The following is a 72089-nucleotide window of genomic DNA, read 5'->3' as shown; positions in this document are numbered from 1 at the left end:
TTTGCCGTGGGGCTTCAAAGGGCCACCCTACAGGTGATCAGTGTTAACAGAAAACAAATGAATAGACCGGTGCCTGCAAAAATAGAAAAAACAGCCTCTTTCAGCGTCAGCATAGGTTAATTAGCATAAGTTGATTAGCTGCAAAGTGCTGGAGCAATTTTTTTTCTCTAGCTAAAATGAAACTGAAAGGGTCTTTGCTGCAAAGTGACAAAATGAGGCAGGGAGAGAGATTTCTTTTTCTTTTTGCTCACCAAAAAAGGTAGGTGCAAACAATGGGAAATTTAAGGCAAAAGAGGAGAGTTCAAGATTTTAAAACACAAAAGAAAAAAAGCTTTATTTAACTAGGGAATTGTAATAATTGAGATACTATTAATTGTATATTGTGTTGAAAGCAGAAATGGTTAAGTTGTGGTTTGGATGAATATATGGGGGAAATTATTTGGTTTATTATTATTGGTAAATATAATTAATGGATTTGTAAGAAATTGGATTGCATGGGAATAATTGGAATATTCATGTTCATATTGATTAATATATAAAAAAGATAATTATATAACTAATTGATTTATATTAAAATGTTGAATTTGTATTAAACAACTGTAATATTACATAATTAACCAATGTGAGAATGGATATAAAAATAGATGACAATGGGAAGGGGTATAATATAGAATAGAAGGGAAATATTGAATTTGATTAAGATTAGAGATGAGGATGAAGGCTAATATTGGTTTTTTTAAAAAATAGTTGAGGAATAAATATGGCAAAAAGAAAATATAGAAATTGTAAATTTAATTGAAATCACTAAACACTCTTTAAATTTGTGAACCGGCCAAATACTCTGTTCAAAGAAAATACATTGTATGTTTGTATGTGTGTTTCTAATTATTGTTATTTATTCCTATTTGTTCTCTTTTATTCTTTAAAGTTTAACAATTCATTCTTTATCTTAATATCTTTATATTTGTTTGGGGTTGGCTTTCTTCCCTTTCATCTTTTTTATTGTACAGCAATCTTTCTCCTCAAACCTACCACCTCTCTCTTTTCTTTCCTTCTTACTTTCTCTTCCCCCCTTCTTCTCCTTCCTACTTCCTCTTCCTTTCTCCTTCTCCTCCTCTCTTCCACCATCTCTTACCCTCACTCCTACTCTAATTTCCCTTCCCTTCCTTCATCCCTCTCTATTGCTATATCCTTTTATGCATATGGACTACTCAGAGGGCTGAAAAAGTTATTTTTGACTGGTCCTCGCACTTTTGACTAGTCCTCGAATTTACGACTGTCCTCACATTTTACGTTTTTTGCCCTATCTTATCACCATGTTGAAGGGAAGCAGTTGTGAAATGAGTGACATGGTTGTTAAGAATGCTGCACAGGCATAAATGTGAGGATGGTCATAAGTGTGAGGACCAGTCAAAAGTGCGAGGACCTGTCAGAAATGACTTTTTTCAGCCCTCTGAGTAGTCCCTATACACATAGCCATGGCCACCCGGTCACATGACCAGCTAGCCACGCCCACCCAGTCACATGACCTCCAAGCCATGCCCACAAAATAAGCCATGCCCACAGAACCGGTAGTAAAAAAATTTAGAGCCCACCCCTGGTTGGGGGTCACCACAACATGAGGAACTGTATTAAAGGGTCGCGGCATTAGGAAGGTTGAGAACCACTGATGTACGGGATGCATGGGAATCCGTTATTAGAAATTATCAAGATTTTCAAAGAGACAGTTGATTGGTTGATTGATTGATTGATCATTAACTTTGTTTCCAGTATTTTATGACATTGAAAGAGATATTTTGTTACCACCATTAAATTAATCAAATCAAACCGTTATTATAGTCAAAGACCACCAATATAACCAAGACAGAAGACCCAAGAACCATTTTAGATATTTAGAATCTAAACCATTTTAGAAACTCTTTGATCCTAGTAGCAGATTCTTGAGCTATACAGGCAGTCCTTGACTTACAGCAGTTCATTGACCATTTGAAGTTATAACCGTCCTGGAAAAAGTGACTTATGACTATTTTTCACACTTATGACCAATGCAGCATCCCTATGGCCACGTGATCAAAACTCAGATTCTTGACAACTGGTACATATTTATGACCTTTGCTGTGCCTTGGGTTCATGTGATCCCCTTTTGTAACCTTCTGACAAGCAAAGTCAATGGGGAAACCAGATTCGCTTAACAACCGTGTTACTAACTCTTAACAACTGCAGTGATTCACTTAACAACTGTGGAAAGAAAGGTCATAAAATGGGGCAAAATTAACTTAACAAATGTTTCACTTAGCAACAGAAATTTTGGGGTCAATTGTGGTCGTAAATCAAGGACTACCTGTATACCAAATTGATTTTGAAGGCCTATAGAGTTTGGTCAATTTCAAAGGACCAAAATTAGAGCATTAGATGATTAGAACTATAATGCTAGGAGAGAACGAGTTCACTCTGTTTCACAGAACCTTATGAATAAAGTTGGTTTTTTTTTTACTAAATTACTGTTTAGCCAACATTGCACTTATGTAAAAAAGTATGTATAAGGTTAAACATGTATTCATGTCTAATTCCCATATTCTGTTTCTGAACAAATAATGAAAGTAAATCTCAGTCAGGATTAGGGTAATAGCCCACAGGGAAGAGAATTTAATCTTTTTCCTTCTCCTACTGTGGCCTTCATAAAACCCACCTTTTTCTGAAAAAGCCGTATGTTTCCAGAAAGCATCAATTTCTCTTCTCTTTTAATATTTCTACATCCCTGATCTGGTTAGTATGATTGAGCATCTGATCCACACACTGCACAAGCGAAGTTACTATCCATTGCAACTGATGATCGGATAATTTCGTTATACGTACAAAATATGGCAGGGTTTTTTTAAAAAAAGGATATAAATGATGGTAAAAGTTCCTGGAGACTTGTTCAGGAATTATGTGGTTTTGGTTACTGAAAATAACTAGCAGAAGATTCATTAATACTTTTAATGATGGGACACTTACAGTAAAATGGAATAGGTTGAGCTTGGGGTTATGTTACACAAATAAATTTTATCTTCAGTGTTTATATAACGCATTTAAAATGTGTTTATTTTTTTTCATACATTATATCTAAATCTTGTGGGGGGGTTTGGGGGGGGACCTAAAGTAGCTTGGAAGAAGCACTCAACTTCTAGCAGAAAGAAACTTGTGAGGAAGGTTGAGCTGAGTCAGACTCCCTTCTCCAATGCCACTAAGGGGATGCACCATTTTAACCTATCTATATTTTCTGAACCTTTTTGAAAGTTGGTTTACATAAAATAAACCAACCAAAATAAATGGTGGTCTCATTGGGAATAGCATGGGGCATGGCCAGATGATCATTAACTTGGCCACCCTATCTGATGTGGCTACAAATGGTTTATTAGCCAAAGTTAATAGAAGGCACTTTGAGTTGCCAAAGGGCTCTGAGGAAGGTGAGAGCTATGCCAAAGTTTCCACCACACTGGATAGGTCTCATTAGAGGAGCTAGATGAAGAGTGTCTTTCCCATAAACAATGTGGTGAGATGTAACTTACAGAAACCTACATCCAATTGGTCATCATCCAGGTCAACAAAAAAACATGCTAGGTGTTGAAGTTTCTGGACATCTAGGGACAAGAGGCATACAGGATTCATGACTTTTGGCTGAGCAACCAAAATTACTGGAAGAAAAGTTGCTCACCCATTGCAATTATACAAAGACTGGAAACAAATGACTTGATATTACAAATCAAATCCAATGAGAAAAGGATATCTGAAAAGAATGTACCAGTTGTGAAAAAAGCAACATCCAAAATCAGAAGTAATAGGCTAGCATATCAATGTTGATTTATAATGAGAAAGAAAACATTTACAAAAGTAGAATTGGAAGAATTGCAAAAGTCTATCCAGGGCAAAAAAAAAAAATCTTGTCAGAAGACAGTAGAAATAAACCAGGAGGGAGTTGATAGCATCTCCACTGAACCATTTTCATTTTGAAATGAGGGACCCAGTGAAGGAAATACCATCAAGGCAATCAACGCTTGGGCAATTCCACTCATTAGATACAGATCTGGAATAGTGGACTGGACTCAAGTTGCACTAGAAGCCCTGGATGGGAAGACAGAAAATTAATGAGTATGAATCATATCCTTCATCTACGCATTGATGTTGATGGATTCTACTTACAGTGCATTGATTTCCGTATTGCATCTATATTGCTTTTCTTACAAAAGTGAGCTTACCTGTCATTTTTATAAATTGATTGACATCAGTGGCACATTTTTTAAAAGTTGTGCTTAAAAGGGAAGAAAGAGGTATGAAGTATATTTTTAAAATACCCATACACATAAGAACATTTTTATTAATCATGTACTTAGAAAACATAACAGATATTTAAGAAGCGTGACACGGTAATACTGTTCTTAATGCTTCATAAATATTTTGGCACAATTATTTGGCATTTAAAAGGACATTGAATATTTGACTGGATCTCAATGAAGTCTAGTGTTAAGCATATTTGATACAACTTAACTTTTCACTCTTTGAATTCTTTCTCAGTCTGCGTCTAAAGGCTTGTTGAAAGTGCTTTCATCACATTATTACTGCGGTGCTGGGGCATAAAACATTAATTGTGCAATAGCACTATAAATGATTTAAAAGTGAACCTTCCTTCCCCCTAAATTTGAAAAAAAAAAAAACACCCTTTGAATGAATACTGAATGATGGCAGTGTATCCAAGACCAAGGGAGAGGGAGGAAGCTTTGGGATTGAATATCTCACTGACTAAAATTGACTTTGCCAGCATGAGTCTTAGGAACCATACTGGCCAAACTAAGCAAAATCAGCCTATTAACATTGAAAGAGACCTTAGAGTGGATCACAAAATAGCACCACATTCATTCTACCTCTCAAAAGATTATCACAGCAGTTGCTGTAACTATAGCGTAGTTTGGTGGTTGTGCTTGCCCTGCACTCGAGTACACAGCGGGGTGTTCAAAGAACTCCTGGCTATCATGGTTTTTACAAACCAAATTATACTGTATTCCTAACACCTCTATAACATTAGGCCAAATTCAATAAAGAACACCCTACGGACAGAGAATGGAGCAGTTGCAACGATGAGGAAAGAGGTCTGAATGCATTATTGCTTCTTGTCACTTCAAGTTTCTTAGGACTTACCGTATGTGTGTGTGTGTGTGTGTGTGTGTGTGTGTGGGAGTAAAGATCTGTAATGAAACTTCAGTTGAATTCCTGATATCCTGATATTCCAGTAAGAATTTCCATGGCAGTATAGTATTTGTTTCTGAATTACTGAGGCATTCAGAGGAACTTACATTATACTGGTGACTGTAGATGAATTATGAAAAGATCTCGAGATAATTGGAAAGGGAAGGTATATTGTTGAGTATCTTACACAGTCCTACTTAGGACAACAACTGATCATGGAGGCATCTCCATCATATCCATGCTATCATTTGAAGTAGCTTTAGTATCACTGCAAAGGATTTTCCTCCCTGCCTCCATGTCAGGAATCCAGTGCTTCCAAATACAAGTTCTCAGGCCTTTGCTTTATGATTGGAGTTGCTGGCTCCCAGTGATGCCCACTCCTATTTATCCTGTCAGTTTAGGATATATAGGTTGTAGCCAAAGACGATTGGGAATTTGATCCCTAAGTTTCATTGAACCTGCATTTAAGATGTCTAGCAAACCAACTGGGACTTCATGTAGTAAAACATAGGAGTGTGAACTGCCTGCTAGGGCTGAGAGTTGGTGATATCCTTCCATAGTGTTTCTTCTCCTTGAAAGGCTGGTTCCAGTTACTGGTCTGGGAGAAATGATTTCCTGTGGTTGCTCTATTATGAAGTCTCTTATGCTGTGGTAGCACAGTGCTCCATTATGAAGTACCTAGAGCCACGGTGGTGCAATGGTTAGAATGCAGTACTGCAAGTTAATTCTGCCAAATGCCACGGGTTCAATTCACACTGGCTCAAGGTTAATTCAGCCTTCCATCCTTCTCAGGTCAGTAAAATAAGGACCCAGATTACTGGGGGCAATATGCTGACTCTGTACACTGCTTAGAGGGGGCTGTACAGGACGGTGAAGTGGTATATAAGTCTAGGTGCTATTGCTATTGCTTATGGCTTGGATTGCTACCCATGTTAGTTAATGCTGGGGGAGATCTGACAGTTTCACTTATTATTACTTTGTTATTTTGTATGTATATTGAGAGATTATGCACCAGAGACAATTGGCCAATATTCTATTCTATTCTATTCTATTCTATTCTATTCTATTCTATTCTATTCTATTCTATTCTATTCTATTCTATTCTACTCTACTCTACTCTACTCTACTCTACTCTACTCTACTCTACTCTACTCTACTCTACTCTCTACGCAGTAGATGGAATCCATGGCTACAGAAACCTTTGTTCAGTTTCAGCTGGTGGACCAACTGCAACCTTTCTAGAGCAAGAACTATTATGACAGCAGTTCATTCCCTTATCATCATGTAATTAGACTACCATGATGCGCTCTACATGGGCCTGACTTTGAAGACTACTTGCAAAAAGCACTTGGTTTAAAATATAATGGCCCTGCTACCAACAGGAGTGAGCTGCTTTAACAGCATAACACTGGTGTTACTGTCACTTGAAAATGCTGGGTTTAACCTAGACAGTGCCATGTGGATCATTATCTGTGTTCCTATAGTGTGGTCCACCAGAAACTTGAATTATGAAATGCATTGGGTTTTTTCCCCCATAAACTACTTGAAGTTGTGGCACTAGTGGTTACTTATCAAGTAATAAAGAAGTATTAAAAATCTAACAAATAAATAAATATTCATAGATCATAGCAATTGTCAGGGATAGGTAATCAGGCTTCTTTTTTTAAAACCTGATTTTAATTCTGAAAGATTTAACTAAATCCCAAATTAATAGTATGGTGGTAACCTGAGAAATATAGTCTCTAAGTCATCTTTAGTTCCAAATCTGTCTCTGGGCCACACATAGGATTCATTGGAATTATTAGAAAATTAAACTAGGAGATGGCTACAGTAAGATGCTTTACTTGGAAGCTTGCCCACCTACTCAGGAAAAGACACAAAGATAAGTTGAGATGTAGACAACTTCCTGGGGGGAGATAATGAGAGTTTCTGGAAACCAACCCTACTTGTTTTCCTTGTGGTAAGTGTATTGGTCATAAAAAACAAACAGAATCTTCCCTGCATCCTTGTGGCTGCAATCTCAACTTTTTTGTATGATGCCCTGCAGTTACCTTTGAGGAAATGGACTCATTTTGCACTGCTTATAATCACTTATGGCAGCCATTTTGTGACTAGGCAAGACCCATGGCTTCCTCTCAATATTTTGAATGCACTGACTGGTCTCTGAAGATTGCCTACCCTGAATTACCCTTGTATTTCTTTTGTGTGTCACATTAAATTATGATTTTATTAAAATCTGACCCAGAGTTTTAAATATTCAGCAGTGACAGAACCATTGAGGGCTATGTGAAAAGAAAATTAATTCTTGATACAATCTCTTTATCCATGTGAATTTCATTAATAAAATAGTTTTATTATTCTTATCTTTGGTAACCATCATAAGTTATTCAAAATACGAAAATAATTTACATATTAAGGGCAAGAGGGAGAAATGTAATTCTCATTTTTTTAAAAAATATTTTTATTAATGTCCAGTGTTTTCTGACAGTGCCATTCCTGGGAAAAAGAATCATGAATTAATCCATTACATCAACTAGAACACCAACTTTGATAAATTTTATTTTATTAGGTTACACTCTGTTTTTTCAGACTGCATTATTTGGGCAGGAGAGGTCTACTGAAAGTAAAATAAAGATCTAATGATTAAGGCACCAGGTTAGAAAACAGGAGACTGCAAGTGCTAATTCTGCCTTAGCCATGAAAGCCAGCTGGGGGATCTGGGCCAGTCACTCTCTCTCAAGCCCAACCTACCTCACATGGTTGTTGTTATGGGGAAAACAGGAGAAGAAGAAGATGTGCTGGATATTGATTTAGGTGATGGATTAGAAGTGGAACTCATCAAATTTGCAGATCCTACTAAGCTGACAGGAATAGCCAACACCACAGAAGATAAGCTCAGGATCCAAGATATGCATCTTGACAGATTTGAACAATGGGCGCTATCCAACGACATGGAATTTAATGTAGAAAAAAGCAAGTGTTTACACAGGCAGGAAAAACCAAAGGTACAAGTACAGATTAGGCAAAATCTGGCTGAAAAAAAACAGTAACATGAGAGGGACCTTGAAGTTCTAGTGGACAATCACCTAAATATGAGCCAGCAGTGTGCAACAGCAGCCAAAACAACTAATACAATCCTTGGTTGTATAAACAGAGGGACAGAATCAAAATCACATGAAGTATTAGTACCACTTTATAAAGCCTTCATAAGACCACACCTGGAATACTGCATCCAGTTTTGGTCACCACATTACAAAAAAGATGTTGAGACTTTGGAAAAAGTGCAGAGAAGAGCAACTAATATGATTAAAGGGTTGGAGACTAAAACATATGAAGAAAGGTTGCAGGAATTGGATATTGGTCTAGAGAAAAGAAGGACTGGGCGGGATACGATTGCAGTATTCCAGTATTTGAGAGGCTGCCACAAAGAGGTGGGGGTCAATTTATTTTCCAAAGCACCAGAGGGCAGGACAAGAAATAATGGATGGAAACTAATCAAGGAGAGAAGCAACCTGGAATTAAGGAGAAACTTCCTAACAGTAAGAACAATTAGCCTAACAGTGAGAACAGCTTGCCTTCTGAAGTTATGGGTGCTTCATCACTGGAGGTTTTTAAGAAGAGACCAGACAGCCACTTGTCTGAAATGGTATAGGACCGTGATGGCGAACCTATGGCACGTGTGCCACAGGTGGCACGCGGAGCCATATCGGTGGGCACGCGAGCGTTGCCCTAGTTCAGCTCCAGCGTGCATGCGCATGCCAGCCAGCTGATTTTGGGGCCTTCTGGGTCCACCGGAAGTCGGGAAACGGGCCATTTCATGCCTCTAGAGGGCCTCGGGGGGAAGGCTGTTTTTGCCCTCCCCAGGCTCCAAGAAAGCCTCTGGAGCCTGGGGAGGGTGAAAAACAGGCCTTCCAGGCCCACCAGTAACCTTTTTGCCGTCGCATGCCAAAAGTGGGGGGGGCAGGGAGCATTGAATTATGGGTGTGGGCACGCATGCGCGTGACCCCACTGCACGAACCCCATTTTTGGCACGCAATGGCAAAAAGGTTAGCCATCACTGGTATAGGATCTCCTCCTAGAACAGGGGCTTGAACTAGAAGACCTACAAGGTCCCTCCCAGCTCTATTCTGATTGATATCTTTGTCACATTGAGTTATTTGTAAAAATAATAAAGATGGGACATAAATAAGTAAACAAATAAATAAATACATATGCCTTTATTTTCTTAATCTTTGTAGACCACTTCATTGGATCACATCCCATAGTGGCATTTAGCACTGTTTTGCTCAGAGAATGATTTTATCAGGAAAGAATGTCAGCAAAATGGAATTTCTTGAAACAGAATGGTAAGGACTGTTTCATTTAGGACTAAAGATCTAAGTCATTTTCCAGTTCTGGGTAAATATGCTCCGTGAGCAGCTTCCTTTGATCTGATCTGAGGCCAATGCGGTTGATTTACTTGCAGTCACTGCTAGCTCAGGGCCATTGCTCATTCCAATCCTTGAAAAGAACTGTGGTATAACGTGCTAATTGTCGAAAGAGTAAACGAAACTGCAGTGCTCAGGTTAAATGGGAATTAAGGTAATAAGTGGGATATCAAAGTGATTTAATTATGACAGTAAGTTATTAAACTGTAGTAAATCACAAATGAATTATTATTTTAAAGAAAATCCAGAGATTCATTAGCTAGATAGCATAGTTGTTCCCAACTCTCCTGCAAGTCCTTCATCTTTTGTGTTATTGCATATCCTTTTAATGAAAACCACATCAGTTGCACTTGAAACATTGCATTTAAAAAAAGCATCCACATTAATTATATGGCTCTGCTTTGTAGCAGAGAGAGGCAATAATTCTTTGACTTAAAGAAAAGACAAGCAGACATTGTGCTTTTCAGAATGCTTTCATTCCCACAAAAAACAAAACAAAACAAAACAAAACAAAAAATCCTGTCAGTCCTGTACCTCAGGAAATGGTTTGATGATAGGTTTTTTTAAAAAAATTCAAAATACACACACATGCACACCCCCCCCCCCCCAAAAAGAAAGATTTTTTTAAAACTTTCATTTCACTTGTTTGAGTTTAGTTCTTAGGATTATCATCTGTTATAGAAAAGGGTACAAATTGGAAGCATCTGATTTTGCATATGGCAAGCACACAAGATGAATTTACTGAGTAACAATATGCAGTGGAATGAATCTCATCATCTCTTTGGCTCTTGATTTCAAACCAGTTATTTACAGTTGAACCATTCAGTGCCGCTTAGTTATATTGTGCCTCCAATAAGTAAAACCATGGACTGAAGGTCCAATCCAAGTGGGGGTGATTCAAAGGTCTGTCTGGTGATGTAAGAGGTTGCTGGGGTGCCTTTTAGATCCCACTCGAAAGTTCAACAGTTTCTTCTCTCTTTGCAGGTTTTCAGTAATATTTGGTTTCTGTCCTGGGGTATAGGTATTTATCTCAGCAAGTGGGAACAACCAAAGTGCCTACATTCTCTGCTTGAAAGGTGCAGTAAATACTCACTCACTTAGTGAAACCAGTTCACCACACTCTTTTGATTCATGTAATTTGCAGCTACAAATCAAAAGCAGCATGGATTAAACAGAGAAAAGGCCAGACAGGGCCGTGAAAATCCATGGTTAGAACTGTTAATGGCACAACTTTGGATTTTTCATTGCTAGATTGATCACTCCAATTAATCTTATTTTCTTACATCTTTACTTGAAAAGCAAAGAGATGAACGTCAACATTTTTTTTCCCCAATGAATCCCAGATGAAACACCTCTTTGTAGAAACTTCTACTGGCTGGCGTGCATTGCATTCACCCTTGGTCGGAATACAGCACTAATAACTGGTGCATGACTACACAAGAGGGATATAAATTATGTTTCCTTTTCCATTCGTAAAGCAGCCTTTTCCATAGTGCCTTGATTTTAAGGCTTTTTTTTTTCTTAATTGTTACCATTTTGTAAGAACTTCTAGCTGTACCGATCATAAATATCAGGATATAAAAAAGTTGATTCGGACACACCCAAAATCTTTTCTGCCTCCAATGAGAATAACTTACAGTTCTTCGAAGAACAGATATTTTTTGATAGATTGCTTGACTTTATTATTGAAGTATAATGGCATCTTTTGTGACATGGAGGTTGCTTTCTTTTCTTTCTTTTCTTTCTTTCTTTCTTTTTTTTTTTTTGAGAACTCTAAAAATCAATGCTCCCTTCATAGCACTAAACAGTTTTCAGGATCTGGACCAAGACTGCGAAAGAATCCTTTTGATTCAAGGCCTGGAGAACATTAGTCCTGCATTTTTCCCCCCTACCAGCTCTCAGTCAATCTGACGGAAGGGAATTTGCTTTTGAAATGCCTTTCAAAGAAGAGGGTTTTAGTGAAGTTTTCATGTGTGGAACGGAAGGCGTCCCCTGCTTTGATTATGTGATGGAGGGGGAACTTCTCCCAAGGGACTTTTTTCAGATTGAGAACTGCAGGCGGCTAGAGAAGCTTCAGAATGGTGGAATGATGTATAACAGAAAACATCACTACCACCAGCGGAGCCATCTCCTGCCATCTCCAACAAGGCTGCAAACTAGACTGTATATTATTAATTTGTGGGAAGAGATCCAAAAGAAAACAAAACAACACACACAAAAAAGCAATGCACAGGAAGAAACAAATTACCAAAGAAGATAGTGCTAAGATTCATGTCTGCCAGCAAAACAAAGCTAAAAGATGATTTCAATGAAGAAGCATAGGAGAAATATTCATAAACCTGGGAAAACACAAGGCTAATGGAGGTACAAGAAAACTTTAATGGGAAATCTAACATGGATTCTAAGAAATAATTCTGATCAACGTATGATGAGCAGCTCAGCAATCATAGGAGGATCTCTTGTTGTGACAGGTGGATAAAAGGATGGTAAACATGATAGACTGAGGCCTAACCCTAACTTTTTAAAGAAATCCATTTAATCTGTCTCATAAATATGGTAGATGCAAATTGGTTAAAGCACCACTTAGAAACCGGGAAATTGTGTTCTAATTTTGCCTTGGGCATGAAAACCGGCTGGGTGACTTTGGGCCAGTCACTCTCTCTCAGCCCAAACTCACTTGACAGAATGGTTATGCTGGAGAAAATAGGAGGAAAGAGCATTAGGTTTGTCCGCTGCCTTGAGTTATTTATAAAAATAATAAAAGCAGGATTAAAAATCTTTTTAATTTTTTTTGTCCCCTTCCCTGTCCACAACACACACTTCCTCCAGATCAGTGATGGCTAACCTTTTTGCCATTGTGTGCCAGGAGGAGGTGGGGTGGGGGCTCACACGCATGCGTGCCCACACCCATAATTCTATGTGCCCCACCTCCGCGCATGCACACGCGAGCTCCCTGCTCACTCTGCTCCTGGCACATGATGGCCCGGTAGGCATGTTTTTCTCTCTTACCTGACTCTCTTACCTGGCTTTCTAGCAGTCTGGGGAGGGCGAAAACGGCCTTCACTACTGCCCTGGAGGTCCTCCAGAGGCCAGAAATGGTCTGTTTGCCAACTTCCAGTGGGACTGGAAGGCCCATTTTTTGCTGTCCCCAGCCTCCAGAGCCTCTCTAAGAGTCTGGGGAGGGCAAAAATAACCTTCCCCATCCCCGGAGGCCCGCCAGAGGCCGAAAACAGCCTGTTTGCCAACTTCCGGTGCCACCATAGGTTGGGATAGGTTGGGATAGGTCCTAGAGGTTCGCCATCACGGCTCTAGATTGTATCTTATCTGAAGCAACACATTGTGTCTTAAGCAACACAGTCACTCACTCACCAAAAGTATCCATATCATTAAGACTATCATTAAGTGTTGTACCTTATGATTCTTAAGGAATGTATCTTTTCTTTTTATGTACACTGAGAGCATATGCACCAAAGACAAATTCCTTGTGCGCCCAATCACACTTGGCCAATAAAGAATTGTATTGTATTGTATTGATTACTCTCTCCACCTTGTTTTTCTATCAAAGGACTCGATATTATTTTGTCCAAGAGAAGAAAAGGGAGAGAGATGCTTTTCTTGTGAAATAGCCGAGCCAACCATTAAGGAAGCACTAAACAACTTTTTTTTTTCTGTTTCAGCTTTCTACACCTTTAAATAATTTGCATTGGATGAGCAAGATAGGGTTTTTTGTTTAGTGAATTTTCCTTCAGCAAATAGCTGGCTGGAAATTCAAGCTTTCAGTCATCTGTCTTCCATTAAGTGCTTTAATATTGTGGGAAATTAACTTTTAAATCAATACTAATACTAGGAATGAAAGAAGAAGGAACTCTCTGTAGCAAAGCAGAAGATGTCAGTATCTAATTTGTCATCATCTTCTTCAGCCCCTTCCATTTGGTTTCGATTTAGCTCTCGACCGCAGAAACCAAAAGCAGCATCCTTGCACAGGAGCTGTTTCAAATTATGCACAGCAAGTTTTAAGCACATTAGCAGCAAGAACAAGCTGTCCTCATACTAACCGGTCCCGCTTTGTTCTTGATTGTGGAAAATCTCACTTTAACTGCCATCTAATTTGCTGCAGAGTGCTACCACACCAGTAGCTGCCATGGCAAGTGATGAAGTATATTCACGAAACTATCTTTCAACACATTGTGACTGATCCAAATACAACAACAATCAATGGGAAGATTTGGGATACAAATATTTTACTGGAGCCCTGAAGTTTATTGTAGCCAATATACTCCTGTAAAACAAAAGGTTGCTTTTAAACAGTCCCAAAGGTGATTTTTCAAGAAGCAACTGGACTTTCTTGTTTTTTCTTTGAAGACATTTCGCTTCTCATCCAAGAAGTTTCTTCAGCTCTGAACTGGATTGTGAGGAATGGAAGGATTTGTATATTCCTTGCAGACAACTACCGTGTTTCCCCGAAAATAAGAGTGGGTCTCATATTAATTTTTGCTCCAAAAGATGCATTAGGGCTTATTTTCAGGTTAGGCCTTATTTTGGGAGGAAATACGGTACTAAATGCATCCATCTGGGTGACAATCTTAACTGGGGCTTATTTTTGGGGTAGGGCTTATATTACGAATATCCTGAAAAATCATGCTAGGATTTATTTTCTGGTTGGGTCTTACTTTGGGGGAAAGAGAGTAGTCATTTGCATTCTTTTAGAGAGTTGTTGAGGCCACTTGGAGGTTTATCTGTGTCCTTGGGGTCACCTGAGTAGTGCAAATGGGTGTGGAGCTTTCTTGGAACCGCTGAAAGGACTGTGATATAGACTAGAGATAGATGATGTTGTATCCCACCCCCTCTGTTGAGAGAGGGCTGTTCAATTTTGACATAAATGGCCTCTTTCAAACCAGCGGTCCTCTCTGTCCAAAATGTGGACTTTGCTGTCTTCAAAAGAGTGGCATTTGACTTTTAAATGCAGATGGACTGCTGAATCTTGTCCTGATGAGTTTGTTCTCCTATGTTCTCCTGTTCCATGCGTTTATGAAGTGGTGGTTTTCATGACTGAGAATCTCTGTAGACATATTTATACAGTGTAAATAGACAACTACTGTATATAAGGTGCCATGGCCTGAATCTGAAAAGGATGCTCTCATATCTGTAGCTAGGACCAATCAGAGGGAGAAAGGAATAGGAGAACCACTTGCCTGAAGCTGGAAGGCAGCTGATTTTCTTCTTTTTAGACAGAGGTGCTTCAAAAAGGGTCTGTTTATCAATCTTCTACAACTGAGTGCCATTCAAAGATATTGGAGAAATTGCTAGTTGTGAGTTCTTGGAACTATAGTCTCTTCACAATTAAGACAACAACAGTTCAGGGACGCTTCATCTATATAGCAACCTAAACTCACACTTTGTTCTCAGAGGGCTCTGAAACTCACATGGAACTGCAAAAGGGAAACTTCAAAACAATAGAAATCTACTTTGTCCACAAGGTAGGCAGGAATTAGCTCTTCAGATCCACAAGTTGCCACTTGGAAATCTAAAAAAGAGATATGCCTGCAAACAGAGTTTCCAAGAGAACACTAATATATTGATTTATTCAAACTGGATTGTGATTCCTTTAAGATATCAGTTTTATTCCATAAAAAAGCAGGTTTAAAGGCCACTGTAATAATTTCTATTCTGAACTCATTGATGTTCAGTTGTGTGTGTGTGTGTGTGTGTGTGTGTGTGTGTGTGTGTATGTGTGTGTCTTCCATACAAATTATGATGTATCCACCATTGTGTATATGACTGTATGTACAAATGTATGTGAGAGAATATAAGTCATTTCCCCAGAACTAGGAAGAAGCAAAGCAAGATCAATTTAATTCCTTAGTTGGAAGTTGAGCGGACATAGTAAAAAGGCAGGAGACAGCATTTTAATATCTGTATTTTTGAATCTAGCTATGGGATTCAATGATTTAGGGATTTTTTTTAAAAAAAATACTCCACAGTTTAAGAACATAAACCAACCTCCTTTGTAGCATGCACTCCTTAGTTCAGGTTGCACTTCAGAACCACATTTTATAAACTGCTTAAGTCAAATTATCTAAAGTTTCCCTTTATATCCTACTGCTAACCTAGTAGCAAATATTAACTCTAAATCATGTGTTTTCTTTGTTGGACTGGAAACTACACATACAATTTGGGGATGAATTTTCTTTACTCTCAAGCATGCTGTTTTTCCTCAAACATTTCCTGGAGCTGTCCATATAGCTTACATTTTTTAAAAAAGAAAAAGAAGTAGATTAATTATCATATTAATGGGACTACCAAACTGCTTAGGTAAGCCATTTATGGCTCATGTGTTTGTTGTTGGCAGAACATATAATCAAGACAGAATCTACATCTGGCTCTCAACCAAAAGGAAGAGTACAATCCACCTCTCCATTTTACGACTATAAAACGCCCAAAGCTCTTTATCTAATCGAATGTGATACATAAGTTTACAATCCATTCTTCAGACTGTGCATACAGATGGAGTCTGGAATACGGCCAACACTGTAATATCTTGTGTGGTGCTTTTACTTATGGAGTCTTGTCTTATGCTCTTGAGAAATGGATGCATTCTTCTTCCGCAATGTATTGGAGACAGACTTACCCCATTCTTCTTTCTTAGTTTGGTGAATTAAGTAATTATATCTGTTATTATCATAAAAATGTAGATTCTATGCCAACACCAATGTTTGGTATATCACCTTGCTGTTGTTTTCATGCTGATTGCTCAACCTACTAATCATGTAATATTAAAGTGGTGCAACACTAGGCCCTCATAAAAAGCAAAACATTCAGGAATGGAAGAAACTTCATTAGATGTTACAATGCCACTTTGTGTCCAGCTCTACAGGAAACACCATAGCTGTTCCTCACCTCATTTAGCAGTCATCTCACTGGAGTCAGAAGAATGATAAATACCTCTTCCCTACCTAGTGGATGAGTCAAGTCTATTGGAATGGGGAGCGGGGTTTACTTATTTGCACCTTCCTTTCACAGCAACTCTTTGCTGTTGAGGATTTGGAATGAGATGCAGATGAAGGGAATTAAATCAATAAGGAAAAAACCAGGAATCTCATGCTAAGCACTTCCATGTCTGAGTTGAAGTTGATCCAAACTAGTCAAAACAAATTGCATTGTTGGGGTGTGACGTGTACAGCCAGATTCCAAAACGCAACTGCAGGGTTGTTCTTTTGGGGAAAATAGGAGGAAGGTGTTGGATATGTTTAGTTTAGTTTAGTTTAGTTTATTAAACTTCTATACCGCCCTTCTCCCGGAGGACCCAGGGCAGTGTACAACCATGTTAAAACACACATAAACTCACAAAATTTAAAAACAATTTAAAACGAATATATAAAATTTGGCCCACAAAGTTAAAAATTGACAAACAACCCAATTTAAAATTCATATTCTAAGCCAGCCCGGCCTGTTGGAACAAAAGGGTCTTAAGGGCACGGCGAAAGGTACGAAGGTCGGGGATCATACGAACCTCCCGGGGCAGGTCATTCCAGAGGGCAGGTGCCCCCACAGAGAAGGCTCTCCCCCTGGGTGTCGCCAGTCGACATTGTTTGGCCGACGGCACCCTGAGGAGTCCCTCTTCAAAGTTTGCCGCTTTGAGTTATCTGTGAAAATAATAAAGGCAGGATATAAATAAATGAATAGATCAATACATATATTTCATAAAGAAAATCTCTAAGTTATTGACAAGCTACACTAGAAACTAGATTACTATTAGGAATTGTATATGATATATCATAATGCTCTTGCATTCAAAGAGGAAAGAAAAAAAATACATTCTTCAAAAAACAATTTTAGCATATATTATTTGGATCCTGTCCATGATAAATGGTGCCATCAATTATCTGCCTCAAATTACTTAGAGTACAAGATTGACTGATTTATTCATACATGTGATTCATAATTTAATCAACTCTCCTCTAATTATAATACATTTTGAAGTATATCTCGAGGATGTAGTACCATCAACTACTCTATGAATTTCTGTTTTCCATATTTTGATGTCAAAATTTCAGATTGTTTACTAATTATAAATTTGAATTCTGATTAATTCTCTTATTTAATTGCTCTTGCCAAATGTAGATACTTGATTTACAATTCATTTAGTTACTTATTTAGTTATAAGGAATATCATTAGCTGTATCATGAATTTCCATTTAATTTGTATACATTTGAAGTTGTTGTCAAATTAGATTATGATTTTGTTTCCTGACACTGCTTAGGAAAGTGGAATCCTCATCTTTTGGGGGTGGAGGTCATTATCCTGGTCTTATCTGTGCTTGTGAATTTGTTGGTTCCTCTTCTTCATCCAGCAATATCCCAAAGATTCTTTTTCAGGAGGCACCTGGACTTTCTTGTTTTGACTTTTGAAGCCATTTCGCTTCTCATCTAAGAAGCTTCTTCAGCTCTGACAGGATAGTAGGGAATGGAAGGATCTTTATTCCTTGCAGACAGCTAGTCATTTTCATTCTTTTTAGAGAGCAGTTGGGGCCACTTGGAGCTTTATCTGTGTCCTCAGGGTCACCTGAGTAGTGTTCCTGATTCCTGCAGTCTGCAAGTTTTCCTCTGGAAATCCATTCCTACTCCCAACACCATTCAAAGGGTGTTCATCCCAAATTGTGTAGCTAAAAAGTCTGTAGAGATTCTCAGTCATCCAGGTCATGGTTGCCCCAAAGGTGAAAAATCTTCAAAAGAAAAAACAAAGAAGTCCAGTTGCCTCCTGAAAAATCACCTTTGGGACAACCATGACCTGGATGACTGAGAATCTCTGCAGACTTTTTAGCTCTACCTTTTCTTTCTTCTAAAAAAAACCCATGAAAATCCCATAGGTTCAGATTGTGAAAAGCATGGCCAACTAACTCTCTTGAAGGTCCAGTAAAATGGGTCGAGTCTAACACTTGGACTCTTCTATTTTTATTTGGTGGTTAAGGTACAAATGGGGTGAAAGACTATTTCATCTCATGAGAACAATGAAATACTCTGAAAACTGAGATCCTGGCCTTACACATTTTTGTATGGTGGCTTCAGCCTGCCGTACCATTCCCGGTAGAAGTTCTTGAACCATTAAAAATAGTTTGCTCCCAATATACACTGAGGCTGCTAACATTTGGGTTTGTTTATAACAGGGATCCCAAACCCCTGGTCCACAGTCTGTTGGGAACCGAGCTGCATAAGTGGCAGGCAAGCACACGAAGTTCCATTTGAGCGCATGAAACCTCCTTCCTCTCCCTACCACCACTGCTGGTCCATGGAGCTGGAAAACTTGGGAACCATTTAATTCAAGTTAAAGTAGGCAGAGATCAGTTTGCTAGAAGGTCAAAGCCCTCCATCTTTCCTTAGAGTGATTTTCACTGGGCAAGGCCAAAAGCCAGTTTCTCTGTTCTTTTGTGTAGCATAAAATCCTACTAGATGCCTGCTGGCAGAAAGCGGTAACATGAAATGCTCTACCCTGTCCTGAAAGCAATATTCTTTCATTGCTCTGTTTCCTTATAAATGGAGCTGGCAAAAGAGGAATATAGTGTTTTTCCCCCCTATCTTCCACCTTATGAATTAAACACAACCACAACAAACCAAACAAAACCACAAGTGACATGTATAAAAACCATTATAGTTCTTCGTAATGAGACGGAATGATAAATCAGAGGACCAAAACCAATGGTGATACTGGGAATATTTGTATCTGAAAGCAGGTGCAATCCAGTAATCAGGTTAGCTGCAAAACAAAGTTCTGTCAATTGCGCAGCTGCTAGAACCGATCTTCTATTCTAGTCAGATAAATAAAATATCTCAGTTTTAGTTCACGAGAATAGCTGTAGTGATTCGGAACCCATATAAGATATTAGAAAAGGCAGAATCATACAGATTGTGATTGTTGTTAAATATTGATTGTGTGGGTTTTTTTTTAACTCCTTCATTTGGTCTTGAATGGAAGGCTGTCTATTTGTCTTTTTGTGACATGCATCCATATACAACCGACATACATAGATTTAGCCATTCAAACAATAAACACAAGTCCCATCATTAGGCAATAAATAATGATGGTAGACAAATCATACACTGTATAACTTTCCCTTTGCATTCTAAGATATGCTGAGACACAAAGAGGCAATTGAATAACAGAATAACTAAGTTGGAAAGGACCATGGAGATCTGCTAGTCCAACCCCCTGCTCAAGCGGGAAATCCTATAGCATTTCAGACAAATGGATGTCCAATCTCTTCTTAAAAACCTTAAATGATGGAGCACCCATAACTTTTGAGCCACTGACTAATTGTTCTAATCATCAGAAAATTTCTCCTTAGTTCTAAGTTAGTTCTCTCCTTGATTAGTTACCATCCATTGCTTCTGGTCCTGCCTTCTGGTGCTTTGGAGAATGGGTTGACCCCCTCTTCTTTTGGGCAGTCCCTTAGATATTGGAACACTGCTATCATGTCATCCCTAGTCCTTCTTTTCATTAAAGTAGACATATTCAATTCCCGCAAATGTTTTTTGTATGTTTTAGCCTCCAGTTCTCTAATTATCTTTGTTGTTAGTCTCTCCACTCTTTCTAGAATCTCGACATCTTTTTTTAAAAATTGAAAATACTGACTCTACATAGTGCTCAGAACATCAGGAACTGGTCTGCCTGGAATGGAGAATAGGTATATCATATTGTCTTTTGCGGTAGATAGCTAAATGCCTTCAGCTAGTCCTATATAATATGCAAGGAAAATAAAATAATAATAAAAAAGGAGCATCAGGAAAACTATTAAATTTGCTGTTTTCTCTAAAGCAGGGGTGTCAAACTTGCGTCGTCACGGCATCATCTCGTGACCTCTCGTGATTTTTCCCCCTTTGCTAAACTGGGCTTGGATGTGGCCAGTGTGTGACAGATCTGGCCTGCGGGCAGCGACTTTGACAGCCCTGCTCTAAAACAACAACGTTGAGCTTCCAGGGTAGGGTTGATTTATCGGGCATTTTCACAATCTGGCAGAAAATCAGGGCCATCTGCCTCAAGCCTCACTCTACAGAGATGTTATTTATTGATAAACCACAGTCTATTGGAAAAACAGTACATATTGACTTGGGATAAAACCTGTTGAAATCAGTTGGTCTTATTTCAGAGTCAATCTTGGTGGACCTCTCGGTCTTCAAAGGGTCTGTGCAGTGTGTTAATTTTAAGGAGGAAAAGGTACATCGAAGAGCAGGAACATACTCACAATAGCACCACTCTGCAACTCCTTAAAACAGCTGCCTCTTTCCCCAGGATCCTATGGCTTTCCTCTACAGCTGGAGCAAGAACCTGGTGGGGTGGGGAAATGTTTGATTTAGTGAGTCATTGCCAGGGGCTGAATGTGCTCCTGCACCCTCCACAGCCTCCTTATCTCTTGAATTCAAAACATTGCACAGAGTTAATCTTCAATTAACAAAAGAAAAGAGGTATGTTTTAAGGCTGATTTCTAGGAATTTGTCAGCCAGCATTTCTAATTTAGAACAGCATAACTTTGACCTATTAATTTTAAATGAATGAGCTATAAAGAGATAATCACAAGGGAACTTATCATGGTCTGATTGCCTTATAATTACTCAGGGGAAAAAAAAGTCATGATATATATTTTCTATCAATCAGTTCACTGCAACTATATTGTCTGGAATAACTGTTAAAATGATAGGGCAACAGACTGGCTGTGGGCATCTTCCTTCCATACTGAAATGTTTTATAATATGGCCATAAAATTTAACACTGATATTGGAAGGACAAATTGAGTTTTATTATAACATATCAAACATTTAGCCTATAGTCTTATATTTTCTTCTGTTATAGGAGAAAAATCAGATACTGTTTATGGGTCCTGCTCGCAAAAAGATATTATAAGTTAGCAAATTCATTTAGCTGAGGACTGATCTGTAATATATATTCATTTAGCTGAGGACTGATCTGTAATATATATAGGTCTTTGGTTATTCGGGTCTTCTCCCACGTAAAATTGGAAGTGTCTTGGCGACGTTTCGACGAAGTCTCATTCGTCATCTTCAGGCTGGTGTTCTCGGCTTCGTGCTTCCAGGAGCAATGTGAGATCGCAGGAAGATCTCCTGGAAGCACGAAGCCGAGAACACCAGCCTGAAGATGACGAATGAGACTTCGTCGAAACGTCGCCAAGACACTTCCAATTTTACATGGGAGAAGACCCGAATAACCAAAGACCTACATACAAACACCCGCGAAAACCTGAGAATATATATTCCAGAACGGCACAGCCTACAAAATTGAAATTTGCCATGTATGTTCCTCTTAGGTTCTAGTTGCTCGCTAAGAAAGGATTTTTTGAAATGACCATCAGATCATTAGTATTTCATATACAGTATTATATTCACACACTCTGATACTAAGGAGTTAGCCGTTCCACTGCCCCTCCCCACCTGAAAGGAACTCTGTCCCAACTGCCAGTTGCTGTATATTAACATGCTCTGATGCTACCCCTTTGCTAAACCAGGTGTAGGTGTGGCCAGTGCGTGATTCATCTGGCCTGTGGGCTGGGACATTATACTCCCCTTTCCCCTCTGTTCCAACTGCCAGTTGCCTTATATTAACACGCTCTGATGCTATACATTCTACATTAAGTTTCAGGCTTTAAGTGTCAATTTATCACGCCCGATCACATAGTTTCATAGCGAAGCACGGGGATCCAGCAAGTGGTTCATAAGGGATTTTTTTTAAAAAAAAACCTCTAGCTGGATAGCCAATAAATTTAAATAAATAAATAATAGAACTCAATGTGAAACAGATTCATGGTAAGTACCACAAATTGCTGAAAGGTTTGACAGCTTCAGATATTGAAGAATTACATGTGAAAATTTGACATACAATACCATGGAACTATTTTTTTTTCCACACTGTAAACTGTCTTAGTTTTCTGGCTGAACAATGGAACAGGGAACATGATTATGGCTTAATCATTATGGTATTAAAAATATTATGATCTTTTTCTCCTTCCCATTCAGAATTACTACTTTTGGGACATCTGCAGCAAAGTTATAAAAGTTGAGATGCTGTCTTTGATGGCATGGTAATAGCTGCCCTTTTGATGTTTTGTAGTCCCTCTGCAGCTATCCCGATCACTTTTTCTTTGAGAATAACCTGTTATAACCCAAAATGAAAGCTTTTAACAATAGCTTTTTTGTTATAGCTCTGAACAATCTTCCACAAACTCCTTTTCCTTTTTTTTTAAAAAAAATCTATCTTCAATATCTTAGTAAGTTAAACCATCACGTTGATGCTGACGTCCCGGCCAAACATTAGCTTCAGAAAGGAAACAGCAACAAAAGAGAGCCTGGAAAAGACCGTGAAGAACAAACTGAATGAATTAATGCTTGTTGTACAGATGTTGTGATACCGATTCTATATGCTTTGCCACAAACTCACTCAGAAAAAAACTACAACTGAGGGAGAGAAGCAAAATGATACTCCTTGAGCACAACTACCCGGCAGTACATTTAACTGAAATTAATAATCCAAATGAACAGAAATGAGATAAGGCAGGAAGGCAATTTGGGAAGAATATGAGCCAGTTTTGCATTCCCATGCAACTAAATTAGCAGCTGAAATGGAAAACAGAATGGAGCCAACACATTTTCTTCTCTCTTTTGCTCAACCCTTGTTAATATGTAGAGCTTGTTTGTGCAGACTTTTGAAAAACCAAGTAGGCTTTTCAGTGGCTTTTGGGAGATGGAAGTCTTTTGGCTGTTCAGCTGCATTTAATAATTCCAAGTCCAAATCACAGTTTGATTTGCCAAGTGCGTTGATATTTTTTGAATTTAGGCATTCCTAAATGCATCTTAGATTCTAGCCAATGATAGGATTATGAAAAGCCTAATGAAATAGGGTGAAACGATTGCATATTTCTTCTTTTAATGCAGTTCTCCATGTGTTATTTTATAGATTATCATTTTAATTTTCATTCTTTCAAGAACACTTGAGCGCATATGGTGTTTATATTCTTCAAGAAACCTAACCCAACTTGGATATGCTGAACTTGTCTTGTGATTGGGTCAAACCCTGGAAAGGGTCAAACTTTGGCCATGGGCAATATGTATTTGCTTATTCCCCAACATAATCTATGGGAGATTATGCATATACTTTCTGACACCCAGGAGAAAAATGAAAACTCTGTATTTTTATTATTTTTTGTGTGAACTTATGACCTAACTGCAATTCTAATTTATTCTTTATTTCAAATAATAAACTATGATATCTTTAATATAGTACCCATCAAGGTTAGCTGACTTTTGCTAAGTGCTCCAATATTTCCTACAATATAGGTCCATGGGGTTTATCATTAAAGACAGATGATAGCTTTGGAGGAAAGATTACTTCAGAGGAAAGTTACATGCATAAGCAAAAGTTCAACTACATGGCACCCCTGTTTTGATCTCCTTTCCTCTTTAAAATGACCCTGATCATGGAATTTCCGTTATTCCTAATTAGGACACTTATCTTATCTAGTGGTTAAGATCTTGGGCTTGTTGACTGGAAGGTCGGCAATTTGAGACCCAAGTACTGTGTAACGGGGTGAGCTCCCATTCTTGCCCCAGGTCCTGTCAACCTAGCACAGTGATGGCTAACCTTTTTGCCGTTGCATGCCAAAAGTGAGGGGAATGCGGGGGGTCACACACATGTGTGCCCACACCCATAATTCTATGCATCCCGCCCCCATGCATGCATGCACGACCCCTCCCCGCGCTCCCCCCACTTTTGGCACACAATGGCAGGGTGGGCCCGGTAGGCCCGTTTTTCACCCTCCCCAGGCTCCAGAGGCTTTCTTGGAGCCTGGGAAGGGCGAAACAGCCTTCCCCACCCCGCCGGAGGCCCTCTGGAGGCTGGAAACAGCCCATTTCCTGACTTCCAGTGGGCCCAGGAGGCTAGAAAATCAGCTGGCTGGCACGCACATGTGCACTGGAGCTGATCTAGGGCAAAGCTCGTGTGCCCACAGATATAGCTCCACGTGCCATCTGTGGTACGTGTGCCATAGGTTCGCCATCATGGACCTAGCAGTTTGAATGCATGCAAATTCAAGTAGGTGAGAAGGTAACTGTCCCATGTGCCTCGGCATACAGTCAGGCTGGTCACATGAAAATGGAAGCATCTTCAGACAATGCTGGCTCGTTCATCTAAGAAACAAAGATGAGCACTGCTCTCTAGAGTTGGATACAACTGGACAGGGGCAACCTTTACCTTACTTTATGATCTAAGTTGTGGTGGCCAAATGTAACATACACCTATAGCCAATGAAATGCAATAATTTGGATTTCTATATTATATGGTATAATTATATAGTAATTCAAAATGCAGTAATTTTGTTACATAACTAACATAAACTAAAAGACATATAGATATTGTCAATAAGGAATTTTTTTTTCTTACTAGCATTTTCCCACAAGTGCAAGTTTTTCTGTTTTGTTTTGTTTTTAATGGGGGGGGTATCAACTGAGTGGTGATCTATTTGTTGTGATAGAAATTGTCCGACCAGCTTATTGCCTGAATCTGACATTGTGAGCTGAACTAGTGACTAGCCCAAAATCACCCAGTCGGTAGGTAATGTATTAAAGTATGTGTGTGTATAGTATGTTTAATGTATAGTACTATAGAATAGAATTCTACTCTATTCTATATGCTTAGTTCTTTTATTGAATAGCCCGAAGGCCTTTTCAAAAAAAAGAAAAGAAAAAGATAAAACAAAGTTACAGAAATAACAGTCTAAAAATATATGATATATGACATTTAAAATTTAACAATATCGAAGTTCAATAACTAGATTTCCAAAACTAGATAACCCAAATAAGATAGCTCCTCTCTAACTCAGCTCATCTTTCTTACAATCAATGAAATTCTTTTTGATATAACTGGCTCGTATTGCTGTCATCCGTCTATTCTATATGATAATGTATTATAATTTATATTATAATATAATACCATGGAACATTATAGGATGATTGCGGCTAATACAATACATAGTCCACTATCTCTTTGACACTATTTATTTATTTCCTTAAGCAACTTTATTAGCAGAATAGTAAAAATTGCTATTTACTCTCCTTCAAACTGAGTTCAACTTTTAGTGACCGCATTTTATTGTTAACAGCACAGACATAGTAATGAAGGAAAGTAATCCAATTCCTTTGAGGAACCCTTACAATAGTGTACTTCAAGATGTTGGGGTGAAAAGTGAGAAGAGCAAAGTTGTGATAGTAAATAGAGATGTTATTTGATTGGGTGGGAATTCTGGGAAATGAAGTCCACAATCTTAACATTGTCAAGGTTGGGCACTCCTGATTTAGATCATTATATATTGTTATCTCAGAATTTGTTTGTTCTCCAAAGCTATACTTTTCATTAAGATTCTTGGAGTGCAGTTGATATACATTGCTTAATATTAACTTCACACTCTTGGTTCATCATCTTTTAAGCCTAGGCCAATGGAACAGGATATCTATATTTCTGTGTTAATAAAGCAACAATAACCAATAACCAAAGCACCCGCAGGACCTATTATACAGGCATAATTGTTTTGCATCTAAATTATAGAAGATCATTTACAATGATAATTCAGTTAATGAAATAAAGAGGGGAAATTAGCTGTCTAGAAATTATTCCCTGGGAAATATAGTATACTGACAGCATTGATAAATTTTGATTCAGTAAACAGACTACTTAGCATAACAATGGATTGCAAAGTTGTGGCTCTCTTTTCCTGGTCAACAATATATTCAGGATGCATACGTTAGTGTAAGATAGTGATTAAAATGTTGGGTTGTGACTGGGGAGACTAAGATTCAACTTGCAAGTATGGAGTTCACTATTTAATGTAGGGTAACCTAAACATAACTCCAGGAAAAACCTTCATGGTTTGCTTTGATTTCCTACTGGATGTAAAAGCAGAATATAAATATAATCTGTTACTCAAAGGAGTAGATGAATTCAGAACCCTAACCCATTCACATTTGTGAATGTTGAGCTTGAAGGAATCACAGCCAGTGTGTATAATGATGAAATTTGCTATTAAATCAATATTTAATAAATGTTCAATAAATTATTTGGAACCTCATTGACATCAGTAGAACTTAGAATAGGATTTATTCAGTGCAAATAGTACAAACCAGGGGTGGGTTCTACTTACCCTTATTACCAGTTCGCAATGGGCCGCGCGCATGCGCAGAAGTTTCTATGCATGCGCAGAAGTGTTCTGATGATGTTGGGGTCAGTGGGCGGAGACTCCCGCCAGTTTTACTGCTGGTTCTATAGAACTGGTGCGAACCGTGGGCAACCCATCATTGGTTCAAACATTCAGGAATGCTAACACCTGATGGGTACTATGTTAAAGCTACCATACATTATTATTTAAAATTTAAAAACTCTCAAACTGTAGCTACCAACTCTTAAAATGTTGGAATAGACAAATCTTTATTTGGCATCAAAACAAGTCCAGTCTTGGCATCAGCCTGGGTTCATGGGAAGAGTTTTCCATCATTGGAAAACATCAGAAACATTCTGTTGCATTGACACCGGGGTGCCTTACAATACTCCAAAACATTACCACACCTGTGTGATCTCATGCAAATATCTGTTTGCCAGCAAGGTCATTGTCAACTCGTGGAAATGCTGACTTCAATCTCCCCCTGGATATAGAAATGAACACATGGCTCCAGTTGCTGTCACATATCAGTACGATGATTGTATCTGGCCTGCAAAAGTTCCACATAGACATTTTTTGTTTTTTGAAATTAGACATATGCACAAGGTTTTCCCCCACCCCACATCCTAGAGTTTTCCTTTGCCTTCCCTTTTTATATGGCTGTCCACTTGTCATGAGACTCTGGATAGCTAACAATTCAGTAAAAAACATAAACAAAACCAAAACCCTCAAATACCTTTTTTCAGTCACATATACCCTGGTCATCTCCTATATCTGTGATGGCAAACCTACGGCACGCGTGCCAGAGGTGACACACAGAGCCCTCTCTGTGGGAATGCGTGCCATCGCCAGCTGCTCTTCTGGTTTCACGCCGGAATGCCGGAAACCCGAAGACCAGCTGGCACGTGGCAGCTAGCTGGTCTTCGGGTTTCTGGCACTCCAGCGTGCGCATTCCGGTTTGGGCTCTCGGTGACAAAAAGATTCGCCATCACTGACCTATATGGACTACTGCTATGTACTGTACATGAAGAGAATTCAGAGGTTAAAACTGATGGAGAATCTGGCAATGACAGCAGTTTTGGGCACCATTTGAGTTATGCATATAACAGGGGTCCCGAACTACCGGGCCTTGAGCTTTTCGGAACTGGACCATAGAAGTGTCGAGTGAGCAAATGGAGCTGTGTGCATGCATGCCTTTGCCCGCCGCACACATGGAACCATCCCCTTTCACCCCCTGTCATTCGCAAAGCCAAAAAGGTTGGAGAACTCTGACATATAATATCTCTATTATGCGAGCGGCATTGATTGACATTTTGCTTTCATGTTCAATTCAAGGTGTTGGTTATCACTTTTAAAGTCCTTCATGGCATGGGACCAAGTTATGTGACAAACTGTCTCCTTCCAATTACATCATCCATCTTGTCAGGCAGGGAATATATGTTGTAGAGCCCATTGGTTAAAGAATTTTGACTGGCAGGATCTCAGAAGAGACCCTTCTGTGTTGTTACCCCCACTCTTTGTAACATGTTACCCCCCCACAGAGAAGATTTCTGGCCATCTGGCATTTCAAAAGAATGTTAAGACTTGGCTCTGCCAATTGGCATGGGGGCCAAAGAGTGATATGTGACATAGAGGATGCTTGGTCCCTTTCTCTTTTTAATTTTATAATACTTTAATTTTAACCTTGTTTTTAACTTTGCTTTACCTTTGTTTTCATTTATGCTTTTATATCACTTTTTATGCTTTTGTTGCAAACCGCCAGAGTTACTTAAGTGAAATGGGCGGTGTAGAAATGTGATAAATAAGAATAAACAAATAAATACAAGGCAAACAATAATATCATAGGCTTGCTCAATAGCCTGCCCTACTGCCTGGGAGAACCACCACATCTTCAAAGCCTTGTAAAAGGCCAGCAGCATCCTGATTCAGAAGGTCAGGACCATCTGAATAGCAGAGGATGTGCTGTTTCATACCACTGACACTATGATAGAAAAGAAATGCTTTCTGGGTTCCCCTTATATGGCGTTATTTAATAGAAGGGATCTGGAGCAATCTCAAAGGATAGGCAGAAATAATTGGACACAGGATGTCTCACAAATAAGCCAGCCCTGTGCCATGAAGTTCTTTAGGTGATAGTCAGCATCTTGAATTGCATCCAGACATCTACCAGAAGCCTGCACAATTCATAAAATTAAAGCAGTACATGGACATATGGAGGCATCCCCTTAACTCCTCCTTTCTGGACCAGTTGTAGCTTCCAAGTGAACTTCAAGAACAAAGTCATGTACACTCATTGCAATAATTCAGGTAGCAGATGATCAAAGCATGAGTGTCCATAAGAAGGACCTCTGGTTTAGGAATAGGTATAATTGGCATGCAAGATGTATTTCTGCAAAGCCTCCCCCCCCCATGTAGTTGTCACCTACTCTTCAAGCAAAGCCATAAGTCTAGGGAAAATCTTACATAGTGTCCCACCAGATTTGTCAGGGAACATACTACCCCTTTCAGACCCAAAGATAGCAAACCCATAGATCCAAATGTTCCCAACATTATAGCCACTCAGTCTTACTAAAGTTGAACTTGAGCCTATTCATTTATTTGTTCAATATCCAACCTATGTTATTTTTTATAAATAGCTCAAAGTGGTGAACATACCTAATATTTCTTCCTCCTCCTATTTTCCCTATTACAACAACCACTGTGTGGTGAGTTGGGCTGAGAGGGGGAGACTAACCCAAAGTCACCCAACTGGTTTTTCATGCCTAGGACTAGAACTCATAGTCTCCTGGTTTCTAGCCTTGTGCCTTAATCACGAGACCAAATTGGCTGTCATTCCTCCCCAGACAGGTCCCTGCAACTTTCAGTTTCTGGAAACATTGATGATCTGATTTAGAAAGTCAGGAAAGAGATATATAATTTGTTATCATTGGCATACTTACGATACCCAACCCTGTGCTGTCACAGGGCCTCACCCAGCACCTTATGTGGCTTAAATAGAAGTGGGGAAAGAATGAGCTCTGTGGAACCCCATAAAGCAGAGGCAGAGGGCTAGACTTACTCGCTTGCCAATGCAGATAGGAATCAACCCTGGAGGAAGGTTGATGGGTTCCAATGGTTCTTGGAACACCATGACCCCATGCTCCCAATCTCCTGAGGTTGATGGGTTCCAATGGTTCTTGGAACACCATGACCCCATGCTCCCAATCTCCTGAGTTTGTCCAGTAGAATGCTATGTTTTGAAAGCCATTGCAAAATCAAAGAACTCCAGTATGAATGAACCACCACTATTCTGGTTCTCCCTGAGGTCATCATAAAGTATCTGAAGACTTCCCTCCTGGCACATTCAATCAGTTCATAATTATGCACAATTTGACCATGGATAGAGAGGTCTTACTACAAGGTGACATGGCATTCAGTAGTAGCAATCAGAGGCCAGGCCTTGGGGGCCACCAAGTCCATCAAATTATCAAAATGAGCAGCCTGGCTTCAACTCTCATATCACAAATCAGTCCCCCTTCAAATCTCCATATCCAAGTGAGATATTATTATCTGCTCCAGCCCTCCTGTGGCTCAAAGAGCCCCATCCAAACTTAGAAACTGACAACCAGCCACTACTCCTTATTGGCCATTTCTAAACTTGGCATTCAGTCCTGGGCTTATCAGCCACTGCCCTCTCATCACACCCCCATATCCAACCTGTTCTCACCAGGGACTACAAGGACAAAAACAATCCCATAATCCTTCTAATTGGAATGATCTGGAAGGTTGCCATTGTCCCTTGTTTATTTCTTATCCAGATAGAACATCAGTGTCTGCTTTCTTCATCATCTTGGGTCCATCAGCATCATCCAATACTATCCATTCACAATACATATTGAAAGTTCTTTCCCTTCTAATTGGATACTGCAAAGAGGCAACATAGATAGCATAGGATCCTCTCATTCAGTGCTATTCCCAAAAGATGCAATGATAATCACTATCTAGAGCTACAATCTCCCCAACAGCCACAGAACTCACACTGATCTCTTTGCTAGTCAATGCTAGGAGCCAAGTGCCCAGGCCATCCAAAACATTAAAGCTTGGATTTCCTGGGTCACTGTCATTTCTGCCATTGAGTAGAAACATAGTCATAGAGTCATTGGTTGTGGCCAGATTTTCTACTGTTGACAAATTGAGGATGTCCAACAGCTCCATTGCAATCTACTCTTAGCTAAACTCCACCAATGAATTAGTGGCATCTCCAATTCAACGCAGGTGCTCCTCACCACTGTTGGTACTCACCACCTGACTCATGATGCTGTTGCTACTGCCACTCCACATCTTAGTGACCCTAGTCGTTTCCAGATGGGGCATTTGGACCGAGGCTTCCCCACTTTCATATGTCCGTGCATGTACAAAGGAGCAGAAGTTTGTGATGCTGCATGCATCTCCTTATAGATTTTGAGAGCCAACAGATGCCTTTGCTACGTGATGATCTATGCAAACTGGGAATCAAAATTCCTCAGCATCAGTTGCAATGGCCTTAGGTAACCAGAAGGAAAACTGTGTGCAAAAACTGCTCACTGTGAACAGCATTAATGATTATGATTAAAACGATAATTGCTGTGTTACTATGGAGAAAGATATGCTTTAGAAGTCAGTCTGTGAAGAAAAAATAAAGAATAAATATGCAGCCATTCTCTCCCTCCCCCTCCGCCATACTTCCCACAAACCTCACAATCTGTGTAAATTTAAAATTAAAGTACAAATAATATATACTGCAGGGGAGGACTTAATTTTAATTTTCTCTTTTGAACAAGCAGCACACTCAATAAACCAGTCAGCAAATTTGCTTTACTGCTGTCATTGTCAGGATAATGTAACAAACAGATGGAGGATTTAATGTAATTTGATTAACTAATTTTAGCAGGTTTGGCTTTGAGTGTTAACTTCTTTTTATATTCTTTTTCTGCTATATTTGTAGGAGACTGGCATGCATGAATAAAATCTAGAAGCTCAACACACTTTATTGCTAGTTTAGTAATGCTGTTGGTTAAACATCCTATAACTCTAATTATAAGAATTTATCTTTCTGTTTCACAAAGCAGCTTTTGCATGCTATATATCAGTGAAGAATTCAGAGGTTACAAGGAACTGTCCTATTAAATTGAAAATGAATACAGCAATAGAGAGAGAGATGAAGGAATTGGAGGGGAGCAGGAAGGAGAGAGAGGGATGGAAGAGTAAGGAGGAAGGAAGAGAAGGGGAAGCAGAGGTAAGACAGGGGGGAAGAAAGGAGGAGAAGAAGAAGGAGAAGGGGAGGGGAAGTAGAGAAGAGAAGAAGAAGGTGGGGAAAGAAAGTTGGAAGGAGAAGAGGGAGAGGTTTGAGGAGAAAGATTGCTGTACAAAAAAAGAAGAAGATGAAATGGAAGAAATGCAGCTCTGAACAAACAAATATAAATATACTAGGAAAAAGAATGAATTGTTAAAGAATAAAAGAGGACAAATATGTACAACTAGCAAAGTTAGAATTTAGGGATAAATAAAGAAGGTGTTTATATATGCAAGTACAGAAATACTGAGGTATGTTCAAAAAAAAAAAAGGAAAGGGGGGAAGACGATATTGACAAAAATTGTAATTGAGTAAAATGTATTTGAATTTGACTAACTGTATAAGATAAGAAACGACCAACACTCTGTTCCAAAAAAAAGAAAGAAAGAAAGAAAGAAAGAAAGAAAGAAAGAAAGAAAGAAAGAAAGAAAGAAAGAAAGAAAGAAAGATAGATGTGGGTGAAGGTGGGAGAGGAGAAAAGAAAAAAACCAATAAAACTTGTTTTTTTTTTAAAAAAGGAACTGTCCTGATATTGAGAGGGTAGAGAAGAATTAGAATTATATAGTCTCCTCTGTAATGCCCAGATATCAAACGCCATAGAATACAACCCTATACAGATTCAGGCTACATTATTTTAAGGATGACATTTGTTCTCTTCCAGATAGGCTGAGACTAGATTTCCAAGGTTTGTGGAATTTGGGAGCACTGAAATTATCATGTCTTTTGGGTGCCAGCTTAGGAAAGGCAGGCTGTTGGCCAGAAGCATCCAGCCATTGGCAAAACAAGCATCATGCCATCATGGCAAAAGCTTGTACATGTGTTGCAATGTTCTGATCTATGCACATATCTAAAGGCCTACATTTGTTTCATGATATCATGAGTTGCATTATTTTACTGATTCTCTTGAGAACTAAACATAAGAATAAGAAAAGTTCAAAATTAATGAGTATTTTAATACTCATTAAAGGTTCAAACTTTTTTAACAAAACATGTATAACAAACTAAACATATGAATCTAACAAAGCAGTACAGATATAAGAAAATAAGATTAAAAAAAGAATCAAGAGTGGAAAAAAGGCATGTTATTTTTCTTACTTTTCTGTGATACATGAAAATTAATTTTAAAACAAATTAAACCTGGATAAGATGGAATCATATTACCTGGACTTTTGGTCAATATAAAGCCATTTGAGGATCTAGAAGTACCAAATTTCAACAAACTACTCTTTAGAATTCAATTAATCATTTCATAAGTATATAATGACCCTTTTTCCCAACCGTATCCAGTTGTAGTATGATATGTCTAAAACTTTTCATATATACACATATTCCGGTTTTGAAGGATATTATTTAAACCCATATTTCAACCTTAATTTCCTCCCAAGTTCCTAGCTCACTGTAGTAATAATAATATCTAAACAAAAAGACCTACCAAGCCACATGAATTAATGCCTTTTCAGATTTATTACATTTCCGACCTAGGAAGAAATATAACCGACCTTTCAAAATATCTGTTGTGAATTCAATAATCCTTCAAAAAGAATTTTGTGCTAGGTTAACCTAGATTTTAAATCACAAGTTTTAAAAAAAGTTTCTTAAAACCTGAGACCATGACTTGTCAGCATTGGCTGCTCCAATTTTCTTTCCCATATTTCTTGTAGAATTTCCAATATATTTTTGTATGACGGCTTTGAATTGTTGATTTAGTTGGGGTTGGGCAGGGAGGGAGGGAGGACACCTTATTAGTCTGTTAAAATTATTGGATTTTCAAAGACTATTAAAGCAGCTAGACAAAACTGAACAAATGGTTTAATAGTAAATGATGCCTTTTGTCCGATTTTGACAAATTGTACTCCTTTTATTGATTTCAAAAATCTTAAATGTGTCAACGGTAATTAAGTGATTAAGGGCAGTTGTGTTATTGATTACATATGGCATAGGATCTTCATGTTGAACGTCAGCTAGCATTTGTTTTAAATTATAATCCTAGCAATAATTCTGTCTCTACTAAATCCATTTAGAAGCAGCTTGTTCCAGCAATTAAAAATTTAGGGCATAGGGTTTTCAAGATGAAAGATATTTATTTAGTTTCATGCTTTAAAGACCTCTATTAAACATGGCATTCTCACAGTGACCCCAAGTTTTAACTTATTAAATAAATAGAATCAGGACATTTTTATTAGAACAATGTTTTCTCCCACTTGCCAGTGTGGTGGATAATATGGAGAAAATGAAATTGCAAAAGAAATAATGTGCTATTAGCAGCTTTTGAACTGGGAGAAACGCCAGCTGAGAGGGCAGTAATGTCAGTGGTGTATAAAAGAAAAGAGACCTCTGCATACAAGCTTTCTGTAACTTAATTTTATTAGGACCCACTCAAGCTAAAGGATTTTCTGGCCAGCAAAGTGATGGCACTAAAACAAATATCTGGAACCATTAAATGCTAGCAAGCCTTATTACATCTGCCCATGTGTTGATCCATCACATTTTGAAATTATTCCAAGAACTATCCTTATTGGAGGAAAATTACTTCTAGTGAGAACCTATTGCTACTAGAGAGCATGTCTATTCCAAATGCTCTTCCAAAAGTGCTTAGATTCATCATCCCTTTGACGTCTTCAGCTAAGCTGCTTCATCCTACCTTCCTTTTATTCCTCTGGTTGTCAACTTTCCTTGACCACAGTGCATTTAGTTCTAAGCACTCGCCTATAGTTCTCTTGTATAAGCTTGCACCATCTCTACACCACAAAAACTTTCTAATTAGCATTTGTCCCTCAGCCAAGACATTCTAGGACAAGCTACTGCTCAGCCTGAGTAATGCCCTTTTCTTATGAGAAGGTCCCAAATGGACACTCTATACAGTGGAAAATCCATAACCAAGGCTCTCCAAGGAGTGCTATTTTTCTGCTGGCAATGATAAGTGGTGAAAGGTATTTCTTGTTCCATTTTATGGTCTAAAATCCCACTCCTGCGTTTTCTAAGAGTGAATGGTAACAAAAATGGCCTTTCTGCTATTTCAAACTTTAAGATGAAATGTGATAATTGGGGCCATGAAAGATTAAACGAGAGGTAAATGCTGAATGAGCATAAGTGGCCTCCTGCTCCATTAAAACAAAATCTTATATAAGCACGTAGTTCATAAGGTGGACACAGCATGACAGAAGAATGGACATCAACTCTCCTTATGCTTAAATTGCAATCTGAATTCCCTTTTCACTCAGAGTTCTGCCACGAGGCAAAACATACAGGTATGATTTGGATACTTATATCAAAGCTAGGTAACCTATAATACCCCAGATGTGCTGAACTTCATTCTTCATCACTGTCAGTGGTGGGTTGCCCCCGGTTCGGACAGGTTCTATAGAACCGGTAGTAAAACTGGCGGGAGGCTCTGCCCACTGATCCTGACATCACCAGAAGTGATGTGCGCACCAGACATCACCAGATGTGATCCCGTTGCGAACCGGTAGTAAAGGTAAGTAAAACCCACCCCTGATCACTATCCATGTTTACAGAGAGACTGAGAGTTGCAACTTATGAGTATCTGAGTGCAAGCATCTAGAAAAAGACTGTAGCAAAACATTTCTGAATTGCTGCCAAGACAATACACATATCCATGAAGTTATCAGGATTTGACCTTTACTTGACCAAGACTTTAGATTTTACTTGCAGAAGCTATGATTGGTTTCATAATTAGACAGTTTGGGATGCCACTTCAGCTTTTGACTTGGGGCATGGTAAAAATACATGTTTTAATTTATTAAAATTATATTTTTTAAGCCACAGAAAGAGAGAAATCCTTTTAACTTTATCTATCTCATATAATTTAGTACTATATAAGAACACTATTTGTTCTCTGTTAATATGATAGCTATTTGTGTCGTCATGGCTCAGTTATCTTAAAGTACACAGCGTTTTGCAATTTAACTTTAATTATACTCAAGGGTGAGACTTTACAGTGACATTTGCTGAAAATCTCTGCTAATATCTGTCCACCTTTATTGCAACAAATGAGTCTCACTAATGGACCCCATGAGATGTAGCCATCAAAAACCACTTAAGACCACGGAAATAACAATGCTTCATTGTGGACATAACACTAAATTATGACGGTAATATAAGGAGATGATGTATTTGCTTGTAAATTTTTCTTGAAGTACATGACACCTGTGCCCAAAGAAACAGTGCTTAACAAAACATCAGCCAATCTCAAACCATGGTTACAATACTGTCATATTTTCCTAAAATGTAGAGAAACATAGCAGAGGCTATTTAGCTCCTAGGTTTTGAGACAACAGTAAAAAACAACAACAACCAAGTGTCCCCCTTACAAACTTAAGAGGAGGAAACATGGAAAGACATTGCCTTAAAATCTTATCTAAATCAGACTACCACTCCTACCACCCAGTTCAGCTCAGAGTTCTAATGAGGGGTGAGCTTCAAAAATTTTAGCAAGGGGTTCTCTGCCCAGTTGCTGGGTGGGCGTGGCCATGGTGGGCTTAGCCTGCACCATGGGGGGGGGGCTTTTTGCCCTCCCCAGGCTCCGGAGGCTTTCCTCAAGCCTCCGGTAGGGTGAAAACGGCCCATTTCCAGCCTTCCTAAACTTCCAGTAGGCCCATTTTTTTGCCTTCCCAAGCCTCTGGGTGCACCCTGCACTTACCTGCATCCAAAATGGACCATGTGGGGACTCCCGGGAGGGGCAGTGCGGGGCCGGTAGGGCCAGCCAAGAGTGGGATTTGGGGTTCCCTGAACTGCACAGAATCTTAGCTAGAGGTTCTCCCAAACCCCTGTGAACTCCCGGGAGCCCACCCCTGGTTCTAATGGAAACTGAGTTTACTTCCTTGCTTGAAACTGTCTGTAGACCTTCCTGCTCCATAGATTTTGTTGGATCTTATTGGAAGCCAATATTTTCAGAGCTTGCTTGGTAATGAAAGAGCATCCACAATTTCTCATCAACAAACTCAGGACTGTATCAAAAAATCTGAATCACCCATTTAAATAAATTCAACATGGAGTACATTGGGACATGAGCAGATAATATTTTTGTTTATTAATCTGGTGGATCGTTTCCCATAATGGTATTTTGGTTTTCATATCTTGCCCAAGACCGTTTCCTGAATTCACTGTAATGCATACACAAAACCAGCATAGCAAGTCAAACAGGAATCAGACCATCAAAACAGGTGCGCACAATTCTATGTGTTTTCAGAGGCTAGTAGTGGGTTAAAAACAGGAAGAACCAGAAAGTAGGACAGGCTTTGGAGATAACGTCTGAACAACAAGTATGATGTAAGGTCGAAATTATAACCACTTAAAGGAGGTGATAAATGACTCATGTAACATAGGCCTGTGTGCAACCACAATGTGGGAGGCCTGGTTTGGGAGTGCGGCTTCATGCGCAAAGATAAATCTTCCAGAATAGGAAAGGAATGAATAGAAACCAACCATCAACTTACCATCTCAGGAAATGTAATAAACTGTGTGATTGCATAATGTACTGACAATCACTGTGATACGTTAGCAAAAATGCACTGGAGAGTGTCAATGTGTTTCTGAAAAAAAGAAGGAGAGAAAGGGAGGGGGGAGGTATTAAGCTGTTATTAAGCATACTGATTACATTAGAAATGTGGAAAATGTTCCTTTGTCAACTGTACATAATCTGATTTGCTCTTTCTTCATTTCCTAACTTTGGGAAGATTCTGAACTCCCCCACCCCACCCCACATGTTATTAAAGAGGCATTGGAGTTATATTTCTTTTCTTTTTTCTTTTCAAAAAGTTGATAATTGACTTTCCTCCACCGACAAGAGTAATTTTGCAAACATACATCAGCATGCTTCTGAACATTAAATTATAAATTGAAGCCTGGGGCTGTCAGTGCACAAACCCCATAAAATGAAAAGTTTACATAATAAGCTGCAGCAAGCTTTTAAAGTGGTGGCAAAGATAAGTAATAAGCTATGACCTTTTTTTAAAAAAAAAGAAAAAAAATGCTGCCTTTTCCAGTTTCTGGAGCCTGAAACTTGGTCTTCATCAGTTCATGTCACCTATAGTTCATTTTTATTCAAAAGATAGAGAGATTTTTATTATACTCTTCAATAGCAAAAATGTAAGTGAGTTAGGCTTCTTCTCCAACAATTCTCAGCTCATCAGCAGGTCACCAGGAATTGAGATCCAGCCCATTTGCAGGACACCTGGTTGGAGATCTTTCTCTAAGAGAAATTGGTCATATTTCAGTAGGCCAGGGGTGTCAAACTCAAGGCCTTTGGGCTGGACCTGGCCCATGGAGTGCTTAGATCTGGCCCATGGGACCACCCTGAAAACAGTGAAGGACCAGACTGTGGTGCCTCTACCAGCAAAAATGGAGCTGGGGGGGGGGCGCATGAGGCCCCACCAAGCTCCATTTTTGCTGGCAGAGGGCTGCAGGAGGCTGTTGTGGGCGAAAATGGACGTTGAGCTGGCCACGCCCATCATGGCCACTCCCACCCTCACTCCCCCCAAGGTCAAACAACCCTGATGCGGCCCACAATGAAATCGAGTTTGACACCCCTCAGTAGACCACTCAATGGGATTCCTCCCCAGCTAGGATCTGTTCACAGCACATTGGATACATCCTGAAAAGTGCCAGCATGATGCATGGAATAAGAACAAATGATCACTTTATATTGTCTATGAAGGAAAGTAACTGTATGTGCTGCAGATTTGATTCTTAGAATGCAAGGTATAAGTGCAGGTAAGCAATTAGATGTTTCAATAGAATGCCAGTTTGCTTAATTAGCAGCTAGATGAGGAAAATGTTGCTTGCCATTGTCTCCATACACTATTCAACTGAAGGAGCTATTTATATGTGACATTTTGCAGAAAATGTGTCCCAAGTGCTTCACAAAATAGGCAGAGATACTTTTGGGTAATTAGGAACTGAAATCATGTAGGTGGGGTGTGGTATAATTAGGCCTTCATTTTCCATTTTTTGTCCTATTTATTTCATTTGTATAATAAATATTATACAATATTTTATTTATTTATATTCATATTCATATTCTTATTTATTTGTTTATTTTCTTATTTTATTAAATTTATATAGCCACCCAATATTTGTAGGTTTTCTGCTTCAAATGGCCTTGTCCTGGCCATTTTTGGCAATTATGCTGCCAAAATTTTTCAGAATGTTTGAAAAATCTTGAAGACCACACTATAAATCAATTTACAAATTAAAAAAACAAAACAAAAACTGAAGTTGCTCCTGTCTTTTCCTGAAGCACGACAACTATTTGATCCTAAGAGATCAAATAATGTCAATAATTCTGATTGGGTCCAAGAAGATTCCTTCTTAGTTTATTGGGTCCAACATCTGTTTTTTAAATATGACAATATGCACACCCATATTTGAAAAGTGCCAATGAAGTTCCTTCTTGAGTTCCTTACCCTACCTACGAAGCCAATATTTCATGTTCTTCCAATATAATACATTCAATAAAAATTCTGAATAACTGTCAGGAATTAATGTCAAAATGATAAAGCTGACAGGAATCTTTTGAAGGGGAATGCTCTTGCTTGTTACCTTTATTACAGCTGCCATAAAATATTGACTCATCCTAAAATGGTCTGTCAGCACTGCACAAGAGGCAGTAGATCTTTATTTAAGAATTACGAAGCAGGGTTTTGAATTGTACGCATTCCTGTGCTTTACATTATTCTAATGGATTAGCTGTATTGATTTTGAAGGTGTTACAGTTCTTTTTGTTTTGTTTCGTTTTGTTTTATGAAATTAAAATGAGACTTCATTTTAAATTTTCATTTTCCCCGGGAGCCTTTGGAGACAGTCAAGAAATTCTGTCAATAATTACATATTTAATATGGTTTGAGAAAAATGACAAACTATACAGGAGAGCAGTAGCAAAGCCGTTTATCAATATTTCAGTTGCTTGAGAAATTGCAGGCCCTGCAAAAGAGGTTTCGGTCTACACATTGGGCTACCTGACTACTTCCAAATTTCTTGAGAGCTTATTTTGATGCTGATTTTAAGTTTATTGTTGGAAAGTGGCAAAGAGTGGTGGTATTATTCCCCCCCCCCCAGTTATATTTATCCCTGCACTGGTTTCGGTCAAAGCCAAAGCTTGGAAAAAGTTCTTACATGATGGAATTAAATTGGTGAGAAGGAAGGCAAAGAGGCTATGGCAGGATGATTGTATAGTGAAAGGATGCTCCTAAAATGCCAAACTGTTCTCTTTTATAAAAATGATAACAATTCCAAGCTTGGATTGGACTGCGCAGCAGAATTTTGTCAACATTATTGAATATCCCAAGAAAGTTTACAAGCACTACATGATACTTGGTGGTACCCAGACAGCTTGAGGTGATCTCAAAAATTAAGCTTGGTTGGATATGACTGGGAGGCATAAGTTTTCCAGATATTGACTTGGCTCAAGTGACAGTTTCCTTTTCCTTTTTTTCTTTTAATGATGCTAATGATTGTTGCCTGTTGCCAGTTCTCTGAATTGTTAAGAGTCTGCTGTTTTCCCACTAAGCCAGCATATTGATTTTGGCTTATCTATAGATAGACTAAATGTCAACTCTCTTCCCTTGCCCTCTCCAGTCAATGTAAAGAAAGCAATTGATGCCAGTATGAGTCAGTGTGATTCTCCAAAGTTGCTGAATCAGAACTTCTCCGTCACGGTTGTATGTAGGATGTGGTTAGAAAAATTTAAGATGGGAACCATGTTGGTTTTTATGTGATGCACCTAAAAGAATAAATAGGCTTTTAATTGCATAGTCATGGCTACTACCTTGACATTTTTGATGTCACTCTACTCACACCTCTGTCCTAGATAGGTTGGTGAATGGTCAGAGAGGCTACCAGCCAGTAGTAGGCTGGCTTGAACACACTTACTAAGGAAGGATTCACAGTGAATTCAATGAATAGTATTTTTGGGTGATCATCAATCTGATGGGAGCTTTATATCTATTGCAGTATTTACTTGTAAATTTAAAGGAAGTCCAGAAAGCAATTGCAATCTATTTAGCATATATTTTATGAATACATACTAAAAAGACTGTGACATCTAACATTTGTTGATCATGGTGCTGTCATTGGTATACCAGAGTACTATCCTGGTAGTTAAAAATGGTGTCTATAGAAGAAGAAAAAATGTGGCTGGGTGTTAACAAAAGAATAGAAACTATAAGCATTTAAATCTTCCATTCAAATAGTTAGAAACAGAGAAAACTGATGGCAGAAACAGACCGAGGGGTCCGTCGAATCTGCCCTTTGAGTTTTTTGTGTGTTTGTTTTTGTGCTTTTTTAAAAAATTTATTCTTTTTAATTCTTTTTATTTTATTATTATTTTAATTGCTATTTATTTAGTTTTGGTCAGATGATAGACATGTCTTTATTTAATACATTTCTATTTATTAAATTTCATCTCCCCTACAGGTAGAAAAAGCAAGCATGTTATCCCAAGCATGTCTAAACTCAAGTTACTGATGATTGACCCATTACCTCTGCTGGAAGCTGGCTCAGAGCTTCCATTACTCTTTCTAACATTGCTTTTGAACTTCCCTCCTGTCAGTTTGAGATTATGCTCCTGTATTTTTGATTAATATTCAAAATAGCAATAGCAATAGCAATAGCACTTAGACGTATATCATGGTGCTTTACAGCCCTCTCTAAGTGGTTTACAGAGTCGACCTATTGGCCCCAACAATCTGGGTCCTTATTTTACTGACCTCGGAAGGATGGAAGGCTAAGCCAAATATTCTAGAAAATATTACTTTCTAGAATCTTATTCCTACCCTTCATGTGTCAATCATGTCTCCCCTTTCCCTTCTGTCCTCCAAGCTATACATATTCAGTTCCTCCAATCTCTCCTGAAATGCTTGGTCCCATAGACCTTGCACCATATATTTATTTTACCAGTCTTTGGTCTCACTCAATCTTACCAACATCTTTTGTTGCATTTTTGAGCTAATTATTGTAAGCATGGATTTTGAAGGATGGGAACAACTGCTGAAGCTGTCAGGGCTTTGAGCACTCACTTCTAGATTGGTCTTCCTTTTGTCTCTTGTTTCTTTCTCTGCCATGCCTTAAAGATTATAGACCTGCAGGGAAGTTCACTTATTTTTTTTTTTTTACTGATCATATACAAGTCAATTGGGAACTAAAAATACTTTCAGTAAATAAATTTACTGAATTTACTATATTAAACTGAGAACTTCAGTTGGTGAGCAGACTCAAATAAGAAAGAATAGTCCTCAAGATATGCTAGAAGCAACTATATTAAAATATTTAGGGTAAAAATAAGATATACCAAGAACAATGTGTGCCCACAGCATAGGCATGGAGAGCTCGCTTGCACACAAATGTGCAATTTAGCTGAAATGGAAGAGCAGATGTATACAGACCGACAGGCAGTTTTATGCTGTCAATTTCTAAGTGATTCATATTGAATTAATTTAAGAGACAATAGCTTATCCTAATGTTTGAAGCCAACAGAAGTCTTTTTTGCTTCCCAAATGTTTGATAAAAACTTTTTCCCGGTTAATTTCTAGTCCTTGGCTTCATTTCCTGCTAATTTCAAACATATGTCATACACAAAATATGTTAATTTTCAAAGCTCAAATCTGGCAGGAGGCAATTGTGAAGCTGGCATAGAGAGGTTTGGGACAAACAAAGACAAGAGCTGAGAGTTGGCAGAATGCACAACATTCTGTATCTTTTTCAACTATTTCCATATACAGGAATGATGATAGGCTGGTACATGGCTGGTGATAAAATTTCAGTGCAGCAGACGAAAAGCTTCTCAAATTTATACCGTGGCTTCAATTTTCTTTCCCATTACAGAAACGCAGAAGTAATCAAAAGGAGGGGAAGGGGAAAAAAAAGAGAGAAATCCGCTGAAATTTATAACAACTAAACCCTGGCACTGTTCAACATTTTCCTTTTAGTTGGGGAGAAACATAAACAAGAGTTTTAATGAGTTTTCCAGATGCTAGAGACTGTGGGCAGCTTTGCACGCTACAAGATACCCAGGTATAAAATATATCTGAATATAAAATATAAAATATATCTGAATCAGGTCGGGTATGAATCATGAAAGAAAAATGAACCTTTCCGTTTGTGTACTGAAAAAGAAGCAAAGCTGTTATCTACATGTGAGGAGAAAGGATTATTCTTTATGGTGTACTACCTCAGAAGTTCTTCCTATATATCAGGGGTCTCCAGCCTTGGCAAATTTAAGACTTCTGGACTTCAAGTCGCAGAATTCCTGAGTCACCAGGGCTGGTGGAGCCCTGCTATATATGATGACACTACATGTGGTAAAGGACAGTATTTGCTGCCTGCTTGTTCTAAAAATATAAATAGACATGTCAGCATCTCAGTACTAGGGTGTTGTTTCTCCTCTAATAGCTTTAGACAACCTGTAAATAAATCAGTAATAACTTGCTTGAAAATCCTCTATAGTGTTGACTCAAATGAAAGGGAGACTGGCCTAAAGACTTGGACCATGAAAGTATTAGTTCCTGACATGCATAAAGCACATGAAAAAGACTGAGATGTCAACTGTATATTACAAACAACATTACTCATGTTACATGTAGCTGCAAATAAATACATTGAAAAGTTAAAGAAGGTTCTGTACATCAGAATTATAAAATAACAGAGTTGGAAGGGATCTTTGAGGTCTTCTAGTCCAACCCCCTGCTCAAGCAGGAGACTATATACTGTACCATTTCAGACAAATGGCTGCCCAATCTTTTCTTTAAAAAATCTCCAGTGATGGAGCAGCCACAACTTCTGGAGGAAAACCATTTCACTGGTTGTTTTCACTGTCAGGAAATTTCTCCTTAGTTGTAGATTGGATCTCTCCTTGATTAGCTTCCATCCATTGCTTCTTATGCTGCCTTCTGGTGCTTTGGAGAATAGGTTGACCCCTTCTTCTTTGTAGAAGTCCCTTAGATATTGGAACATTACTATCACATGACCCCTAGTCCTTCTTTTCATTAGACTAGACATACCCAGCTCCTGAAACCGTTCTTTCAGTCCCCTAATAATCTTTGTTGCTCTTGGCTGGGGAATTCTGGGAGTTGAAGTCCACCCTTCCTAAAATTGCCAAGGCTCTAGAAGATTCGATTTTCATTACAGGATGCTGCTGGCCACTCAGAAGCCATACTTTTAAAATAGAGAAGCCAGGAAAACTGCATCCTCTGTGGAAGATAAATATTGGGTGTGCCATTTTATGCTGTAGTCTACAAAAATAGAGTCATTTTCATTATTCCTATTATTGCAATAGTATCTTCTTGATGTCCCAATCCAGTAAAGCCCATGCTTGATTTTATGCTCTTAACATTGTTTAAAGCCTCAAGTGTCATGTTACATCAGCACCTTAATCCTTTTGGACATGGGAATGCCAGTTACCATAGGAACAAATTCATTTGCAACGAATGAGCAATGACAAACAACAAGCTTTACTGCCTACCACTACGGTCTCCTCTAAATACAGATTGGCACGTTTTCTCCAGATTCATGATTTATACTTTCCCATTGCCAAGCCAAACAAAATAAGCCAAAATTGCTGAAGGGGATTAATGTTGAATATACTTTGCTTTCCAAGGCACCACAATACATATTTTGGGGAATTACCCAAATTTGAAAAGCTTTTGGCACCAGTTCTTGCATTGTACTTTGTGTGAATGGGACTAGATGAGTTTGAGACAGCCCAACAATTAGGCTTAGTGGGAATCAATCCACAGAATGTGCTGGCAGTTGACACAAAAGTGGACCGAATTCCCATGTCTTTTCCCTCCTCCTTGGGCAAGGAAAGTACTCTTTAACAACCTACAATCCTCCTTTATCAAAGGTGCAGTGAAAGCCGAAAGCTGAGATGCCAGACCACAGTTTCAAATAGACAGAATATTATGAAGCCAATAGGTTCAATCAAAAGGGCCACAAAATTATCCAGAGGACATTTAATGAAGGTCTTGAGTCTTCTTGATCCAAAAGTGAACCTAACTAAAAACCCAAGGTTGAAATAGAAGAATTTAATTCCTTTTTCAAAAGAGGAAATCTTTATATACATGTGCAAATTCCGGCACATCCTTAAGGGTTTTCCAATTATTGTCAATGCGCCAGATTTTCCTCCCATGCTCAGTCAAGTTTCCAATATTGTGTTTTAGCGTAAATGGGTGGCTACAGCAGTTCTTCAAAACTGTACTGTCAGCACAGAAAGGTTTGAGGTATATGTTATTATAGGGCATGTTGTTAAATGCCAGGAAAAGGGTTGGCGTGTTTGCTAGAACCTTTCCTTCTACAAAATCGCTTTTGGGTGAGAAGACTTTTGGGAGAGAAGGGATTGCCATAAAGAAGAGGGAGTCCACCTATTCTCCAAGCACCTGAAGGCAGGACAAGAAGCAATGGATAGAAATTAATCAAGGAGAGAAACAACCTAGAACTAAGGAAAAATTTCCTGACAGTTAGAACAATTAATCAGTGGAACAGCTTGCCTCCAGAAGTTGTGAGTGTTCCAACACTGGGCGTTTTAAAGAGGAGATTGGATAAACATTTGTCCAAAATGGTGATAGGATTTCCTGCCTGAGCAGGGAGTTGGACTAGAAGACCTCCAAGGTCCCTTCCAACTCTGTTATTCTGTTCTGACTGGACAGGGACCTTCCAAATTCCAGCATAGTTGCATTCATCATGGCTGCAAATCAACAGACCAAGAAATTATCATCGTTCTGTTTTGCTACACAGGTAGTCCTTGACTTAAAAGCCTTGGTTTAATGACCATTCAAAGTTACAATGGCACTGGAAAAAGTGACTTATGACCATTTTCTACACCCATGACAATTGCCACAGCCCCATGGTCATGTGATCAAAATTTGGATGCTTGGCAACTGGCTCATATTTATGATGATTGCAGTGTCCTGGTGTCATGTGAACAGCTTTCGCGACCTTTTGACAATCGGGGAAGTCAGATTCACTTTACAACTATGTTATTAATTTAACAACTGCAGTGATTCACTTAACAACTGTGGCAAGAAAGGTCAGAAAATGGGGCAAAAGTCATTTAACAACCATTTCACTTAGCAACAGAAAATTTAGGCTCAATTGCGGTTGTAAGTCAAAGAATACTGTTATATAACTATCTCACAGAGCAGATCAAGTGGCTGGTATCTAGATAGGATAAAGGCTGGCAAAAATCTTTACCACCTCAATCTCTTCAGTTAGTGAATTGATTAAGAACCATTAAGATTAAAACGAGCAAATTAAAAGCAAGTACTTACAGTACTTTTAATGTCTTATTTCCAATTAGTATGGAATCATCAACTCTTTGTCTTAAAATATATCTGGCAAGCAGTACTGAAGAAAGAATTCATAGTCTATTACTTTCTCTGAAAGCACAGGAGAAACATAGGCACTGTTCTTAAAGAAAAGAAGCTGAAAAACTTCTTTCTCGGTGCTTGTTAATGCTCTGATTATAGATTGAGATGAGATACTTCTAGATTCCTCTTCATTCATAGAATTGCACAGGGAATCCAGCTGACAACCATATGGATTGTAATTTTAATACTCCTGCTTTTTTGTCATGGCTTCTTCCATTGTTTTTTTTTTTAAATACCTACCCTTCTTTAAAAAAAATATTAATACTGATTGGTTGAACTTGAATTCAGCATCTTTACATTGCAAATGTATGATCTTAGAGATAATGTTTCATTGGATAATTTCTTCTCTCTAAGTTTAGAGCAGGGGTGGGCAACTATGGCTTCTTTACAACCTATGGACTTCAACGCCCAGTATTCCTGAGCCAGCAAGAATAGGGACTTCTGGGAGTTGAAGTCCATGGGTTATAAAGAGTGGGCCATAGCTTCCCACCCCTAGGTTAGAGGAAGGAATTTGGGTGGATCCATCTGTCTTCTTCCTGCCAGGCTTTATTGACCATTATCCACCTATTATGATGCCTAAGCATCCCCAGGACTTTACTTAAATTATTAATAAATTTATTTGGCACTTGTCTCATGGTATAAAACAACTCTGAGTGGATAAATAATAGAAATAAATTGGGATCTCACAAGGGTATCTTTCCAAAATCCCGAACAACCTCACTGTGTGACTTCATACAGATACTGAACAACATGGGAGTCTGCAAATCTCTTTAGTACAAATACTTATATGATCAAGTGGCAATTATTTTCTCAGTTTTGCTTCTTGAGATGGATTTTTCTGTGTAGATTGGATCTCAATTCACTTTCTATTATACTGTTTAATTTTTAACATCTCCATTCTTAGAAAGGAGACAAGGCACATATTTTGTATGCTTTTCACCTTCCGAATGTCATTAGAAGTAGTTACATAAACATTAAAACCAAGAACATTAAATTTGAGTTTCTCTAAGTTCTCAAGTCGTCTAATTATAACATTTGTCTGTAACTAGTAATGAGGATGAATATTGGAAATCCATATCTAAGTTTCTGTATTTAACTGTACTTTGCACTGGGATTAAGTTACACCCCCCCCCAAAATCTATCTACTATAAGCTTGATGAAAATCTTGAATCTTAACAGCCTCCTATGTTATTTGAAACATTATGAGTAATGATATTTAGCACTGCTGAAGAATGTTTCGCTGCAAAAAAACATTATTTCCAACATTGTGATTGCTGTTCAGATCAGGGCTTTTCTTACAGAGCATGGAATGAAATAAGATTTAATTTCCATTGAATCATTTATCCTGTCTAAACACTGATTTTGAGCCATCAAATAAGAATTAGGGTAAGCTTGATCCAAAAAAAGACATTATGAGTACTGCATAAGGAAGGGGAAGAGAAGAGCAAGAGAGAGAGAGAGAGAGAGAGAGAAAGAAGGCAAAATATATCATTTCAATTGGCAGCGCTGAAAAAAAAAATCCTTGTGTAAATTTAGTTCAGAAAGGAAATCCAACTTGCAATTCCACTTACTTTATTAAGTTGTCATGTAAAAAGAAACCTGTAGGAAACCGAAAGCTGTCATATTTCAGGGCCAAGACAAGTTAAACAGGAAACAAGTTATACAAAGTTTACTAAATATTTTCTACACAGTCTAGCACAGAAAGGCCAAGGACACCTTATACGAGTGACAGATTATATAAAACAAATGACCTGCTGTGTATTCATATTCACTTTCTTCATTCGCTTTCTACTAAACATAATCTTTTGACATGAACACTCAGCATAAGGGAATAGGGAAAGGCTAGTTGGATTTCAAAGAAACATTTTTCATTGAGACAAAATATTTATTGGAAGCAGAAGAGGAAAAAAAGATATACTTTTGGATAATAATGAACAAATCTATCAATATTCAACTATGTTTAGTTACTTATGTTTCAAATGGGTTTGGCTCATTTTCATATCAGTTTGTGAATTTGACAAAAATAATCAATATATTATATATATAAAATATATGGGAGGGAGAGAGGGAGGGAGAGAGAGGGGGGAAGGGGAGAGGAAGAGAGAGAGAGAGAGAATGCCTAATAATTCAGTTTTAATATTTTTGTGAGAAAATGTAATTATAGAAAAATAACTGTCTATACTTATATTTTTTTGTGTTTTATTCTCAATGCTATATATTGTATGGAATGTTAAACTTGTGTTTTGTTTGCAAATTGAATAGCAAAATCTTCTCTTCTCTCCTCTCCTCTGCACTTTTCTCCTACTACAATATATATATTTAAAATTAAAAAATATTGATTATTATTATTGGCCCATTGGTTAATAAATAAATTTGAAATTTATTTATTTATTTATTTATTTTATCAAATTTATATGCCGCCCTTCTCCCGTAGGACTCGGGGCAGCTCACAGAATAAAAACAATATAACAATAAAATAATGCTAAAACAAGCCAATTTAAAATCCCCAGACAATTAAAACCTCAGGGCAGATCAGGGAATTTACTGAAAAAGCCATGTCTTCAGGTCGGCACGGAAAGTGCGGAGGTCGGGGGCCGTCCGGAGCCCGGTGGGTAACCAATTCCAGAGGGTCGGTGCGACCACAGAGAATGGCCTCATCCTGGGGGCTGCCAGCCGACACTGTCTGGCCGACAGCACCCGGAGGACGGCAGTCCTATGTGAACGCACTGGGCGGTGGGAGGCCGGTAGGAGGTGGTCTTGCAAGTACCCGGGGCCCATGCCATGAAGGGCTTTATAGGTGAGTACCAGCACCTCGAAGCGGATCCGAAGGACCACCGTCAGCCAGTGCAGCTCGCGCAGGAGAGGTGTTACATGGGAGTAACGGGAAGCTCCCGTAACAACCCGTGCGGTCGCATTCTGGACCAGCTGGAGCCTCTGGGTGCACCCCAAGGGCAACCCCATGTAGAGGACATTGCAGTAATCCAACTGAGAAATAAAGTTCAGTATTTGCTAACTAATTATGGCTAGGTATTCTGCTCTTAACTAAGGTGCAGTATTAAGCTGTTAACCAAATTGACTCATCAGTTTCTTCACATAACTTTAAGGAATATTAAAAGCCATAATGGCCAATGGATAGATGGATAGCTGACAATTTGTTGACAACAGTGTTTGCATATCTGAATTTGTAGCTCTTCGCTTCTTTGCTTCCTAAAATATGTTCCAGATGATTGCAAGGACAAAGAAACCATTGGGAGATTTTCTAAAATCAATATTTACACAACACTATATACTCAATTCCATCCATAACAATGTGGTTTTTCCCCATTTAATTTTTGGGGGGACATTAGTATGCATACTGGGATTCCCTTGCAACTTTGGATAAGGATCATAGAGTCAACACAAATAATAGGGTTTTTTTTTTCCTTTTTCCTTCGCTTCTCCCCCTCTTCATTTTATAATGGCTTTTGCAGTTGCCCAGTAATGGGAATCCAGGGATTCTTGATTATGCTCTTAATGCTTTGTAGATAACCTTCATGGGGACACCAGGTTTAGCAGACTTCTATGTACAAAGTCATGAAAAATGGGGTCAATAAAAAAAATAATAATCTGAGGGAGATGGATGATTCAAACAAATGAAACATAAACAAATAAACAAGCAAAAGTTGTAGTCAGTATTGTACATCATCCCTATTGAGCCATTCAGAAGCGATGCCAAGACCTAACATCCTATGGCAGCTTCCACCAACCCACTGACAGCCCCCTACCTCAATCCTCTTTAAGAAGATAGTTGGAACTGCAAGCCATTAATCCTTTCCCCAGTGTTTTGGGAGGGCACTGTGTTGGGAAACTTCAGGGTATTTAAAATGGCGGCTACCGATAATCTTGAATTGCCGCTGCATTTGTCTCCCTCCAAAAAAGAATCACCTTACAAGGGGAATTGTAGACTATTTTATCCTTTCACATCTGGAGATGTCTTTAAGCTCATTTCCTTCTCATTTCAATACAGCAATAGTTTATTATTTGTTTATAGTCCATGAATTCTCAATAGCCCGATGTTCCATAAAATCTGAAACTTCATGTCTGCCCTAGAAAGCCTATATGCATTCTTGGTGAGTTCCACATACGGCATGCTGACATTTACCAACCCCTTTGCTCTTTTGCTAGCGAGCCAGCAATCAACGATAGCATGATAATTCTGAACAACATGTCTTGAACTTCCTCAGATCCGAAGTTCCTCTGGTCCAAAGTTATTGTCTCCCTTGTTGATGCCATTTTGGCAGAAGATCTGCCAATTTGACAAGGGTCCACTCTGTTCTAATAAAGGCAGAGTGCTAGGGTAGGTTAATTTTTCAATCCAGCTCAACTCCCAGCATAGCAGTGGGCTCCTACACCCCATTTGGGAATCTCTAGTCTAGTCAGACTAAACATACTGTATTAGTATATGACCCATTTACTTTGGGATTCATTCTCCTGAGCGCAAGTATTTCATATGAGCTGATTATGGCAAAACTTCAAACTTACAAGTGTCTACTAAATATATGACATATGACTAATAAAATATGGAAGGGCTTTATGTATACTTTTGGCTCCCTGCTGAAATGCATTACTGAAAATATATGTGTAGAGTGATTTATCGTCAGTGGAAAGTATGACATTTATTTAAGTCTAGAATTTTACACACCGTTGACTTGCACAGAAGCTTTTGATGCCTCTGCCAAGGTTATAAAAATAACTCCTAAGGCCCAATGGTTGTAAGACTGAGCAATCACTATACTCTTTACTCCCCTTTTCTCTTTCTTTCAGATAGTGTCACTGCTGACAGTGCACATACAACCCCTCCTTGATTACTCATGGGAGTTAGTTCACTACTTTTCACAAGAAGAGGAAGCATTTTTCTTTCCTCTTTGGTGACTACTGGCTTCTCAAGTAGAAATCAAGATGTTTGGCTGCAAATTCCCAGAAGATAAATAATTTGATGATGAGAACGCCAATAGGTTGGTCAACTATTCTAAGGAACTCCATGACTGATGCAAGCATTAAGTAAGAAAAAAAGCTGAGCTAAGGCCTTTGTAAAGCCTTCTGGTCCTACAAACAAACTATGATTGGACGCTTTAAAAAATAATAATACAAGAACACTAAAGATCCAAAAATATAATTATTTCACTGTAAGCACAGCCAACATCTGGAATAAATTACACTAAATATCACTGCAAAATTTATTAACAACTTAATAGACAGCTTTCAATGGAAAGTAAAGCAATTGAAGAAAACATGACAAGGAGGGACTACTGATTTTTTTTTAATGCCTGTTGAAGCAGAACCTAATAGCAAGTTGTTTCCTGTTCTGAAGCCCTTATCATTTTTTCTAGCAACCCTTCATTCTCTTTTTCATCAATAAGTACTGAACAATTTTCAGGGAAAACAAGGGAGGGGAGATTAATCCCAGACAATGGAAGTACAATTAGTACTTGAAAAGTGTTACAAAACCTTTGCTGATTCGTTAGAAGAAGCTGTAGCTTTTGTTCACAATGTGAACTAGTTTCTCATGTACTAGAGACCTGATATCCAAACAACACCAGCTGAACAAGTAGCAGCCTGCTGCAGTGTGAATAGGAAAGCAGATGTGTAGATCCAATTATTGCATGCGTATGCTCCCTTCCAAGGCAACAAGGAATACATTTGAATATGTTTCTGTCTCTTGTAGACTCATTCAGGCAATAGAAACAAGTGCAGAGCTGGGATGAGCAGCCCCTTTCTTCACTGAGCTGCACTGTGATGTCAATGAACCATCAGTGGTCCATAACTCCAGGCCACCTGTCCATAACCATGAAGTGTTTTCGTGGAGAATCCAATATATGAAAGCTTCTGCATGATTTTGAACTTTGCTCTGTCCTATAAGGGTTTATGCCAGGAGTCCCCAACCCCTGGGTCATGGACCGCTACAAGGCTGCGGGCCATTGGGAATCAAGCCACCGAAGCAGCAGTCAAGCATGTGAAGCTTCACTTGTCCATGTGCGGGATTTAGGTTGCATGTGTGAAATCATTCCTCCTACCACTGCTGCTGAAACTGCCAAAGCTGCAACCATTGCTGCTGAATCTGCCGAATCAAAAAGATTGGGGTCCCCTGCTATATGCGACAGCCTTAGTTATTTCAGATCACTGTGTTGACCAGATTACTCATGGGTGAATCAGTGGTGGGTTGCTACTGGTTCACCCCAGTTTGGGCAAACTGGTAGCGGCGGCGGCGGGAGGTTACACCCACCTGCCCGGACGCTTCTGTACATGCGCAGAAGCATAGCGTGTGAGCGCGAGCGTACCCACAAGCAAACCGGTAGCAACAGGTTTTGAAACCTGCCCCTGGGGTGAATGGGTTGTCATTGGCATCGCAGTAAAACATATAAGGGAAAGTACAGCAATCCAATCCTGGCAGAAGGCTCCATTAGCTTTCTAAACAGTGTGCAAATCCCGAAAGAGAAAGTTTGTTTTTTACAACTACCTTTGGATAAACCATTGCCCCACCTCTTTTGTGGTTTGGAGATATTTTGTGGGCGGGGGGGGGGGTTGGGGTTAAATATGGTGTTCTTTATCATAATTATAACCTATCTTTTCTGCTAGAGCTGAAAACTGTATATTTAGACACCCAGTGTTGTCCTTAGGAAAAGAAATATTTTAATTGGTATAGGCTGGTGAATCATAACTAGCAAAATGTCCAAGTGATAGACTCTTTCATAGCGATGTGGGAATTTGAACTGGTCCAAGAAACATAGTATAAATTGTTGCAGCTGGTTTTGTTATTGGCTCTAGAACAGAAAAATGATTGGGCAACCCAATGCTGTCTAGACATGCTGGACTTCCACACCTATCATCCCCAGGCAGGAAAACCAATTGCAAGGATAGTAGGTTATGTAGGTTATGTTTCATACCTCCAGGAGCTGCCAGATTGCTTAGCCCTCTTAAGAAATGTGATCTCATAATGGGCAGCAACATAAACTTGTATTGGTATATTTTTGATTGATCTTAATTCTGGAAAATAAACCATAGATGCAAAGCAGGTGGATATACCCATTGATTAAATCCACCTAGTTTAAAATTTAAAAGGGAAATAAAAACGATAAAATATCTTCCAGGCCCTCTTGAGTCTGGGATGTAATGTGTAATTGGTCTACTAGTTCAGTGGTGAAATGTAAAATTTGTTACTACCGGTTCTATGGGCGTGGCTTGGTGGGAGGTAATGTGACTGGGTGGGTGTGGCCATTTTTTTAACTTTTAAAAGCATTTTTTCTGCAACCTCTTTGGCTGAAGAGGTTGTAAAAAAAATGCTTTTAAAAGGCTCTGACGATCCCAGCTGAGCTGCGCAATCATCAGAGGCTTTTTTTTTATTCTTAAAAGCATTTTTTCTACAATATCTTCAGCCGAAGAGGTTTTAGAAAAATGCTTTTAAAGGTAAAAAATAAAGCCTCTGATGATCGCATGGGATGGGGGGCGCAGGGATTTTTGCTACTGGTTCTCCCAACCACCCGCCACCATTGCTACCGTCCGAACTGGGAGTATTTCACCCCTGGTCTAGTTGGTGAAAGTAGCTTCACTATGATAGTTCCCCAATACTGAACCTTGTTGGTGTGAACCTTGTTGATCTGGGTCATGCCTTTTAGTTCATGTCATTCTCATATCCAAGGTAAGCAAGTGAAGTGTTGTGGATGGGAGCTTTACCCAAAGACTCCCTAGTGGTAAGGGAGGTACCAGGTGGGATTCGAAGCCTGGTTTTCCACAACAAATGGCAGTGTTCTAACCATTTATACTTTATATTTGTATATATGTATGTATGTATGTATGTATATATTTGTTTTCATAGATTTTCACGGGTAGAGGTATGCAAGTTTTGGGTATTCGGGTCTTTTCCCGAGGAAAATTTTTCTTGCACTTACTTTATATATGTATATATCAGGGGTGGAATTCACTTACATTTGCTACCGGTTAGCAAATGTGAGTGTGTGTCTTCTCCACACATGCGCAGAGCCTTCTGCGCATGCACAGAGGGTAAAAAATGGGATGTGATGACATCTGGGTGTGTGGGCGGAGTCTCCCACTGGCGGTGTTACTGGATTGCATGATCCGGATAAAACCGGCTGAATTTCACCACTGGAATATATAACATCTAAGGGATGTATACTCTATTGTATAATGAAAAAAGAAGTGTGGGAACAGTGAGTTAATGATCACTGATATGAAATTCTATTCATAATAGAATACCAGAATGGAATTCCTATGTCAGAAATTGTTTGTGTGCGTATGTAAGCATCCACAATTGAATCACAGTTTGCCAAGGGCTAACTGTTTCAAAAGTTTTTAATTAATGGTTCGGAAAGATACAATTGAAATAGCTGATGAAAATGCTAATATTTTAACTGAAAATGGGGTTCTTAGTGCCAAAGTAATTTTTGTAAATGTTTTATTTATTGCTATGTGTTGTGACCTAGACCCAAGTAGTTATTACCAGACACTACCAGTCCTAAACAAACATATTTTATTAGAACAGCTGAGAATTACTTCATTCTCAGCTTAGTCCAAATTAATTCCAAAACAAGTCCTTCAGAAAAAGTCCTCCAGCCTTATCTCAATCCTTTGTCTTCTTTGGCACCCTGCCAAAGGCTTTTCTTGGCAAAGTCCCACAAAGTTCAGAAACAAGAGACGCCAACAAGAAACAAATGTTAGCAACGTTGCTTTCCTACAAAGAGCCCAAGAGTCGTTGCTGCTCTTTTAAGCCTTCTGGGAGGGGCCAATCATCTCCTGGCCTTACTCCCAAGTTGTCCTTTTTACTTTAGCTGCTCTTGCCTTCTGGCAGCTCTTCACATGAGTGCACTCCTCCTGTTCCTCTGCCTTTCTTCTGTCTGCCTCTGGAGGCTCCGAAGTCCACGCATCACTCCCAGATGGCCCTGGCCCCATCTTTGTCTCTGACACAGAGCCCTCATCTGGGCCTTTCCCTGATTCCAGGACTGGTCCATTGTCCTCCCCAGCCTCCTCACTGTCTGACTCTGCTGGCAGCTCCACAGGCTGCTGGTGGACCACAACACTATGAAAAATGTAACTCTACATACTGTAGTTATACCTATTTTATACCCTCTTTTGTGAGATTTCTCTCAGTGTTCTATCAAAAACTCCCCTGTAAGTACTGTTTTTATTCCATCAAAAACTTACAAGGCTAACAGGTTAATGGAATCAACAAAAATATGCATTCTAAAAATCTTTTTTTAACTAATTAAATAATTCAAGCCTTTGAATTATTCACTGGGATGTTAAAGCCAAGCTAAGATATACAGGTAGTCCTTAATTTACAACAGTTCATTTAATGACCATTACAATGACTCTGAAAAAGTGAGTTATGGCCAGTTTTCACATTTACAACCATGCAGCATCCCCTTGGTCACATGATCAAAATTCAGATGTTGGCAATGGACTCATATTTATGATGGTTGCAGAGTCCCAGGGTCATGTGATCATGCTTTGTGACCTTCTGACAAGCAAAGTCAATGGGGAAGCCAGATCATTTAACCACCATGTTACTAACTTAACAACTGCAGTGATTCACTTAATAACTGTGGCAAGAAAGGTCATAAAATGGGGCAAAACTCACTTTACAAATGTCTCACTTAGCAACAGAAATTTTGGCTCAATTGTGGTCGTACGTTGAGGACTACCTGTACTGTAATATGTTTGGTTTGTGAATATTATATCATTGAAAGATGGAAAATTTAAAACAAGCAGTGTCCAAGCAGTGCTCCCTGGCTCACACAACTTCTATGTTCTTCAATAAAATAATAAGTCTTCATACACAACTGAACAAAAGTTGTGGTTCCTTTAAATAATGACTCCTTAAAGTGGATTCTGCTCTGCCATAGATGTTCTGTGCTCAGAAGTGTCCAAAGCACTTCTTCCAAACCATTTTTAAGTATACAGAACCCTATTAAATAGTAATTGTAGTATTTGTTTATTTTATTAAATAAACTGATATGGTTGTCTGTCCCATATACATGGCTCTGGATGGCTAACAATACACATGGAATAAAAACAATAACCAATATTATAAATAACAAAAAATAGCAGTTAAGAACAATCACAGTATCCCACAATCAACCCACCAGGAAACAGGCTGCGCTAGACTACCAGTGCACCAAGCTTGATGGCAAAACCAGTATAGGTAGTCCTCAACTTACAACAGTTTGTTTGGTGACCATTCAAAGCAGGGGTGGGTTCTACTTACCTTTACTACTGGTTCGCAGTGGGGCCGCGCGTGCTCTTCTGCACATGCGCAGAAGTGTTTTGATGACGTTGGGGTCAGTGGGTGGAGCTTCCCACCAGTTTTACTATCAGTTCGATAGAACCGGTGCAAACCGGGGGCAACCCACCACTGATTCAAAGTTATAATGGCATTGTAAAGAGTGACTTATGACCATTTTTCATACTTACGACCATTGCGGCATCCCCATGGTCACATGATCAAAATTCAGGAGCTTGGCAATTGACTCATATTTATGACGGTAGCAGTGTCCTGGTGTCATGTGAACACCTTATGCAATCTTCTTGCAAGCAAAGTCAATGGGGAAGCCAGATTCACTTAACAACCGTGTTACTAACTTAACACCTGCAGTGAATCACTTAACAATTGTGTCAAGAAAGCTTCTCAAGTGGAGCAAAACTCATTTAGCAATTGTCTCGTTTAGCAACAGATATTTTAGGCTCAATTGTGGTTGTAAGTCAAGGACTACCTGCAATGATAACCGGTTAAGAGAGTTTTACCAATGAACAATTTCTCTACAAATAATAGCAAATTGCCTTCAATAAAAATATTGTTTTATGTCCTCACTATTTTTTTAAAAAGCAGTTGCCCAGTCTTTATTATTGACACCCCTCCATTCTTTATGATTCCTGTGTTTTATGAATAGCAAAGCTAATACATAGACCAGATTAAAGACCGAAATCTGGTATAATCGATGAAGTAGGTTTTTGCGTCCAAAATGGAACTCTAGATGGAGCAGTTCTCTTTATTTAAATATGCTTTACTCGGGGAAATAATGAGTTCCCTGAGCTAATGCCTATTACACAAATGACTGGCAGAAATCTAACTTCATGATGTTGAAATATTTAAGTGGTATTGAGATTTAAAAGCTATTTGCAGTAGGGGAAAGAGAAAGAGAGAAAAAAGATGCAAATAAGAAACATTTTCAAAATTATGGAATAATAGATATTTCAGGTGTAGACAGTTACACTCCAATGTTATAATTATCATTCAAACTACCTTGGTATGCAGTTGGATTTAATATTTGTTGTTGATGTTAGTTGCAAAGTTGTGTCCGACCCATCGTGACCCCATGGACAACGTTCCTCCAGGCCTTCCTGTCCTCTACCATCCTCTGGAGTCTATTTAAGCTCACGCCCTACTGCTTCAGTGACTCCATCCAGCCACCTCGTTCTCTGTCGTCCCCTTCTTCTTTTGCCCTCAATCTTTTCCAGCATTAGGCTCTTCTCCAGTGAGTCCTTCCTTCTCATTAAGTGGCCAAAGTATTTGAGTTTCATCTTCAGGATCTGGCCTTCTAAAGAGCAGCCAGGGTTGATCTCCTCTAGGACTGACCGGTTTGATTGCCTTGCAGTCGCAGGAGTCTTCTCCAGCACCATAGTTCAAAGACCTCAATTCTTTGGCGCTCAGTCTTTCTTATGGTCCAACTTTCATAGCCATACATTTAATATATGTGAGACCAAACAAGAAAAAAAAATGCTCCCAAAGATGTATTGTTACCCAATTTATTTCTGCTCAGTGCATTGTGGAATTAAACTTCTTTGAGAGCCATTTGATCCTCTAATATTCAAAAGGCAAACTTTTATAAATCTGTACGGTATTATCCACAGTTTAGTAAAAGAAAAAAAAAGTTTGCTTTTTAATGGCCCAAGGAACAAACGGATTCTTGCAAAACTTAGAAATTTACTTCCCAAATCATTGTGCTGGGCAGAAATAAATTAGATAGAAATTACTCCTTTGGGCCCTCCTCACTTGTTTAATTCTTATTTTCTCCTCAGTTGCTATCGATACTGGCATATTTTATACAGAACAGCATGCCTTTGATGAAAAATGATCTCATAAAGTTGAGCAAGAAATTTATCCAGAGAAATAGAATAATGAAGGGAAGTGAAAATGCTCAGGAAATGAGCATTTCTTTTCTCCTATAAGCTACTAAATGACTTCATGGCTTTGAAGTACAACAGATAGTGGCACAGTCTAACAAAATGAATTTGTATCTAGATTTAAATTCATTTAAATGCTCCGAGGTTCCTTAAACTGTAGCTGTTGCAGGAAGGGAGGAAACATTATGTGAGTCACTTAAAACATATGTCTTTTATAGGTAGTCCTTGACTTACAACCGTAATGGAGCCTGACCGTCATGGTGGTATGTCGTGATAGTCGTAAAATGGGTCTCGTCATGTGACTGACCTGATTTTGCAAACTTTTTGTGGCAGTTGTTAAGTGAACGCAGCGGTCATTAAACAAATGCCACGGTTGAATCAATGGCTTGCCATAGGTGTGGCTTTGCTAAAGTAAATTCTGTTCTAAAAAAAAGGTCATTAAAAAAAAGGTCATATGACAGTGGGATGCTACAAATGACTTTAAATGCAGCCTGGTTAATGAGCGCCAGAATTTTGTTCATGTGACTGCGGGGAGAGGGGGGAATGAATGTTGGAACTTCAAATCAGGGTCCTAAGTAGCACCAAGGTAGGTCCATTGTAATTTGAAATGTTTGCTAAGTGACTGATCATAAGTCAAAGGCTACCTCTAATTTTATTTCATTAAAAACAGCAATACATTTCCAAAAATGATGATTTTTATAGACAGAGAGGTTATATAGTTATTGAGGTCAAGCAATTAATGCTCAGTAGAACAGTAATAAGAGACTCAAAATGGAGTACATCAAGCTGCCATAAAATAAATAAGAGAAATACAATTTTTTGAGAATAGCAAAATTTCCACTTTTATTATTGTTTATAAATGCTAAATATAGAAAAGGATATTTTAAAAGGTAAATGTCCAAAACAAGAGATTAATATTTGATCTCTGACTTCTCCCTGAATTGCAGTATTTGAGAGTATAAATTTTAGAAATCATATTTTCTGTTTGTGTTTGCCTTGCTATGTAATATGCAATACAGGGGTGGGTTCTACTACTTACCTTTACTACCGGTTTGTAACGGGGCTTCGCACGCGTGCTTCTGCACCTGCGCAGAAGCTTCCTGATGACGTTGGGGTCGGTGAGCGGAGCCTCCCGCCAGTTTTACTACCGGTTCTATAGAACTGGTCTGAACCAGGGGCAACCCACCACTGATGCAATATATTCGGCAGTCATTCACAACAGAGATCTTGCACCCATAGATTTAAAGTACAAATTTGAAGCAGTGTTAGCATAGGTATTATTTGGGGTTGACTATCCTTTCTCTTCTGTTTTTTCCTATTGTTTTTAGTTACAGGGCATATTGCCTTATATGAGCCTGTTAAACTTTAGGTGATAAAAACCATTATTACAAAAAGAAAATAAAAATGATTGGTCAAAGCCATGTTGCGCCATTTGTTTGTTTGTTTGTTAAATTTATTTGCTGCTTATCTCATTGTAGGGTTACTCTAAGAGGCTTACAACAATAAAAAGGAGGAAACGAAAAGAGTATAAATAAAATGGAAGAAAATAATAGAACCACAATAAAATAAACAATGAAAAAGAACACAAAGAGAATTCATCAATACAATAACACAAAAGATATATGGACAAAGGCCCTAGTAGATTCCTCACTCAGTTATAGACCAGGGCAAACAGCTGTGTTATTAAGGCCTGTTTAATGGGGGCTGCCAGAAATCCAATAAAATAAAGAGCCCAAATCAGTCACATCAACCAATAATTCTTTCTAGAGAGGTGGCCATATTTTCTATTGATAAAAATCTAAGAACCAATTTTAAAAGCTGCCCCACCATGTCTAGCACATTACTGTAATCTAACTTGAATGTCACTAATAGGGCACACTCAAATAAGGTCACGTCCTCTGTAGGTAAGGTCACAGCTAATCTGGTGGCTTTAGCTGATAACACGTTTTCTTGGTTACGAGTACAAATGTGATAGATTTCCTTACCTCTAGTTCTGTTCTTTTGATTAAATTTCAGCTTTTTCACCCTTGCTATCTCCAGATCGTCTCCAGAATTATTTATGTTTAAGTAGAAATGAATGAAATGGAGAGAGGATGGAAATTTACTTGCCTTTACTTGCCCGCTTCTTCTCTTTTTGACTCCTGTACTGGGGGTGGGGGTGGGGGGAAGGTTACTGCTAGATTGTAGATGCTTTGTGGGAGATGAAGATATGGCTCAAGTTCACATATAATAGTCATTTTCATTCCTCATTTTTCTAAGTCCCATAATTTCTTGTACAGGCTGCTCAAGAAACAGCTGCAAAAGACACGTTCATATCTTCACATAATGATGATGGAATAGCTCCATGTTGTCTCTTTTCTACTTTAATTGGTGCAGCTCAGTGATTTCAAAAAAGCTGTCTTGGTCATAGTATTTGGTCCGCATATTATCCATACCTATTCCTAACTTGGCACCATACAGTTTTATGCAGATACTTCCAATGTTACAACAGTTATGTTGGCTGGATACAATGGATGTTTAGTTCCAATTATCCATAGAATGATCGGCTGGTGGAAGCAGATGCATAAATACAATTGTCACGACTGACTTTGGTAAACATACGTCTAATTTTCCTCCAAAATGTCCTCTCTTGGATCAGAGAGTGTTTGTATGTTTTTGTGTCTCTGTGTGTATTCTGGAGATATTAGGTTATGCACTTCTAACATCCAGTCAAAACCTAGTTCAAGGCAAGTGTTCTTAGATTTAGAAGAAGAGTTTGGTATTCTAATTTAGGAGATCTCTGACTTAGAATAGAAATTTATTTCAAAGTTCCAGTCATTATTCTAGCTAGAGTTTTTTGATTTAAATGTTTTCATTTTGTAATTCTTCCTCCCTGCGGTGTATTTTTCTTTTGGAAAGTTTAAATGTAGTATAGCTCAACAATGAGTTCTTTTATTGCAGAGAGTTTTTGTTGGTTCTTATGTAATGCTTGTTTGTTGCGAACAGCCTGTTGTGGCAGTGAATAAAATAACAAAATAAATCTGAAAGTCCCTGTGATTAATTTAATCTTGACAGAAATGGTTTGCTTTGACTTTTGAATAACTTCATTCCTTTTCCGGAGCCATGTGTGAGTTTTACATGAACCCTGTACTTTTTCTCAAGGAGTTGGACTTGAAGAAAACTTGCTGAGAGGTATTGAGTTTTTCAGGCTTATGTCAAGTCTAATTGAATTCTCAGAATAACAATTTCATTTACAGCACATAAGAATTATTTGGAAATGAGGTCCCTTGCAATAAAATACAGCCACTCCATTTGCAGAGTTGCTTCAAGCATCTCCCACTGACGCACTAAATTAAAAATGGCAGCAGGAATACTTAAAGCCTGGTGGTATATAAGGAACTGCTGTGTGCTAAATCATTATTCACAGATGCAGGCTGCCACCTAATCTTTTCCAATAAATCTCCCACAAAATTCTTCCAATGCTCAGAACCTCCCTTGAATGAAGTGTGTGCTTCTTGAGGGAATATTTGAAGAGAAATGAAATCTGGATGTTTAGTCAGAGCCCGAACGACATATTTCAAAGCAACAAGGTGATATGAATTGAAAACAAGCAATGACGTTCTTCAAATGCGAAAAAATGGAAATCTTTGGCAAATGTCAAAAAATAAAAACCAACCAAAAAAACAAAACAAAACAAAACAAAACCCAACAACACTGAAGTCCTCTACTGATTAGAAAGCCCACTGTGTTCAATGGAATTTACTTCTAATAATAAATATAAGATTGCAGTCTTAGTATTTCTGTACTCCAATCCACAGGGTAAAAAAAAAAATATGGGTACTTCTGGCATTTTGCTCCGCTTCTCAATGCAAAGAGAAATCCCTTCCCAATATGAAAACAAACTTGAGTCATTCCTGGGTAGGCCAAAGAAAACATTCTGTTTTTTTTTTTAAAAAAAGAAAACAGTTTTAACAAGTTAAAATCAGGCCATCCTGTTGGGCTGATTTTGTGTCACGTGTATTTAGCGGCCTTCCAAAGAAATAGCAAATGTATGACTACATGTTTAAATGGGAATGAAAGAGTATCTACGAGGATTTTTTGTTTTTGTTTTTTGCTTGGCAGCCATCTCTATCTTTTCATCATTTGAATGAGATAGTTCAGTCTAGAAGCAAATGAACGCTCAAACTGATGACTCACAACAATAATTTATCATTACATTATATAGCTATTTCCAAAGTGTAATGGCGAAAATCGAAATAGAGAGTAGATATTGAAATTGTTCTTCCTTCAAGTTGCACATCATGCTCCTCTTACCTGCTCAGGTTAGGAGGAAAAAGGACTGGCCTTTCTATATTTAGGATCATACTATTGCCTCAGATGGTTGTTGAGAAGGGTTGGATCACTTGTCAATCCCATTTATAACTGGAAGAGAGGTCCAGTTCACCACTGCACCCAGATCCATTGATTTCCCCTCCCCAAAGGAATAATATTGGAGAAAGGAAAGAATCCAGTGTAACTCTTTGAAATGCCTATCAAATCTTGAAATGTGGACAGGTGTCCCAAACACATATGCTGACCAGTGGTGGGATTCAATTTTTTTTACTACCAGTTCTGTGAGCGTGGCTTGATGGGCGTGGCTTGGTGGGCATGGCAGGGGAAGGATACTGTAAAATCTCCATTCCCTCCCCATTCCAGGGGAAGGTTACTGCAAAATCCCCATGTCCTCCTGATCAGCTGGGACTCGGGAGCCAGAGAATAGATGGGGGCGGGGCCAGTGAGAGGTGGTATTTACCGGTTCTCCAAACTACTCAACATTTCCGCTACCAGTTCTCCAGAACTGGTCAGAAGCTGCTGAAACCCACCTCTAATGCTGACTCTTAGAACCTTCAGGGAGGAGGTCTTCTTAGGCTGCCTGCAGAGTAAGACACTGAAATAATTATAAATAGAAGAGCATCACTGGCCTGGTCATGTTCTTCAGGAATATCTTGGCTACATGGTTTTCTCCTGTGAAGGGTAGGAAAGTAGATCCACTGATTCAGATAGAAGGAGGACATCTTGGTATATCAGTTTACCTTTAAGATATCTCTGCTGAGCACGTATCTCGCTTAAGCAAAACAATATTTTAAAAATTGTTTAAGCACCACAATGAAGACTTTCCGATAGAAAATAAAACATTTTAGAGTAGTGGCTCCCAACCTTTTGGACAACAGGGACTGTTCTGTGGAGAAAGATTTTTCCGTGGACAGGAGGGGGCATGGTTTCACGTGCTGCCTGCATCCTGAAGACGGGGCTTTGCTTGTTTGAGAGCCTGGTTTTTGAGTGGCGCCGGTCCATGAACCAGGGGCTGGGGACCCCTGTTTTAGAGGTTTAACAAAAGAAACAAGAATTTTTACATATGAAAATAAAAATTTGAAAAATTGGATATCAGACTTTTTGTTTCTAAAATAGGTTGGAGATTTTGGGAAGACACCATTCAGAAGGAGTAAAAGAAAGAAACAACTAAAGAAACTATTTGTTCCACTGCCAAAATTAAAAAAAATAAAATAAAAAATCTGGGCCTAACTCAATTCTCCGAAATGAAAATGGTCTGGGACTAGAATAACTCTTTCTAATAGCTCTAGAGTAGGTAAAGAAGTAATAGCTGAAATAAATATCAGGCTTGGATTTGAGAAAATATATTCATCCATCCATCTATTATCTAATATCGTATTTTTTAACTTAAAATTTCCAAATGAAAAAAATCATTATTAAACTTTAATGTTTTAATATATTTCAAGCACAAAATCATGATTAGTAGCTGAATATTTCAGCAGCTGGTGATATTTTTCAAAACATATATCCCGATTATAAAAAAAAACCAGACAATGCCTAAAGCACTTACTGTCTGAGAAAGAAATAAACAAGTACATCTTTACTACTACATCTAAAGACCACTGCTACAGCCACCAGGGAGTTAACATTTCCTTCACAGTAATATTTTATAAGCTTTATAATGTGTATTAACCATAATCTTATTGCTAGATCATGACATCATGTTCTTTCTTCTCAGCTGTCAGAGGAGAGGGAAGGGAGGGGAGTTGGCATAATCGTGGGTGTCAGTATAGTATTGATGGATCATAGACCATCCATAATAAATGTTCTGGTCGTAGTCCCTGCCTCATGGAACTGAATGAATCACTCTGGCAGTGGCAGATGGTTATCAGAACACCATAGCTATATGTTGTCTATAAATATATCCAGAAGGTGGGGCCTGAGCAGAACTTGATATGCAACAACTGTATTGGAAAAACAAATATAGGAAGCTGTGGTGACTGGCAGGGGCTTTCCACAGATTTAGGAAAATTTTCCAATCTTTCCTTCCTGTTCTTTTATATATAAAGCAGCTTTTATTGCTGCTCAGCATATTATCTGTATTTCCTCCAATAGTCTACATCAGAGGTAAATAATTTCTAGAAGAGAATATTTGTACCTCAGGGTTGAACTATGGGGTCCTTAATACTCTTTAAGCTTGTTGTTTTCTTGCAGACATTTCATTACCAAACTAGGTAACATTATCACTGCACTGATGCAAGAAAACAGCCAAACCGGGAGAGCACAGCGGACCCCGCAGTTTCTTAAACTAGTTTTTTTCTGCCTCAAAAACACTTCTCAGTTTTAAAAATTATGGAAGACCCAAAAAGAACTTGTTTGTGTGGGTTATTGGTATCTGCCATATTAAAAATTAAAATTAATACAATTGCTGCCATTACTACGCCTCACAATTGTTTGATGGGATTTTAAAATTGTATTGTTTTTCAACATCAGCTGGCAAATAATTTTGATTTTATGGACTGCTGAGAGGGTCTTGGGGATTCTTTAGAGGTCCCAGGACCACACTTTAAGAATCACTGCTTTAGAAGTGCTTATTGCCATGCTTGCTCATTGTCTGAAATGAAAATATAATGTGCAGGACTTTTTCCCATCTTGGGTACATCTCTATTGGAGTGATTAATTTTAAGTAATCATAAATGAGAGTAACTTTTCCCAACCTGAAGGTATATTAGATTACAGCTCCCAAACTTCTGAGCTGCAGTTAAAGACAAACACATCTGGACAAACACCTCTGGGTACCACAAACTTGGGGAAGGCTATCCCAGATCTTTTATAGCATTACTGGGTAATATTTTAAATTGGCTCCCAACAAATGTGCATCTGATGGTCAAAAAGACAGAACTAGACATCAAGAAAACTCTTTTATCAATTAAATCCAAGTGTTTATTACAGACAGACCCATTTAGAGAACATTGCAGTAATCAATAATTACAACATTAATGATTGAGTCAACATTCTAGTGTACTTATTTTCCACGTGCATGGAATTCCCTAAGTAGGGACATGAAATTCAAAATATGCAAGACTACAATGGGATTCAAAGTTATTTCACCCATTGCTAACTTAGGAACGTTTTAAAATGTGCATTTCTGCTGGTAATAATTTATAGCTTCATGTTCCTGAGTGAAATTAAAGGAGTTACTTAACTAAAATCAACTTGAATATTTGGAAATTATTACCTCATTAACCACTAAGCTAGGGAAATATTGAATTATTTGGCCTCAGCTGTGTTTAAACATTGCTTACTCTGTATTCTGTAGTACATAAATTCAAGTGCAGGCTACAAATTTTAATGGATAAATGTAAAAAGGAAATTACAAGATGCTTACTCTTATTCAATAGTAGACAGCTTATTTTAAGAAATATAATATATAATATGAGCTACAGGAGAGTTGAAGTATAGGTACACAGACACTGCATTGTGTTTTCTTTCTGCCATTTCCTTTATCATTTTTAGTTATTTTTAGTTTTTGACCATTTTAGCCAGTTTTCATTATGTTCAGTTATCTGAGGATTTTTTATAGCTGTGCCTGAATAACTTCCAAGCAGCACATATTTTAAATTATGAACATAACTAACATAATTAACACAAATGAATTAGCGGTATCTGATACTCTTCTAAGAAAATATTATGGCTTCTTTGTTGTTCAAAATAACTTCACAGCTTAAGAAAGCACATAAGAAGTACGCTGTTCCAGATACAAGTACAACTGTTACATTCCTTATGGGTGTTGTATATTCAGGCTCAGTTTTCAAGAACAAGCTTCTCCTTATTAGTGACAGTAGCTTCCCCTAAAATTTGATTGAAGCATGGGAAGCCAGGAATGTTGAAGACTTTGACACTCAATGAGTGGAGAGACAGGATATTCACATACACACCTTGGCCATCTCGAAACTAAGGGACGATATAGACCAGTGATGGCTAACTGTTTTGCTGTCATGTGCCAAAAGGGGGGTAGCACAGGGGAGTTGCGCGCGTATGCCCACACCCATAATTCAATGTACCCCCCGCTCATGCACGCGTGACCCACCCCCACTACCCCCACTTTTGGCACGTGACGGCAAAAAGGTTAGCCATAACTGGTCTATATCATCCCTTAGAGGCTTTCTTGGAGCCTGGGGAGGGTGAAAACAGCCTTCCCCACCCTCCTGGAGGCCCTCCGGAGGCCAGAAATGGCCTGTTTCCCAACTTCTGGTGGGACCGGAAGGCCTGTTTTTCACCCTCCCCAGGCTCCAGAGGATTTCTAGGAGGGGTTGGGAAAGCCTGAAAATCAGCTGTCCAGAGTGCACATGCGGGCCTGATAGCTCAGCAGACTAAAAGCATTGTGATTAACACCAGCTGTCTGCAATTACTGTAAGTTTGAATCTCACCAGGCTCAAGGTTGACTCAGCCTTCCATCATTTCTAAGGTAGGTTAAATGAGGACCCAGTTTGTGGGGGCAATAAGCTGACTTTGTATAAATATAGAAAAGTATGAAGGCTATTGCTTAACGTATTGTAAGCCGCCCTGAGTCTCTGGAGAAGGGTGGCATATAAATCAAATTTTAAAAAAAAACCAAAACAACATGTGCGCTGACGCTGAACTAGGGCAAAGCTCGCATGCCCACAGATATGGCTCCATGTGCCACTTGTTGCACACATGCCATAGGTTCGCCATCACGGATATAGACTTTGTATTTGGCCTATTACCAATATAGGTCATTCATTGTTTCCTGTGTGGAGGAATGGATGACATTCTCTTCCTCCTCCCAATTGGAGCTTATTTGCAAATGCGTCTTTGCCAGAGTTTCTCAATTTTGATTCAAAAATTGGAGCTCTATTAAGCCCATCAAAATGGACATTCTCTAGCACAGTGGTCCTCAACCTTTTTGGATCCATGGACCAGCAGCAGTGGTGATGATGGAGGGATGGTTTTGTGTGTGCAACCTAATCCTGCACATGCACAAATGAAGCTTTGTACGCTTCCTCACTGCTTGCATGGGGCAGTTCCCAATAGGCCACAAATCAGTATCAGTCCATGGCCTGGGGTTTGGGGCCTACTCTAACAATTTATTGTATTCTGGGAACAGTCCCAGCTCCAAGTGGCTACACTGCAGTGCAGGACTACTCTTAAGGATAAGAATTCTCCCTTTGAAAGCTTTTCAAAAGCAAATTCACTTCCATTCACCTGGATAAGAATTGGTGAGGGAAAATGCATAATTTCTCCACTTAACATGTAGATAGTTTCATTTATTTATCTATTTCCTGCCTTTATTATTTTTACAAACTATTCAAAGTGGTGAAGATATCCAACACATCATCTTCCTGTTCCTCCTATTTTTCCTACAACAACAACTCTGTGAGGTTGGTTGGGCAGAGAGAGACAGAGTGACTGTCCCAAAGTTACTGGCTTTCATAGTTAAAGTGAAATTTAGCTTTCATGGTTAAAGCGGACTTTGAACTCATGGTTTCCTGCTTTCTAGCCTGGTTCCCTAACCACTAGACCAGGGGTCAGTAACCTTAAACACTCAAAGAGCCACTTGGAGCCATTTCCTACAGAAAAAACAAAACAAAACACTGGGAGCCACAAAACCTGGGTGACCGTGGGCAACTCGAAGTCATTCACTCCCACCCAGTCACATGACCACCTAGCCATGCCTACCCAGCCACAAAACTATTCTCTCTCTTTCCCCCTCTCCCTCTCTCTCCGCTCCTCTTTCTGTATCTCTGTGTCTGTCCCTCTCACTCTTTTCTCCTCTCTCACCCTCTCTCTATGTATCACTCTGTTTGTGCGTCTCTATGTCTCTCACCCACTCCCTGTGTATCATTCTGTATGAGTCTTTCTATGTCTCTCTCACTTCCTCTTTGTGTATCACTCTCTCTCTTTCTGTGTGTGTGTGTCTCCCCCTCCCTTTGGGCGACTGTCCTCCCCCTCCCCCCTCCTCTCGTAACTCCCTGGCCGGCTGTGGATGAGCCGGGAACTTTTGCAGGTGGCAGGAAAAAATGGCAGGAAGCAAAGGCTGCCTTATGTGCAAATGTGGCGAGAAGGCAGGTACAGGGCAGCTTTGCTCCTTCTCCCTCAGAACACCCAGGACAGCTGTGACTCAGCTACAACCAGCCAGGGGGTTATGAGAGGAGGAGTGGGGAGGAAAGTGCAGGAGCGAAGGTTCCCTGTACCTGCCTTCACGCCACATTTACGTGTAAGGCAGCCTTCGCTTCCTGCCGCTTCGGGCTGGAGTCCAAAAAAGAAATAAGAGGGGTGTGGCGAACCAGTGATGGGACAGGGAGCCACGGCAGAGGGCCCAAAGAGCCGCTTGTAGCTCCGGAGCCACGGGTTGCCGATCCCTACACTAGACCAAACTACCTCCAGTTGCCCTTAGCACCTTATTTACTAAGGATGCCCCAAATATAAAAAACGACAAGTTGTTAGAAAGGACTTTCACCTTTGTTGTCTGTGTAGCTGTCACATTCATACATCAGACAAAGGCTCTTGTTTATTACAAAAATATTGACAAATTTGGCACTTAGGTTATTTTAAAAGTTCTTTGTGGAGTTAGCAAGTTCTTTTTATTAGTATTTTACAGTAGTTAAGAGTTCTGGAATTTGATGTATGATAATGTCTCTAAGAAATACATCAACACTGGCCTCAACAGTCGTCAATTAAGTTTATTTTTTTCCACTTGCAGACTATATATTGAGAATGACTTTTGCCAAAAGTAACTTTGGTTACTGCAGTATTTGCTATGAACCTGCTAATTGGAGATTCAGATACAAGAGAACACAGCTTTGAAGTGTTGTACCAAGATTGGTGGCTCCGGGTCTGTTTATAGATCCAGTTCAAGATTTTATGGAGTCTTGAAATAAAACTATTGCAAAGACTATTCCAGATGTTCAGATTATCAGAAATTCTTCTCCAAGCATATTTGCCCAGAGAAGTATAACAGTGACAGTGAAGGACACTGTCCTCTTCTTAATTATGGCTCCTGTAAAATGCATTCTTCTGGCAAGTTTGATCTGAATATACAGAGAAGATATTTTTTACAACCTTTTGACTGTTACTGCTATTGTAATAATTATTGAATTTGATCTTGTAATCCATAGCAATAGCAATAGCACTTAGACTTATATACCACTTCACACTGCTTTTACAGCTCTCTCTAAGTGGTTTATAGAGTCAGCATATTGCCCCCAAAAGTCTGGGTCTGCATTTTACCAACCTCAGAAGGATGGAAGGCTGAGTCAGCCTCGAGCCTGGTGAGATTTGAATTGCAGGCAGCCGGCAGTCAGCAGAAGTAGCTTGCAGTACTGCAGTTTAACCACTGCACCACCGCAGCTCTTCCATCCTGAAAAATTCATAGTAGAGTTGCCAGCAAATATCGCTACTGCTTTTTGTTTAAATGAATAAATTGATTAATAATTGCAGCCATGGTTTATGCTACTACTGAATGACTCTCAATAATTTAATGTGAAACACTGGCTTATGAGGTTTTGAAAAGATTGAACAATTCTGCTTCCTGTTCCTAATCTCTCGATTGGGCTACATATGTAGTTTAAAGTCATGACCATACAGAATTGTCAATGTATTCATAATAAGAATGTTACATATTGCATCCCCATTATAGCATTTGCCTTCAGCAATAGCATAAGCACTTGTAAAAGTTGAAGTTGCCTCATTTTTATTTTCCTTTGGGCTAATGATTCAACCATGATGTGTATAATGTAAATAGGACTCCAAAGGTGCCTTAAAGCTCTACCACCTTACTGTTCTAGAGAGCATCTTGAATTAAACTACTCCAAAACAAAAGTACTGGTATTTTCTAGGAAATGCTTTAAGGCCCCAATTAGATGGATAATTAGCAGCAAATGCATTAAGCAGGTAAAATCCTTTAAATGACTAGTTCTTAACCTTCAAGCTTCCACCTGCTGATCTTCTCAAACAAGAGAGCTTTTAGTAAAGGCCTCCACAGCATCCTTTGTAATTGTTAAATTTGCAGCTCAATTTGATAAAAAGTTATGTCTCACCAGTTATTACACTATATAAAGCCAAAGTTATGGATTTGATGCTAATGGAGCTTGGCTTTGTATTTATAGGGAGTCTCCTAATTTAGAAACAATCCAGTCAAAAATGCTTGAAAATCTTACTAGGAGTTCCTCATTCAACTTCCAGTGCTTTAACGTGATTAGAATTAAGCATTTCCCTTAGGGCCTGATTAAGACTCTGTCATCTTAGTTTCTGGATGTCTGGATGCTTCCTTAGTTCGTCTCACTTGCTGGATACGTTTTCTTCCAACCTTAGAAGAGAAATCAATGACAATTTGGCATATTGTGGTCTTACTCTGTTAAACCTCTACTTGCCTTGGGACTTGATAACTCAATATAACTCTGACTGAACTAAAGCAAAGGATTTGGGATCTAGATATAAAAAATGACACATCCAAAGTTACCCATTCTTTTTATATCACTATTGTTCCTCTTCTCTGTTATGTCCTTAGAAAATTCTTTCACATCTTATATTCATGTAGAAGACTATTTATTTTAGCTTAAATTGTTCTTAGGACAGCAACTGTTAGCTAAGACATTCATACCCAAGCTAATTTTATTTCTGTTCAGATTTCCCGGTAGAATCTTTCTCACATGTATTATTAAAATGTCCATTGTACAGCCAATGGCAATCAAGTTTAATACATCCAATTATTAACACAGATAGTCCTCCTCAACTTACAACCACAATTGAGCCCAAAATTTCTATTGCTAAATGAAACATTTGTTAAAGGAGTTTGCCCCATTTTATGACTTTTCTTGCCACAGTTATTAAGTGAATGGCTGTAGTTGTTAAATTAATCAAATTGTTGTTAAGTGAATCTGGCTACCCCATCGGCTTTGCTTGTCAGTAAGTTGCAAAAGGGAATTCCATGACCTTGGGACACCGCAACTGTCATACATATGAGTCAATTGCCTGAATTTTGATCACATGACCAAGGGGATGCTACAATGGTCGTAAGTTTGAAAACTGGTTGTCAGTCACTTTTTACGTTGCTGTT

Source organism: Pituophis catenifer, unplaced genomic scaffold (assembly GCF_029215685.1).
Source record: "Pituophis catenifer annectens isolate HBS135680 unplaced genomic scaffold, rPitCat1.0.hap2 SCAF_2, whole genome shotgun sequence".
NCBI classification, from domain to species: Eukaryota; Metazoa; Chordata; class Lepidosauria; order Squamata; family Colubridae; genus Pituophis; species Pituophis catenifer.
Note: the sequence above shows the minus strand (reverse complement) of the source record.